Below are 67,673 nucleotides of genomic sequence, written 5' to 3'. Positions count from 1 at the left end.
CCCCACCCAGAATGTAAGTTCAAGGAAGGAGGGTCCCCGCCTCGTTCGCCGCTGTGTGCACAGGTGCCGGCAGGGTGCCTGGCACAGAGAGACTCAGTCAAAACGTGTTGGATGAATGAGTGAAGCTCTCTCCAGCTGGTAAGCAAATGTGTACCTGTGCACAGGTGAGTCGGGAGGGGCAGGGAAAACAAGGCTCAGGCTTTGGTGCCTTTTCCTGGTCTATATTCACCACTTTCCTGGACAAGCAATCAAGAAAGGCAGTGGAAAGAGATATGCAGGGCCTTTGGGCTTTCCGGCTGTTCCATCCTCTCAATATTCCAAGCAGAACAATTTTTTTTTATCCTCACCCGAGGACACTTTTCCATTTTTTGTTCAGATAGAGTGGGAGAGAGAGAGAGGAAGAGAGAAAGAGAGAGAGAGACATCGACGTGAAAGGGACACATCGAGTGGCTGCCACCCACACAACCCAACCAGGGCCGGGGTCAAACTGCAACCGAGGTACGTGCCCTTAGCGGGAACCAAACCCGAGTCTCTGGACCGCAGGCCGACGCTCTAACCGCTGAGCCAAACCGGCCAGGGCGCAGAACAAATTTTTTGTTTTTTTTCTTCCAGAGAAATTTTTTAAAAGCAAAAAATAAGAAAAAAGACCTGGGACATTCTTCGATACATACAAAGATGCTTCACGATGACAAGGGCCTGCAGACCTGTCCTCCTGGGTCCCTAGACTGACCACTAGGGACGAAGGTTACTCGTGTCCAAGCAGTCGTGTGGACACTTGGTTTTCAGATATAGTGTACAGTAGTGGCCACGTTGCCTGCTGCCTCCCCCGGGCACCTGCTGCCCACTGGTCAGGCTGGAGGAGACCCGGTGGGCAAGCAGAGATGGGTGGTTCCCCAGGGGCAGCTGTGTGTGGCAGGGGCGGCAGGGAGCTACTGTCAGCTCGTCCCCCTGCTCTGAGAGGCCTGCTGCTGGGACCTGCAGCCTTCTCTGGAGGGCGGGCGGGCAGGGGAGCCCTCAGGTCTGTCCGCAGGAGGGACTTTGTTCTCTATCGCTCCGCACCCCCCAGGCCCGGGCTCTAAGGCAGGGCTGTAGCCTCATCTGCCCGGGAAGAAGCCAGGGACCCTCAGAGCGCAACCCTTCACACCGGGGCACTCTGGGCTGCAGGCACCTCCAGGCCAGTGTCCAGCTCTTTTCTGGGGCCACAGGGCTCCTGGGTGAGTCCCCAGACTGAAGTCAGGCGCCCGGGGCTGATGGGAATCAGACTCAGGAAGCCCCCCTCTGACTGGCTGGCACTGCTGTGGGTCTAGCAGCCACCAGCTTGAGGAAGTTCTTTCTTCAGGGGTTTCCCATGCTGGCAGCCGCCTTGCCAGTTCAAACTGGATTTTTCCTGCTGCCCTTTCCTCGGCGGCCTAGCTGGGCACAGGGTCTCTCCTAATGAGGGTTTGGTGCCAAGACCTGGGCAGCTCCATCCCGCTGGGTCCCAGCTGGTTCAGGCCTGCCCCAGGCAATGGGCAGCTTCCCAGCTCCACCCAGGGCCAGGGCACCTGGGGCTGCCCTGCGTCCCTGCAGCCCCTGACCCACCTTGGGCTCCCCCACTCAAAACTCAGGTCTCACATACAGGGACTCACTAACCCGCATTTGTTCGCTGTGGGTTTTACTATTAATAAAAAGACCAGCCTGACAGGACCCAGGGTCCCTGGACTTTTGTTTCCAGGCTCAGGACATTGACAGGGGGTTGACAAGGCAGCCTGGGGAGGGCAGGGGGCCCTCCTGCAGGGCTTCCAAGGCTGCCCCCCGCTCAGACCCTCTCTGAGGCTGCTGGGGATGCACCTCACGTTGCCTCCTTCCGGAGGCCTCTCTCTGTCCCATTTCCTGGGGCCTCATTAATTCCTCCCCACCTCACCCCGTGAGAAAGCAGGTCTGTGCTGAATCTGGCCCAAGCCCAGAGCAGGGTCTGAGCACGCCACTGGTTGGTTGGGGAGGCAGGGGGCAGAGTGGGTAGGGGCCATGCCCTGTCCCCACCTTCATCTCGGGGAAAGAGGCAGGGGCCCTCTATCACCATCATGTCCCAGTTCCCTCTCCACCTTCCAGGAACCCAGGGGCCATGGAGATCACAACATAAAACACGGTTGGTCTTATGTAGAATATTTATAAAAGGGGACTGCCAGGCAGCCCCTCCACCCTGCCCCAGGCTGGCCGCTGGGGTCTCCGCTCCAGGGCAGAGACACTCTGGGTCCCAGACTCTCGCTTCTCCCAGCAGTGGGGTGTGAGCTACAGCACAGGCTCAGGGCGGGGGGAGGCCCAGCCTCCCCAGGACTGGTGAAGGTGCATGGCAGGGGTCCCTTGTCCCTCAAAAGAACCTGCGGGCTCCAGGAATAAGGTGGAGGTCTGCTCCTGGTGGAGGGGATTGGAGAAGGGACAAGATTGTCCAAGGACTGGAGCCCAAGAGCCTGGGAGGGGCCTCGGGGACAGAAGGCAGGAAGGCAAGGGGCCGAAGGAGAGGGGCCTCAGGGTGCAGACGGGCTCAGCAGCAAGGTGGGGGGATGGCTGCAAGCCCGGGCTCCAGCTCTGAGTGTCCCCGCGGGCTGCGTGAGCCCTGTGTGTGCCTCTGTGCAAGCAGGAAAAGGGGCTTGGGTGAGACCTGAGGCAATAGGAGGGGAGCAGGGGTGCAGCCCACCCTGCTCCCAGCTCAGGAAGGCCCTGCAGCCAGAGCCCAGCAGCCCAGCCGGGTAGTGGCCCAAGGGCCTTGGTCCTGGCTCCTTAAAAAAAAAAAACAACTTCCACAGAGAGGACGTAGGGCAGGGCCAAACACTATCGTGTTAACCAGGTCTTTCTCCTACCCCTGACTGGCCACTGGGTGTGAGTAGGGGCTGAAGAGTCTGGGCAGGGGCAGTAGGATGAGCAAACAGAACGGAGGGGGTTGTCCTAGTGGTTTCCTCCATGCCGGCTGGTCCCCGAGACCCAGTCAATGATGATGAAGCTCAAGCTCATGGTCATCAGCAAGAAGCCAAGCACAGCGAAACAAAGGGCCTGTGGGGTCAGAAGTCAGGGTCAAGACTGCGGCCAGAGCAGTCCCCTCAGCTTCATACCCATCCACAGACCTCCAGGCCCCTCGCACCAGGACTTTGGGGGTGGACTTCGCAGGCTCCTTCTCCGTGGGCATGATGCGGAAGTAGAAGACGGCAGGGAAGATGAAGATGAGGCACGGGGCGGATGTAGCACCTGTAAAACACAAGCCATACCCACCAAGCGCTCGTGGCCACCTGTTGGCTAAGCTTTGGGGTTGGACACAATGAGATCAAACGTTCTTTGTTGGAGGAGACTTCACTTGAAAGCTCGGTGGGATTCAAGAGAGCACACCAGCCCCTCGCCTGTTGTCCACGCACTGGCGTGAAAGGCTAGTGCTGCTGGTGTCGGAAGAATCTGCCAGGGAAGGAAGCTAGCAAAGAGGAAAGACGAGCGACGCGATAAAGACAGAGACTGGAGGATCTTGGGCTCCTGGATATAGCTATTCCTGAAGGCTTTTCTATTATTTGAGTCAATACATTCCTTTCTGCTCAATTCATTAAAAATTTAAAAATTATATTTTTTCTTTATTTACTTTAGAGAGAGTGGGAAGGAGAGAAAGAGAGAGAGAGAGATAGAAACATCGATGAGAGAACATTGATTGGCCTGCTCCTGCACGCCCCCCAACTGGGGATTGGGCCCACAACCTGGGCATGTGCCTTGACCGGGAATTGAACCAGCGACCTCTTGGTGCACGGGTCGATGCTCAACCAGTGAGCTACACCAACCGGGCTCTTCTCAATCCATTTTGAGTTGGATTTTGGATATATACAAGCAAGAGTCCTGTCTATGACATCTATGATACTCAGCTCAGGCCTGTGTGTCCCTGCAGAGTTGGGGTAGGGAGTCAGTCTCCTGAGCTGGGATACCCAAAAGAGGTCTCAGAATCGCTGATCTTCTAGCTCAGAGCTCCAACTTGTTGGGACAGTAGGCAGAGCGCCTACCCTGTAGTACCATGGTCCTGGGGCTGAATCAAGGCTCCCCACTTACCAGCTGTATGGCTCTGCTCCCCCCTTTATCACTCTGAACTTCAGTTTCCTCGTCTGCGAGAGGAGGAGCCTCCGTGGAGGCCCTGGCTCTGCCACATGCCCCAGTCAGGGGAACTGACTCAATGGTGCTGAGCCCTCAAAAGGAGTGAGAATAGCCCATCCGGTGTGGCTCAACAGTTAAGTGTCAACCCATGCACCCAGAGGTCACTGGTTCGATTCCCGGTCAGGGCACATGCCCAGGTTGTGGGCCTGATCCCCAGTGGGGGGCGTGCAGGAGGCGGCCAGTTGATGTTCTCTCTCATCGATGATTCTATCTCTCTCTCCCTCTCCCTTCCTCTCTCTCTGAAAATCAATAAAAAGCCCTGGCTGGTTTTGCTCAGCGGTTAGAGTGTCGGCCTGCGGTCCAGAGAGACCCGGGTTCGGTTCCTGCTAAGGGCATGTACCTCGGTTGCAGTTTGTCCCTGGCCCTGGTTGGGTCGTGCGGGTGACAGCCACTCGATGTATCCCTTTCATGTCTATGTTTCTCTCTCTCTTCCTCTCTCTCCCTCCCACTCTATGGGAGTCCTCGAAAAAATGTCCTCTGGTGAGGATAAAAAAAGAAAAAAAATCAATAAAGAAAAAAAAGGCGTTTAGTACAAAATCGCAAAATCTCAGGTAGGAGGCCATGCTGTGCACGTGACCAGCAGCCATCACTTAAATGTAGGGTGTGAGCTCTGGAATCTGCCAGGATTTGCAGCAGAGACATTCTCTGGGGCAGTACTCTGCTGGCCAGACCCTCACCGATGATCCCGAAGATGCCCAGGATGTTGGGGGCGAAGATGACCAGCAGGTTGATACAGGTGAGCAGGCCAGTGGCAATGAGCGCGTGCCGCAGCCAGCTGAACTCCTGGTTCTGAAACAGCATCTGCTGGATGGCTCGGCGCACCTAGGGTCGGGGTCATCAACCTGTCAGCCCCATCAGTCCCGTCCCCATTGGTCTAGCCACCCAGTCACCCCGCCCCCCGCGCACGGGCTCACCGGAAACAGAACGATGGGCACCGTGAGGGTGACTGCAGTGAGCACGGCCACGCGCACACACAGGATCAGCACGTCAAAGGTGTCCACCTTGCTGTAGGTGTGCAGCAGCTCCGACTCCACCCCGTCTGTGGCAGGCAGAGAGGGTGGTCAGCAGGCGGCCCAGGCGGGGTTGGGCTCTGGGCCGGGATCCACCCTGGCACTGTGGGGAGTTGTCCAGCGCTTCGCCCCCAGCCTGGCCCCTGCGTCCGCCCGAAGTCCAGCCATACCGTAGAAGGTGAGGTAGCCGAAGAGGGCAGCCAGGAAGTACATGACGTACATGACAGCGATGGACAGGTTGGAGATACGTTGCATCTTCCTCTTGGAGGGACTGCGGGGCAGGGGAGGGACTTGGTGCCAAGCTGGCCACACTGGGAGATCCCTGCGTGCCCTGGGGTCTTTCTGGCATCACACCCTCACCATGTGCAGCAAGTCGTCACCCACAGCAGCCATGAGATCTTTGACGAAATGACTTGGCTCCTGTCACTCCCCCCTTGTAGGACCACATCCATTCTCCCTGTTCCCCAACCAGCTCGGGCAGCCCCGCCCCCTCTCCCAGCTAAGGAACCTACTCCTTGAGCTCTGTATAGATGGGCAGAACCTCGGGGTGGCAGACAAAGGCGAAGGCCATGATGGGGATGGTGTATGCTGTCTGGAGGAACATGGAGACTGTGTCAGGGCAGCCCCCCCTCTCCCCGGGCCCCTGCCCCACCCCTGGGCCTGTTAGAACCTGTATGTTGAGTGTGAAGTAGTTTGGGGTGCAGAAGGCTGGGACGACACTGTCCCCAAGGAGCGTTGTCTCCTCCTTGACAACCTCCACAAGGCTAAAGTTGCTTGTGATGTTGGCGAGGTTGGAGGGCAGTGGGCAGGGCACCTGGAACTTTTTGTAGATGACCTGGCAGGGGTGGGTGTGAGAGTATCAGGCCTGGGGAGTCGCTCTGAAGTGGCATCTAGGTCAGGGCCGGAGGAGCTGCCCTCTGACAGAGAGCCCCTAAGAGACCTGCCTCCTCCCCCTAACGGAGGACCCCCTAGGAGACCGGCCCCCTCCCTTGCCCAGCGGAGGGTAACTCACTGCAACTAGGAAGAACACCATGCAGCTGAGAGAGAAGCCGCTGGAGTAGCCCAGGTAGCCTGCAAAGTTGGGGTGGGGGGCTGTGAGGCTGGGGATCCCCTCGGGTACATCCTTCCAACATCCCCTTTCAAGGCCCTGGCCCTGTCACACTCACCAAGCTGCCGCATCAATGCCAGGGGCAGAATGATGGTGACAGAGACCAGAATCACCAGGTAGTTCCCATTCATGTACCAGTCCCTGCAGGACGGGAGTGGGGAGCCGGGATCAGAGCCTACGCAGCCCCAGTCAGGGTCACCAGTGGTGCCACTGAGTAACCTCCACAGAATACTGGTCCACAGCTCTGAGCCTCCCTGCCCCCATCTGCCAAGTGGGCAGACCCTCAGCACTCCCTGGGTGAGGTGAGGGCTAAGGCACTCGGCTACTTCGGGGTAACCATTCCGATCAGCCTCTGCTGTTAATTTTCTCGGGACACAGAGGTCTGGGTCCAGCCTCCCCAAGGCCCCCAGGGAGGGGGTTTCTGGCGGTTTCCCGCCTCCCAGAGCTGCCCTCACCCTCTGCTTGCCCGGCTGTTGCCAAGGGCAGGGCCTGCTGTCTTCTCTGCCCCACTCACAAACGTGGTTGATGCCATCAGTGCTGGCTAAACTGGTGATGGGCAACTGGGACACCACGGGCTTAATTTCTTGGTGGGGCGGGGCTAGCGCTCAGGCCACAGTCAGGAATAGCAGGCGCTTAGAGCTAAGCCCTCGGCCCTCGGATCCTCCCTGCTCACCAGCTGGGCAGGGCCAGGCGGACTGCTTCCTCCCCGGCCCACATGGCTCTCCTGGGGGTTCTCCTAGGTGCTTCATGAGCCAGGGCGGACTGAGGATTAGCCCTGCTGGCAGCTCTCTGCCCCTCCCACTAGCCCAACCTGGGCTCCCAGGGCTGGGGGTGGACATGGACTGTAGACCAGGGCCTCCCACCCTCACCCAGCCCCGCCCCACCCTGGGGCTCACGAAGTTGGCTCCTCCAGGTTCAGGAAGGTCTGTATGACAAGGGGCAGCTCGGACTTGACGATGTACAGGTAGCTGGACATGGCTGTGGGGAGAGGGGTGGGCGGGCACGGTGGAACCAGCCATCCTTCCGCCCGCCCGCCCCCCGCCGTCTGCCTGTGTCTGCCCACCAGCCGCACCTCCGATGTTCTGCAGCGTGATGGCCAGGGCCGCGGCCAGCTTTCCCGGGGTCCCGAAGGCACGGTAGCCCAGCTGCTCATAGGCACGAATTCCTGTGGGCACAGGCTGTCAGGACCCAGAGTGCTCCCCCAGTCTGCCCCTCCCTTGCTACGGGCTGGTCTGAGGCTCACCCACGACCCCTGAGGACTTGAGTAGCAGGTGGATGGAGTAGCTGGAGAGCAGGGCAACAGCTGTCAACAGGAACCTGCGGGGAGGATGCGCAAGAAAAGGCCCCTGGGCTCCCCTGGCTGGCGGGAGGCGATGCGCTCTGGGCGGCCTGGGTGTGCAGGGTCTGTGACCAGGGGTCTGGACCCCCAACAGGTGCATGCTCAGCAGGCCCCAGAGGTGAACACCAGCCAGTTTGACCCAGAAGGACCATGACCCAGAAGAGAACCTGAAAGCCCACCTCTCCTTGAGTTCTTGGAAGAAACATGTTTTCCGCTTGGCTCTGGGGCACAGGCCTGGCCATGGGGGTTCGTCCACCACGTGTTAATATAGAAGGACAGACAGGCCTGTTAGGCTGGCCCCGTGCCGTCATCTCAGTGGGTTGACTGGGAAGTGAGGTATATTTGGCTGGCTGGGCTGGTTAGCCATGGTTTGGGCTGGGTGTCAGTGCCCACACACTGCCACCCGGGCCTTGGGACAAGAAAGGGATGGGTCCCGGTAGGTCATGGGCGGGGCTTGTCTGGGACGCCTGTCTGTGGAAGAGTTGCAGTCAGCACTCACAGGAAAAGGATGATGCCCGTGTTGGCCATGGCATAGGCCAGCCCCAGGATGCCACTACCCATGATGGCGTTGCTGAGGTTGAACACCGACATCCCGAATGACGTCTTCCCCTCAAACTGCAGGCACAGCACGGACGGGGGGAGGCATCAGGCAAGGAAGGCATTTCCACGTTCCCTCGCTGCCCCTCAGCCTCCCGTCACTGCCCTAGAACACCTCATTACTTCACCCCTGCCCCCACCGGTGCCCGAGCCCCCTCCGCTGCCCGGCTCACGTCAGTGAAGTGTGGCTCCTTGCTGGGCCTTTTCTGTAGGAAGCCCTCGCCCTCAACACAGCTTCGTCGGGGGCCCTCGACCCTGCAGGCACAGGCCAGGGGAGGTAGCTCAGCTGCAGCCCCTGGTGTGCACCCTGCCCTGCCCTGAGCCATGACCGGTTCCCTCCTTCGCTCACCTCTCATTTCCTGCCATGGGGGTGCTGACTGGGCGGAGCCCTTCCGAGTGTTTGCCGTTGGGTACCAGCTCCACCATCTCCATCTGCAGAGGTGCCTCCATGGCTCAAGGACCACCACAGGAACCTGGCTCTCACACCGACACACTCGGGAGTCTGCAGAGTGGATGGACCCTCAGATGATCCCCACTTGTTGGGCCCATGGCCTAGCCTCCCACAGTAAGTCTCAGCCACAGCATGCCTCTCAGGGTCATGCAGGACATACATGCCCAGGTCGTCTGCCTGTGGCCATCCTGGGACCTGCCTGTGGGGTCCTGAGGTCTCCAGGACACCCCGAGGGGCACCTCAGCCAGTACATAGCAGTACACCCCCCCACACACACACCAGCCCAGGCAAGCCCTAAGGCCTCAGTTTCCCCAGCTGTGAAGTGAGGGTCAGTTGGATGACCTAAGTTCAGAGCCCAGAGGCACCAGGACCCTGGGATGCTGTCCCAGGCCTCCAGGTCCCACTCTGGGGGTGGGCCCCGGAATGACCCCTGAGGTTGATACTGGGAGATGGCTCCCTGTGCCGGCTCTGTGTGCCAGGGGCCTCCTCGCCAACCTAGAACGGCTCAGCCCGACGGCTGGAGGCCTCGAGAAAGGGTGAGGGTTGTGGGCTCCGTTCCCAGCCGCCCGGCGGGCACTGCTGGCAGGCAGAACAAAGGACCCTCTGTGGGCTCAGCGCTGGCGCTGGGAACGGCAGGCGCAGAGCTGCCCCCTCGGAGCCAGGAGGCCTGAGCAGCGCTGGGTGGCTGGACACCTGGGCCCTGCCCGCCTGGCTGCAAAGGGCCCTCGGGGGGCCTTCCAGGAAACGGGTGCCCCAGGCCCCGTTCTCTGGGCCACACAGGCCTTACCCTCCACACTGCCCTGGCCTGAGGGCCATGTTTTCCTTCAAGCCTCTCCTCTGCTAGGGAGCCCCTCACCCCGAGGTGCCCATCTCCAGGAGCCTTTGCGCAGACCCCCCTTTGCTCAGAGCCCAGGCCAGGAGCTCAGGGCCTTGGCCAGCTGTAGAGGGGCCTGGAGCACCGGATGAGCCCCTGTCCTGTCCTCGGGGCGTGGCTCTGCTGGTCTCACAGACCAGCCCCCTGTCCTCCATCCCCCAGCCTTTCTCGCTGTCCGGACAACTCGCTGGCCTTCTCGCGTCACTGTGGGTGGGAGCCACCACCCTCTGAGCAGCAGGCACCTGGGCCCAGTGCCCTCAGGATATATAAGGACAGTCTGAAGGCCAGTCAAGCCAGCATGAGAGCTGAGGCCAGAGCAGCGACCAGGGAGTGGGCAGCACTGCTGAGCAGGTCAGCCAGACCCAGTCTTGACACCAGGGCACCTCCGCTACTTGGGGACCCGAATCCTGCACTGCGTCCTCTCCCAACTCCAGGTCCTGATGGTCTCGGGTCTGCTCTTGAACCTGGAGCACCAGGGATCTCAAACTTCGCACTAGTCTATGGGCAGGTAGGGGAGGCTAGGCTCAGGCCTCGGGCCTCGGGCCCAGTGTCCTGGAGGCAGCAGCCACACAGGACTGACCCAAGGACCACCTCCCTTTGCTCCAGACCAGAGTTGAAATCTCAGGTATGTTGGTCCTGGGGACCCCACACCTGGCACCCTTGGACCCCCTCAACCTGCCTCTCCTTCCTCTGAGGCTGGAGTCTGAACCCTTCTCTCCTCCAGCCCTGCCCACTCAGGATCATGACATGTGAATATCTCATGCCCTCTTCCCTGGACCGGAGCCTGTCTTCATGCCTCAAGCCCCACCGTCAGCACCTCTCCAAGGATCCCAGCTGGGTGTGCAGGTGCCAGCACCTGGTCCCCTGAGTCACTCCCGAGTGTCCCTTGGCCCTCAGCTGGGGTTGCCCTTGCCGGGCCGCCCACCCTGGGCGGGCAGGGAAAGGCCCTCGGAGCGTGCTGGGTCGGCAGCCTAGACAAAGCACACTTCTCTGCCTCAATACCCATCCCTAGCAGCCAGGCACTGCCCCCAGGGAGACCACAGCCCCTGGCATGGTCACGGCTCCGGGTTCCACGTCCTCAGCAGGACCTGAGCTTAGACTGTCAGGGCCTATTACTCACAACCAGTCACTGCTGGTTCTGGGGCCGGTGTGGGATCCCAGAGAGGACATGGATACCCTTCCTCAACTGGCTTTCAGTCTGGGAGTGACCAAACCCTCGAACAGCCCCCGCCATAGCTCTCGCAGCAGAGTGTGAGCCACATAGTGCTGGGCTCAAATAGGGGAGAGTGAGGCATCAAGGAAGGCTTCCTGGAGGAAGAGGTGATAGAGTCAGTTCTAATTCCAGTGGGAGTCCCCAAGGTGTAGAAATAGGCCAGAGTGATTCAAGCAGAACACAGCATGGCAAAGGCCCAGGCTGTGGCATGAGGCCGGCTGTGAGGGTGAACTGAAGGTTCCAGGACCAGAGACAAGCCTGACAAAGCCTTGAAGGAAGGTCAAGGAGTCTGCACGTCACTCTAGTGCAGGACCGGCACGTGGCCCCCTAGCCGTTCCCTGAGGCCAGAGCCCATTTTTGACACTGCCATCCTTCACCTGGGGCCTGCCACCTCCCAGGCCTCTTTCTGTCAGGGAGTCAGGGTGGACTCAGGGGATCACCCTTCCCTAAAGACAGCTGCCAGCAGACCTGATCCACTGTGGGGAAAGCCCAGAGTGGACACTAAATCCCAGGCTGACCTGCCCTGCGTCACTGGTGACCACGGGCAGAGTAATCCCCACTCAGGACCTAGTGTCTGCCTGTCTTCCAGGGTCACGTGAGGTGTGTCCAGAGCAGGGGACAGAGTGAGGAGCCTCCCTGAGGCCTCTGCCCTGGAGCAGGCCATGGGCTCTCAGAGTCAAGCCCTGGAGTGGAGAGATCACTGTGACCTTGGGTGGGTCACCAGAATGGCATCTGTCATGGGTGCAGCATGGGCTCGGGGAGTAAATCGATGGCCCAGGCCACTGCCCTGAGGCCTGTTTGTTCTGCCGGGAGATAAGGGCCCGGAGGGAGCAGGGGCCACGGGGACAGAGCAGCAGGTAACACCCGCCCACGCGCATCCCAGGGTGCAAATTCGTCAGGCGCACCTTGGCAGGTGTTGCGTTTGGCTAATTAAAGATTTCAAGGCCAGGAATCCAGGCCACCATGGGGCTACCGCGTGTGTCAGCTGCTTGGGAAGCACACCTCTCTGCTTCCCTCCCCAGTGCTCGGGGGCGGAGGTGGGTCTGTAGTGCTGAGCGGCTGCAGGGAAACATCCGCACTGTCCTTCCCTCCGTCCAGTGGCCACGAGCCTGGGTGGAGGCAGAGACCCCACAGAGCTTGCGGCCATGGCCCTCAGGCTTCTTGTGCCTGGGCTACCCTAACCTCAGCTCAGATCTCAGCGGAGAGGCTGCTGGCCTGGCTTGAGAGTCCACTGTGGTGATCCCTGGGGTCTCGGGGATGAGGGTGGCCCCCAGTTCCAGCTCTCCCATCTTTACCACTCCCCTCCTTGGCTGAGACCCGGTGCCCTTTCCAGCCTGGCACCCCTCTGCCCCCCTGCTTCTCCAGACTCCAGAGGGAATACAACCCTCCTAAGACAAACTACCAGTCAATAGGGAAACTGAATTCAGCAGACATGTCTGAATTGTATGTGTTCAAGGCACAGCCACAAGGATTGGAAACTGATCGCTGAGGTTAGGCGTCCAGTAATAGGGCATATGGGAGGGTGTTCAGAACAGAGGAAGGTCTCAGAACCCACCCCTGCCCCTCCCCCAGAACTACAACAAACTGTGACCTCAGTAAACCTTGTTCTCCATCTACTACTCCCTCATTGCCAGCAACACTGGGTGAGTGGCCGTGTGGCCAACACCTGGCTGGTGGCATGCAGGAGGGGCACATCCAGGGAGAGGCAGATGACCCAGAACATTGCTGTATTGGCCACACCAACCCCTCATCCCCTGGGCTTCTGTGTCTGGGCATCCGGAAGGTGGGGCCGGAAGGTGGACTTTCCTGTGACAGGGTGTGTTTGTTAGACACCCAACAGATGCTTAGAGTTGGACCCAGCCCCAGGCACCTAGGCCTCCTCTCTCACCCAGCCCTGGACCCTCCTTGCTCAGGCTGACCCTAGGAGAGGCTGCAGCTGGAACCTCTTGGCTCAAGATTGGAACAGAGCCAGCAGCAGCCCCCTCCCCCCCACTGCCAGCCTGCTGAGAGGGACGTGCAGCCTGAGGCCCAGCTGAGACAAAGGACAGGACATCACATGCCTGTGGCCCCCCAGGAGCAGGGAAGACCCCGAGCCAGCCAGCCCATCCTCCTCCCTGCTGACCCGGAATCCCCTGGAGGCGGCCAAATATTTGGACAGCCGGACTTCTGGCCCCAGAGAAAGCTGGAGCAGGGGCCTGGGGCAGCTCAGGACTCATTGGAGACCCCAATGGGGGGCTAAAGGCAAGGTCAGCTTGGAGGAGAGGCTCTATCCAACATCAAGAAGAAGCAGAGAGAGACAAGGGAGGGAAGAGAGAGACAGGGAGAGAAAATACACATGACATGTGTCCATCCATACTGACTCAGACAGAGGCACAAGGATCCGAGAAACACGGATGGATTGAGAGGGGCACAGAGAAAAGTACACAGAGACAGGTCGAAAGACACTCAGACAGGGAGAGAGACAAACAACCAGAGTTGGCCACTCACTCAGAGACAGCCAGATGGAGAAAGAGACAGACGAGACAGCAAGAGACAGCAAGACACAACAAGGGTTAGCCAATGAAAGACAGGGAGAGCCCAGAAGGTGCAGGAAGAGGAGAGGAAGCCAGAGGCCCAGGGGAGGGGGCAGCAGACCCAGTGGACACTGCAGAGATGACCAGGCAGAACCCTGGAGGACCCCACGAAAAGGCTGCCACAGCATTTTCATCTTCCCGCAAGGGCAGGTTATGCCCCCATTAGCCAGGTGCAATGACATCCAGATGGTGGGGCTAAGCCTACTAGGGCCACAGGGCCAGGTCCCGCTGGAAAGAACCCCCTAGTCCAGCACCTGTGGCTTGTCTACCCACACAATGGGAAAGATATATGGAGACGACGGGCGGTTGGAGTGACCCCATCCTCAAGGGCCACGCGCGTGTGTTGACGTGCCAGCTGAGAGGCTGTGTACAGGACGTGGCCCGCAGAGCGGAAATTCAAAACCAAGCCACCCCAAGCTGCTGGCCGGAAAGCCCCTCCTGCCCCAGCAGCTGGTCCTTCCCTTTGGCCCCCAGAAGCCCCGCCTGGTCCTTTAGAGGACCCCACCCACCCCACATTTGTCTTCTTATCCAGAGTCAAAGGTCAACCCTCCACCCACCAGACTGATGTGCACAGGGCACATAGTAGGTACTCAGTAAATGTTATTAAATACGTGAAATGGGTTCAAGGTCCTTGGCAAGCCCCCAGCCTACCTCACTGGCTCCAAATGGCACTTGGCAGTAGGACATCCTCCTGCAGGGTCCCTGTCCCACTAGAGCATAGGCTGCACACACACCCCAGCTTTCTGTGCACACAGACGCAAAACTCCTCCAAAACATGTTTTCCTTTCAAACAGTGCCTGTTCCTTCACCGACCAGACTTTCAGGGTACACTCAGTTCAGCTCAATAACCTTCCCAACCCCACCCAGACACCACAAACCACCTAGCCTGTCCTGTTTCGCCTCAGTGTCTTCATTTGCCTGAGACTCCAAGGCTATTTGCTAGGGCAGCAGGCACCAGGACTCTCATTGTCTGGCCACCTGGAGCCCTGGACTAGGGTGGAGGTGGGGGTTGTGATTTGGGCCAAAAGAACAAGTACTGAACAAAGGGGTGGCTTGAGAAGCCAGCGAGGACATGGCTCTATGGGCTCAGGAAGAATAAAGTTCTGAGACAAGTACCCCCACCTCCCCCAGAGACATAGTCCCCTGGCCCCAATGCCAAGGAGTCAGATTCCCATTCCTGTTCCCAGTCATTCCAGTCCTCTTAGAGATGTGTCAGGCTTGGCCTCACCACCCCTGATTCGTTCCACCTTTGGTGCTTCCTACAGGAAGGCTTCCATGGTTGTGCAGAACCTCCCCCTCTTAAAATGGAACTGTCCCTGGATAGCTTTCCATGCTCCAGATTGAGAACCTCTGAGGGATTTGCTTACTTTCCAGAAGGAACTGAGCCCCCATACCAGACTATGTACTGAAGAGGAAAGGGTCCTCTTCCAGGACAGCACCGTGGCCCAAGGCAGTCATGGAAGGAAGGACAGGGCTGGCAGGCTGAAGGAAGGACGAACCTGGCCCAAGGTGTCCCCCACAGTGCAGGCACCTTTGACTTAGCCCACCTCAGACCGGTCCGAGCCTATACCTGGGCTCAGGGCAAGAGGGTCCCTGTGGGGAGAGGGCGGATCCCCTCTAGCCCCGCCCCGGCCTGCCCCTCCCCGGGTGTAAACAAACGCACGCAGTCGCCGGGGCCAGCTCGCCCCGCCGCGGCACCCGGCGGAGAGGAGCGCGCAGCGAGCCCCGCCCTCAGACTTGGGAGCGACACGCCGCCGGTGCCCGCGGTGCGAGCTGGCCTGGCTGCAAACGACACGGGCTCTGGGATCAACATGTGCCCCGCGGCCCCTCGGGCAGCCTGGCCCGATCTGCCCTCAAACCCCTGCCCAACGCAGTCGGGACGAAGGTACCAGGCCGACTTGCCTGCCAGGTGCCCGTCGGGGTGCGCCGCGGGGTCTGCTCCCGGGCCCTCTTAGGCCCCCTTCGGGGCCCTCTCCAGCCCGTCCCCACAGGCCGTGCCCGGGGAGCCCCTCGGGTGTCGCCGACCTCCTGCTGTCCCACCCGGCCCTGCCGCTGCCCCGAGGCTACGAGGTACCTCTCCCGGGACACCTGCTCAAGCTCGGAGCTGAGTCCGAGTGGCGGGTCCCCAGACCTGCGTCCCCAGAGCGCGGGGCTCCTGCGGGAGGCAGGGCGGGCGAGGGGAGCTGCCCAGCGCCTGGCTACGGACAGGAGGGTGGACAGTAGGGCTCGGCCCGCCCGCTGCCCCCTAAGCCGGGGGTTGGTGTCCCAGCGGTACCTGGCGTCACGGTTGGGGTCGCGCGTTGCTCAGTTCTAGCTGCCGCTGTCCTCTGCTCGGGCCGAGCGCAGCGGCGGGGGATGAAGGGAGCCCGGCCCCGCCCCTGGCCCGCCCCCCGCCCGCCAATCCCCGGCGGCCCGCGGGAGGAGGGGCTGGTCCGGGGAGAGAGGAGGGCCTGGCCCTCCCAGCAAAGGGGCAGCCGGGGCGCTAAGGAGCCCCTAGGTAGAAAGCAGCCGCTCCAGGAGGGCTCAACTGAGTCTTGCGGGGAGGGGACGGGGGGGGGGGGATACTTCAGTCCAAAGCAGATTCCCTCTGAGTGCCCCCTTTCACCCCTGAAATGCTCTGCCCTTACCTCCCAGGCAGAAGGGGCTCTTCAGCCAGGCGGAGTGGGAGCAGGGCAGTGCTTATCCTCAGTGAAGGATGGTGAGTGGGAGACTGTCAGACGCCACTCAGGCTACAGATGGCTCTCGCCTGCCTTGCCCTTCCCAAGCAGAGGTGGGACAGGGGTGAGGAGGGGCCCCTGCATCACTTCTGTCTTCACCCCAGATATTCAGAAGCCACTGAGGCTGCAACGGATGCGGTAGGAGCAGTGAGGACAGGAGGGGAGCAGGCTCGGCTTGCACTGAGCCTTGCCTGGGTCTCCCTGGCCATGTCCCCATTTCTTTCTATCTGAGGAGTAGGAGACAGCTGTCAATCTGCCCATGGGAAGAAAGGGCTTGGGACTTGGTGCCCTGGGACAAGGGGTTTGAGGGTGGCTCCCATCCCACACCTACCTGCTTCCCGCCCGAGACTTGCCCAGAGTGGGTGGCGGGTGTTAAGGTCCCCAGGCCCGGCCAGCAGGGAGCTGGGGGAGGCCTTGACCTCTGAGGTAAGTTGTGAGGGGGGGGGGGTTCCCAGAGCAGCTGTGTCCCTTGCTTCTCAGCCACTGGCTCTGATCCGATTACTCCCATGGCCTCTGCTGTTCCTAGCCAAGCTGGATGTCTCTGTGTCATGTCTGCCCCCCGCCCCCCGCCCCAGAGGGAATGCCCCCAGAGGACAGGTGAACCCCTCCACTGACCTATGCTGGGAGTCAGGACTCCTGGATCTCCTCCTACTGACTCACAACATCACCACAGCCAAGCCTCAGTGTACCTCAGTTTCCCTGTGTCACAGGAGGTGGCTCTGTGTACCTCAGTTTCCCTGTGTCACAGGAAGTGGCTCTGTCTCCCATGGCCTGAGATGAGTGGGCGAAGGGAAGCTGTGAGCCAGGGCAGGGGACTCAGCTGTGGCTGGGAGTGCAGAGGCCTGGGAGGACCACGGAAAAAGGCACAATCCCTGAAAACCTCAAACCACCCAATCTCCCACCCTGCTGATGGCTGAAAGAGGGAAGGGGCTGACCTTCCCTCCTGCTCTGGGGCTGCTGTAACCCCCATACCAGAGCTTGCCTTGGTTACAAGGGACCCCAAGACTCTCATTCTCCAAAGGGGCATGAGGTCTGCCCATGGGACAGAGTCGGATAGGAAAGGTGCTGACCAGGGTCCAGGCCAGTCCCCACCTCCCACCTACAGACGTCTAAATGCTCCTAGAAGCCATTTACAAAGGGCTGGGGGCTCCCATGGGCAGTTAATGAGGGGCCAGGCCTGGCTTCAGGGTCACCCAGCATGTGGGTGTTGAGGTCCTCAATCCAGAATGGAGGGAGCAGGGGCTGGCTGGGCTGGGCTGCTGTGGGAGGCCTGGAGGCAGCATGAGGTGGGGTCCCTGGGCCAGGCCAGTTGTGGCCAGGCTGGGGGAGGGGCTGCCTGTTTGTTGATGCTAGGCCTGGGCCCTGGCCAGGGCAAACACAGCTCTGAGGCCTTTCCCGCCACCTGCCGAATCTCCCAGCCCAGCCTGTGGTGGCCGGACAGCTGGCAGCCAGGATGGGGCTCTGAGAACCTCCAGGCGCCTTCTCCCGGAGACCGGAGGGAACGTCCATCCACGCAGCCAGTGTTGAGGGCAGCTGCCTGGAGTGAAGGCCGGGGTGGGGGAAGCTCTGTGGCTTCATCTCAGCCTCAGCCCAGCTCCCACCTTTACTCCCCACCTCTGGAACTGAGGCACAGTCCCAGAGACTGCCGGACACGTGAGGCAGGCAGGGCTTAGGGTCCTAGGATGGCCCAGACTCGCCTTCCAGGGTCCCGGCAGCCCCTACTCTTCTCCTCTCTCTTCAGTCACATCCTCTGGACCCCCAGCGAGATAGCCCTCGCCCACCGTGCCCACTTCCCCTGGCACACCACCCACACAGTGAGCCCAGCCCCTGTTTACCAGTGAGGCCCCATCTTCACCTCCACGCAGTTCTCCCCGGAGCCCAGCATTGTATCCACGACTCCTGGGATACCCTGCAGGCACCTGCCTTACCCCCACCTGCCCTCTGACGTCCTCCCAACCTGCCGCTCCCCCCATTCGGCCTCTCCACCTTCTCCACTGCCCAGCCCAGCAGGCCACTCACGTTTCTGTCTCCACTTCCCCGTGCCTTTGTCTCCTGGGACCACCCTGTCCCACCTCCTGAGCAAACTCCTACTTATCCTTCCACACTCCAGTGGAAAATCTCCTGAGAACCCTGCCCGAGCCACTGGGGAAAGCCAGCTCTTCCTATACTTCCTAAGGCTGTTCTTGCCACCCTGACCCCCAGCAGCCCAGCCTCAGCATCTCTAAGTGCACTCCACCGGCCCTCTAGACAGGGAAGTTCCCACCAGCCTGCAGGCCTGTCCCTGCCAAGGGGAGAGAGGCACGCGCCTGGGTTGGGAGGAGGAAGGGTGCTGTGGATGGAGGGAACAGCTTGGCCACAGGATGTGAGTGTGGGATTCGCACCGGTAGGTGCCGGGCTGCGTGCAGGGGCAGGGCATTGGCCTGGAGTCTCGTCGGGGGTTTTTAGGCATCACGGGAGGGAGCGGCTCTCACCTCCAAGCTCCCAGGGCTGAGGACCATGCCTACAGCTCCCAACCACACTCTTTCCCGTTCGATGTCTGGAACGTTCCTCCTTGAGCATGAGGAGGGGTTTAGTTGGCACAATACAGGGGAGGATAGAGAGGACCCTCCTCTCCAGTGCTTATCCAGCCTGAGTCCCCAGAGCTGATGACCTCTGGGCTGAGGCCTGTCCCCAGAGTCTTGGCGTGCCTTCCCTTTTCACCCTGAGATCGGCCGGCTCCCAGCTAGCCACTGAAGCGGCTTAATGAGCCCAGGTCACATGGGGCGAGCTACTGCCTGTGGGAGGGCCCAAGCCCCCAGTGGCTACTCGGTCAGATCCTGACGTCAGTGACATTAATTGTCTGCCAAGGCTTGTCTAATCTCTGGTCAGTGGCTGGGCCAGGTTAGTCTTGCCAGAGCCAGAGCTGAAGGCCATGAGGGCCCTCAGGGGCACCTTGAGGTTGCAGGTCAAGCAGGATGGTGGTGGCCATAGGTGCCGGCAGTAAATGCCTCCTTCCTACACTAGTAATGTGTGGCCATGCTGCCAACTCTGGGCCAGCTCTCTCTAGCCTCTGCTGTGGACCGTGAATCGGGCATCGGGCAGCCACTGTTCCTGCTCCCTAGGGTGTAATAACACTGGTGTGGTGAGTAGGGCTGAGGAGGCTTCCAGCCACAGACAGGACAGACTGAGACCAGGTATCAACCCTGGCCCGTGGGATCCAGCAGTATGGGTCCTGAATCCCAGGTGCTGAGGTTAGCACCATGCACAGGAGCGGACTCTGTGGAGGATGGGGCTTCTCTCTGCCCCTTGCCCAGGAAGGCTGGGGAGCTCATTACCTGTCTTTCAAGACCAGGTAGCTATGTGGAAGACCTCGTTAGCCCACCTCCCCTGACAGCTTCCTCCCTCTAACCTACCACCTCCAGCTCCTCAAAGCTTTCTGTCTTCCTCCTTGACTCTGTTAAATCCTGCCCTGCCTCTTCCCTGCCTACCTCACTCCAGTAAACTGCTTGAACTGCTGAGGCAGAAGGTCTTTTTATAAAATATTTTTTTCTTTATTGATTTTGAGAGAGAGAGAGAGAGGAGAGGAGAGGAAGAGAGAGATAGAAACATCAATGAGCGAGAACATCCATTGGCGGCCTCCTGCACCCCACCCCCCACTGGGGATCGGACCCACAACCTGGGCTTGTGTCCTGACTGGGAGTCGAACCAGCGACCTCTTGGTGCATGGGTCGACGCTCAACCACTGAGCCACACCGGCCGGGCTGAGGCAGAGGGTCTTTAGCTGAGATGAACAGCCCCTGCTCAGCCGGGCCCAAGATCATCTAGTGGGGGTCCTAAACCACTGGTTCAACCCCCATCCTCCCCTCAGGACTCTGAGCAGCAACAGCGTGCTCCTCCATGTGTCCTAGGCTCCCTAACCCAGCCAATGTCCCCCAGCCCTGTGCTCAGGTCTGGACACCCACATTCTCCTTTCTAGCCAGACCCCCACCGAAGGCTCACAGCTCCACATCCCCACCCCTGGACATCGCCCCCAGGGGCCACAGGTCTGGAAAACTTAGTCCCTTCAATGTTCCTGTGCAGTCCCAGCTTGGTGGGGGCATCGGGCACTCGGTCAACAGACAGATCTGGATCCTGTTGCTGAGCCCCACTCCTTGTGGATCCTGGCCACACATGGTAATGAGGCCATGTCTTCCTCATAGATCCCCCAGCCCACGCCCACTCACACTGGTCCCCAGGAAACACGTGCACCCCTATATACATGCTTGCTTATTTATTCATTTATTTATTTTTGGTACGTGCCCCTAGCAGAAACCGAACCCGGGAATCTGGTCTGCAGGCCAACGCTCCAACCCCTGAGCCAAACCAGCCCGGGCCATACTTATTTATTTATTTATTTTAAAATCCTCGCCTGCAGATATTTTTCCATTGATTTTCAGATAGAGAGGGAGGGAGAGAGAGAGAGAGAAAACATTGATGTGAGAGAGACACATCAACTGGTTGCCTCCCGCACAACCCGACCAGGGCCAGGGATAGAACTGCAACCAAGGTACGTGCCCTTGACTGGGAATCGAACCCACGATTCTTTGGTCCAAGAGCTGACGCTCTAACCTCTGAGCCAAACCGGCCAGGGCCCTATATACATATTGTTATAAAATGTTTAATGATTATTTTTTCCAGATTTGGAAAATATCACAAGATCTTATTTTCATTTAAATCAGAAAAATAAAATTATAAATTGTTTTAGGTACGAGTAAAATATTTTGAGTTTTAATATACTTACTGTAAATTTTTTCAATGTTTTTTCAACTAAAGTTATGTAAAAAAATTAACCATTAAAAATACATAAAACCATATATAGGAATGGACATTTTCCCTTTTGCTTCAGGCTCCAATATGGCACTAATGTCTCCCCAGGACTATCTCAAATTTTGTCTTTATTTAGAATTTTGATATTTTGTGCATCGTGAATTTTTTGCACCCATTTTGATTACTTATTTATTTAATGTTTTTTTTAATTTTAGAGAGAAAGATAGAGATAGAAACATGGATGTGAGAAACATCAATCACTGCCTCCTGCACGCCCCCTACTGGGGATCAAGCCTGAAACCCAGGCATGTGCCCTGACCAGGAATAGAATCTGGACCTCTCGGTTCATGTGACGATGCTCAGTCCACTGAGCCACACCGGCCAGGAGCCATTTTGATTTTCTAAAGTGTTGCATTAATATATTATTTGATTATTGAAAATTCTGGCCCAACCTGAAATTTTGCACAGGTGGTAATGCCTCCTTTGCCTCGCCCTAATCCCAGGAGGCAATTCTGTCCTCACTTCAAGGGCTTCAGAGATCCATCAACTTGGGGAAGACTCCCAGGCCCCCCGGCTGGCATTTGGCACTTTCCCACTGTCTCCCCACCCCACCCTATGTCCCCTTTCCCTGCTCCTGCTCTACTGAACTCCTGTGGCCCCCAAACCCATGTTCCTGGGCCTTACACACCCTACTACGCCAGCCAGAGTGAGCTTCCATCTCCAACTCCCTCTTGACCTAAGACCATCCCTGTGAACATTTCCCATGGCTCCTCCCCCTTAGCCCTCATCAAGAGGCACAAGTTGGTCCCATGTTCTCCAAGAGTGTCCCCTACCATGTCAGGCCAGGTGCTTCAACCTGGAAGGAACCATCTTCCCACTTGTGTCCAGCCCGGCACTGGGCACTTCATAGATACTCATGACTCATTATAATTAACACTCTCCCCCTCCCCCCAAGAAAGGACAGCTGGGGCCTGATGCAAAGGTTTATTGCTGAGTCTGTGCATCTAGCTGAGGGGAGTGCAGAGTGCAAATCGCGCCCTGGCCTGACTAGCTGAAGCCCCTGTCCACACCTGCAGTATAGCCCTGGCCCATGGCATCAGCAAGGACTGGGTGATTGAGAAGTAGGAAATGGCGATGAAGGGACATGGGTCTTTGTCCCTGATGGTTCAGGCATGGCCCTCTGTTATTCCTTCCAGGGAGTGGGCCCTGAATAGAAGCTGCTGGCAGGGACAACGGTCACCTGGGTTCGCTTGTGACCCCACCTGAGGTAGACCCCTTGGGGTATCCATCCAGTTCCAACTTCTATGCCTAGGGCTGATCGATGGGAGCTGGACTCTGCCCTCAGCCACCCCTCAGGACAGTTCGACCATTGGCCACAGCTGGTGTCAACAGTACCCTCCCTCAACAGACCATCCCCATGACTGGCCAGGAGTACTGTGGGTGGGTGGGTGAGGTAGGACATGGATCTGGTGTCCAAGGACAGAGGGGGCAGAGCCTGTGGGGGAAGGGGCTAGGCTAGGGGTTTACTCTGAGACTGGTATGTGGGGAAGGGTCCAGCTTGAGTCTCTCCCTGGCATCCAGGGGCTCCCAGGCTGACCCACTCATGAATTCATCTGTGTGGGAGCTGCAACGGCCAGAGCTGGCTTAGACTTTGGACCGCTGAAGCAGCTGGGAGGGACAGTCCTGGCCACTGGGTAGACAGGTGTCAGACTTGTCACATGGAAGTGGTAAGTCTGGCCGGGCTGATGGTAGGCCGGCCTGCGAGGAGGAGAGAGCCCTGCCTGCCCCCTGCAGTTCCTGAAACTCTTGGAGGGAGGGTGAGTCATGGGCCCCCTGGGGCGGGAGAGCTGCTGGAGACTGGTCAGTCGGGCACTGCTGAGTCACTGTGTGCTCTAGCTGCCCCAAGTCCTGCCGGCTCCTAGCTGGGGCTGGCTGTGGTGGGTCCTGGAGGCCAGTGCCGCCAGGCCGTGAAGGGCAGCGCTGAGGTTGGGAGCACCTGGCTCTGGGAGGCCTGGGAGCCACGCGGGAGGGTCAGGAACTGAAAGCTAGTGGGACTCAGGGATTTGGGGCTGTGGCTGGTGGGGCCACAGGCTGGGGCCCAGGAGTCCTGTTGGATGGGGCATCAAGGTGGCTAGGCTACAGGGTCTCTGGACATGCATGGGTTCAGGAACCTGGGGAGAGAAGGAGGAACCTTGTCAGCATGCCCAGCCCCAAAATAGCTGGGCTTAGGCTGAGAGACATGGTGGAGATGGGTTTAGAAACCGTGACACCTGGGGGATTGGGGCCTCCTCGAAATAGATTAAGTGGGTGGGACTTGTGAGCCAGGGGAGGGGCCTGTGGCAGTGGGGTGGAGCCTGAGGAGCAGGGTGGGCCTGGAAGCAGAGAGGTCTGGGAGTCGGCGGTTAGGCAGTGGAGAGGGTTTGTTGAAATGAGGTGAGGTTGGGAGTGGGGGGGGGCTGGGGCATTGAGATCAAGGGGCAAGACAGGGGAGCATCCCGGCTGGGAGGAGCCCACCTCAAAAGAGGCCGCAGTCTTTGAGGTTCTCCTTGATGATGATGTCGGTGACAGCATCAAAGACAAACTTGACGTTCTGCGTGTCAGTGGCGCACGTCATGTGGGAGTAGATCTCCTTCACGTCGCGTCGCATGTTGAGCTCGAGGAACTGCACCTTGATGTAGTTGCCCGCGTCATCGTAGGTGTTGGGCCCTGGCAGGGAAGGGGGCTCTCACTCCCTGCCCCCGAATCCTCCCCCACGGAGGAGCGCAGCCGAGGTCGCGGGGCTGGGGCGCCGCCTGGCGGCCTGGGCGGGAGTGTCTCACCGTCGTAGTCGGGGAAGCAGATGCTCAGATGCGCCTTTTTTATCTTCTCGGAGAACACGTCCTTCTTGTTGAGGAACAGCACGATGGATGTGGTGGCGAAGTAGCGGTGGTTGCAGATGCTGTTGAACAGGTGCAGGCTCTCGTGCATGCGATTCTGAGGAGGACAGAGGCTGCAGGGCGCCGGAGGACACGTGCAGCGACCCCTCGCCTCTGGGCCCCGCCAGCTTCAGGTCGGCCTCCCTCGCGAACCCCCTAGCGGGGCTGCTGGCTGCCTCCTGTCCTCTTCAGACGGCCCTGGAACGAATGTCGCTCCCCGGACGCTCCCGGCCCCGCAGCACTGTCGACCTCTTTCCGCAGCCTCGCTTGGAACTCACCACCTCGTCGTCCTCCACCAGCACCATGTCGTAGGCGCTCAGCGCCGCGATGAAGATGATGCAGGTCACACCCTCGAAGCAGTGGATCCACTTCTTGCGCTCGGAGCGCTGCCCGCCCACATCGAACATCCTGCGGGCGGGGCGAGGGGCCTGAACCCGCGCCTCGAGCCCCCTGGGCACGCCCACAGGCATCCCCTGGCCCCCCAAAGCTGGCTGGGGCTCCCTCAGACCCAACTGGCCCGCGGAGGGGCTGGGCCTTTCTGCGGGCGGGTATCTGCGAAGGGGCGGGGTCCCTCGTAGGGACCGGCCCCCGGGGGGTGACCTCGCGGGCAGGGGGCCCGGAGCCAGGCCCCGGCCCGGGATCGTACCGGAAGTTGAGGTCCTTGAAGGAGAACTGCGTCTCGATGATGCCGGTGGTCTTGACACGCGAGCGCAGCACGTCCTGCTCAGTGGGCACGTAGCCCGGGGTGACCAGGCGCTCCAGGTCCGAGAGGTAGCTGCGGGAGAGCCCGGTGTGGCTGGGTGGGGTGCGGGAGCACGGCGGGCCCGCCCCGCCCCGCCCCGCCCGCGCGCTCACTAGCCCGCCGAGTCGTTGAGCTGGTACTCCGAGGCGCGCTCGAAGCAGGCCTGGATGCCCGAGTCCTTCCACAGCCGCTGGATGATGTCCGACATCTCTTTGGGCATCGTGCCCTCCTCGATGGTGTCCGCCATGTGCATCAGTTTCCGGGCATCGTCCTGGGGACAGGGAGGGAGCGGTTGGGGGTGACTCGGGACTTGGGCTCAGCCCCGCGCCTCGAGCCCGCAGAGGCCGTCGGCGCACCTGGCGCGCAGAGTCTCCGTACTGGATGTTGAGCGTGGTCATGGCGCGCACGATGGCCAGGATGGACTGCAGCGTGTTGCCGTAGATGATAGCAATGAACTCGAGGCACTCTTCCAGCGAGTACCCATCCTGATGGATAATCCTGCGGGCGAGCCGGGGTCAGCGCTTCGTGGTGGGGTGGGCTAGGACAGGCCCTGTGCGCACACCCACCCCCCGCCACACACCCGGGCGGCCTCGGGCAGGCAGGGGCACTCACTTCATCTGCTTGACAATGGTGCTCTTCCCAGACTCCCCGGCACCTGCAAGGAAAGCCCCGCCTCAGAGCCGGGCTGACCGCACCTCCCCGCACTCTGCCCCCTCCCCACCCTTGCTACGAGGCCGGGAAGATGGCCAGGCCAGCCAATCCAGCCTCAGTCCCACTTGTGTTCCCCTCACCCCCCAAAGTAAGGTTCTGACACCCTGGCAGAAAAACGTTTGTCAATGTCAGGAGTGAACGAAGAAGACTGACGAGGGGGATCAACGACCTCAACTGTGCTGGGGAACCTCCAAGACCCCGGTTGACAGTCTTTATTTGTCTGAGACCCAAATAAAGCGAACCTGGAGCGCCACCTAGTGGACACATATGGCACGGCAGCAGGGATTATTTGAGCCGGTCAACCCGGCTTTTCACCTGGGGGGAGGAGTGTCTCCTGGAGGCTCAGAGAAAATGAGCGCCTTGGCGAGAGGGGGGCGGGGCGGGGGGGGCAGAGCTGACAACCCATCTAAACCTGCTCTTGCAAGGGTGTTGGGCATAGTTAATGAGATTTCTGGCTTAGCCTCTTTGTCTTCCCTGGACACTGACTGGGCCCTGGAGAGCCTGGGGGGAGCCTGCACCTCTCAAGGCATCTCCTTCTTTTCCTGGGAGGTGGCAGCGACCTGGAGGCTCGGGATCTACCCCATGTCTCCTCACTACCCTGGGATCATCGTGGGCATGCTTTATCTATTCCCCTCTGGGCCTAGTCTCACCCCCCCTCCCCCTTTAGCTGCTTTGCAGGTCTGCCAACAACAAAGCTCTGGAAACTGAGGGCCATTGTGTGTAGCTCTGGGTGGCTCCAGAGGCTGCCCACTCTCAGGAGAACTGTGACCTCCTTCCCAAGGGAGCAGCCCTATTGTAGGGCTCCCCAGGAGTCCCCTGGTGTTTGAGCCCTGCCCAGCAGGCCCATCAAGCCCAGCCAGGACAAAGGTGTGCCCCGGACACACCTCTACAAGAATGTCTAGTCCACACTTCTCAGGAGGGAGGCTGCCTGAAGTGGGCCCTCCGGAGAGGGTTCCCTGGCACACCCAGCCTGGAGGAGCCAGGGTATCGCCTGCCAGGCCTGGCCTTGCCTGCCCAGGGCTCCCGCTGCTCCCTGCCCTGCACAGGACCATTCTGCTTCGCAAAGGGGCTGCCTGCCTGCCCCCAGGCCTCTGACCTTGCGGCAGCGGCCCCACCTGGGCCCATACCCCTACCCAGAAGCAGCAGTTTCACGGTTCGGGCATCCTTCTCAGCATCTTCTTTCAGCTTCTTTTCTAGCTCCCTGGAGTGCTTCTCCTCCGCGCTGGCCCCAGCCCCCATGGCCCTGGCAGCAGGTGAAGAAACAGGGTCACTTGGCTCTTCTGGATGGAGGGATCTCCAGAGCCAGGCTCACGCCAGCCTCTGGCCTCCCTGGACACCTCTCTGGACCCAGGACTGGCAACCAACTGGCTCTCCAGACCTGTGCAGGCCCTAGTGGGGATGCTTAGTGGGATTTGGGTGCTGGGGATACCCAAGAGCCAATCAAAGACAAGGACAGGTGGATCTAGCTCAGCCCCCAGCCCTTGTAATCAGGCTGGCATGGCCCCAATCCCTCAAATGCTGACTCTGCTCCCCCACTCTCCTCCCCTAGTCCTCCAAGAGAGACCCTGGAGACATCTGGCCCCTGCCCTGGAGCAGGGAGGCAAGTCTGTAGGGTCCAGGCTCAGAAAAGGGAGGAAAAGGCCTCAGCCAAGGGGTGGGGGCCATGGGGTTGCTGGTAGCAGGGAGTAGAGGGAGAAGCACACAGTGAGCATCTGCCCCGTGCCCAGCACTGGGCTCTGCAATGCTCCTTATTTTGTGAGCTCATGCCAAGTCTGGGATAGGGTGCCCACGTCATCAGCCCCATGATACAGATGAAGAAGCGGAGGCTCAGAGTCACACAGTGGGTGACTGAGAAGGGTAGGGTGACTCTGGAACTAGATTCCATGCTCTTCAGGGAGTCAAGAGGCAAAGGTAGACATTGCATTGTGCATACAGAGGGCTGGATCTGACCTGGACAGGGCCTCTATACGCCACGATGCCAGTGGACTTGGGTGGGCATGCACCTCTGCTATGTGTGCCTGGGGGCACGTATCTATCCTTTACTGGCACCAAGTAAGGAATGACATGACACGTTTGTCTGTCTATACTTGTGTGTGCACATGTGCTTGTGTGAGCCTTTGTGAGTGCATGTGTGCCTATGCACACTGTTGGTGTACAAGTGTGCATGTATGCATGTGCTTGTGTGGATTAACCTGTGTGCATGAATGTATAAATACATGTACATGTGCATACATGTATACATGTTGGCAGGCACTTACCTGTGCACCTGTACACATGAGCACGTGCATACCTATATGCATGCACACTTTCATGTGCCTCTATTTGTACATGTGTACTTGAATGGGACAGTCTCTGACCTGCAGAAGTGGACAGACTCTTACAGAGAATGTTTTGTAGGCCTGTTGTCAGCTGGGGAAACTGAGTCCCAGAGCAGGTTGGCATTCTCAGGGGAATGGTGGGGTGGGGCCCATCTGCTCTGCTCTGCTCCGTACCCTGTGGGTGCTCTGGAACCTGCTTAGGGGTATCTGAGGCATGCTAAGGGGTGTGTGGCAGGCTCAGGTAGGACAAGGTGAGCTGCTGGGATGAAGCAGTTCAGTTGAGCCTGGAGTGTTGAGTTCCCAGGCTCTGGAGATTTCCCACCCATTAAAAGATCCAAACCCTGGCTCCCAAGGCTCCCTCCAGGGACCCTGAGCCTCCTGCCTGGACTCCCTCTGGGAAACCCGGTTGCCTTTTAATACCCGACTCTATTTGCAGCCCAGGAGACCCTGAGGGGGGCCAGGGCCCCAGACGCTGAGCACTGAAGACTGTCCCTAACACATGGGTGTGGAGACTGGCTCCTACCATGGGCTTCAACCTCTACCCTGTGGGGGAAGGGGGTCTGTCCAGGATCAAAAGATCATTTGTGCCATTTTCAGCCTCAGGTTTCATCCATCCTCCACCCCCCACATTGTAAGTGGGACCTGGGGGTCTCTGCAGCTCTGTATACACTGCCCAGGGGTTTGGGGGTGGTGCAGGAGCCCAGGTTTGTTAAATCAACAAAAACCTGGTTTCTGCATATTGAGTTTATTTAAAGTGGGGCCAATCCACTGCCTCCTAGTCCCCACCTGGCTCCCCTGCCACCAGGTATGGCCCTAAGCTCCCCGTTGGCCTAGGGCACCGAGCCCCACTTCCTCCTCTCCAACAGCTCCTCACCTATCCTGGTCTCCCCACCTCTGCTCACTAGCTCATGCTGGGCCCTCTGCGGAGAGCTGCTAGGAGGAAGAATGGGGGTTCAGTTGCTTGGGGCGGGGGGGCAGCTGGGTAGTGAGGGCTGTGGTTTTGTCTTGCCAATTCTGAGTCCTTCGTGCTGGCACAAGGTTGGACACAAAGCCGGGTGAGGAGAGTTGAACAAGTGATCAAACAATTGAATGAGCAAATGGAAGCTGGCCTGCAGGAGACCATGTGGGAACTAGTGGCCAGCCCACAGCGGGTGGGGGTGGGGGACAGAATCTATGCATGTGCTGAACCCCCATCTTTCTTCCCCTGCCAAGAAGAAAAGCCGAAGTCCAGTCCCAGAGCCAGTGTTTATTAACAAGATGGAACCCAAGGGCGGCTGTGACCCGGGCAGCAGAGGGCCTCCAGGAGCCCCCATCCACCTACCCAGGTGCCCCCAGAGCTATTTACACTCATCATCTGAAGTGGTGGGCAGAAGGGAGCCCCAGGGAGCCCCTGCAGTCCCCAGGCCTCCGCACAGCCCCTCTGCCCTCAGCCCTGCTCGCGCCCGGCCCCTCTGCTGTCCTCCCAGCCCCTGAGTCACAGTGGCACAGAAAAGGCAAAGAGGAGGTAGAGCGGCCAGGCAGGGAGGGGAGGAGGGGAGGAGGGGCTGCCCCCAACACGGGGTTCCTTTTCTCTTGTCCCCAATAAATAGAGAATAAATACCCGGGAGGGGGCTGGCCTTAACTGAGTGCCCCCCTCCCAGGCAGGGGCCGGCATCCTGTGACAACCCCCTTCTTCCCTCCCTCTGAGTGCATCTGAGCCCCCCTCCCACCCCCAGTCTCCAAAGCAGTCCTTGAATCCACGTCTACGCCGCCGGCTCAGGCTGACAGAACACACTGGCACAGGCGTCCAGTCCGTGCCTGTCCAGGTGGAGCTTGCTCCCTCCTGTGTGCTGTAGATCCCAGCAGCAGCTGTCGAGCAGGTGGACTCCCAGCTGAGTGGGGACTGTGCAGTCCTGGCCTGGCCCTACCAGCTGGCTGGGCCTGCTTAGGAGGTCTCTGCTTTCTGCCATCTCTGACCAGCATGGGTCTAAGTTCTGAACAATGCTGCCACTGAGGCAGGCTATATACAACCCACCAATAAATACTGTCTTTGCAGGGGCAGGGTGTGTATAGAATATAGATATTTTTATATATATATATATCTATGTATCTTTTATATTAAAAGGGACAAGGGCTAGGGTGGCCCATTGCAGGGCTCAGACAGCTGGCCTCATGTGTCCGGTGGGTGGTGGCGGCGATTCCGGGGCTTTTTCTGGTCCTGGGGTTCAGGAGGCCTGGGTGCCCCCGGGGCCTCCCTGGGGCTGGGGGGCACATGGCGCCAGTAGCCCTGGCAGTACTGGTGAATGAGGCCCACTTCTGGCTGGGCCAGCAGCTGGGCGAGCTCCTGGTATGAAGGTGTGGGGGGGCCAGCACCTGGGGGCGGTGGGGCGCTCACAGCCGGTGGTGGGAAGAGGGCAGCGTGGACAGCATCCCGGCCCAGGACATGCAGCTGCACCCGTGTGACCACATGCTTGAAGTTGTTCTCCGTGGCCGTGCAGGAGTACAGGCCTCGGTCGCTGACCTGCAGGGCGCGAAGCAGCAGGCCCTGCTCGGTGCGCAGGAAGCGGTCCTCCACGCGGATCTGCGGGCAGAGAGGGTTAGGGCTGTGTGGCCACCCTGCTGCCCAGCCAGCTCCCAGGTCAGACCACCTTCGTGGCCGTTCCATGGAGGGGGGCACCCATGGGGGACTTCCATGTACCAAGAAAAACCCACATGAAGGTTTCATACAACATCTGAATGAGGCGGCCATAGAATTTCCATTTCAGGAGAGGTGACCTTAAGGGGATTCTGTGCAACGGGAGAATTGTGGAGCACATACACATAACTTCTATTTAATGGGAATACCCAACTGGGGCTCCCTCATAAGATTTCCATGTAAAATGAGGGCTACCCCGCAGAATTTCTACACACTGGGGCTCACCCACATGCCATTTCCCACAATGAGGTACACCTCCAATGAATGCACGTATGGAGTGTTCATGTAAAGAGACGTGCCTATAAATGGTTTCATATAACATGGATACCAGCCTGGCTGGTGTGGCTCAGTGGTTGAGCCTTGACCCACGCACCAAGAGGTCACAGGTTCGACTCCTGGTCAGGGCACATGCCCAGGTTGTGGGCCAAACCCCCAGTGGGGGGCGTGCAGGAGGCGGCTAGTTGATGTTCTCTCTCATCGATGTTTCTCTTTCTCTCCTTTTCCCTTTCTCTCTCTAAAAACAAATCAATAAATAAAAATAACTAGATTCACCCAAATGATGTTCTTATAGGGAAGGAGCTCGGAAGGGCTTCCGTAGAATGCGAGCTGCCCCGGAATTTCTGCCGCACGAAGGACTCCCGCACCCATGGAGGACTGTGGGGCACAGGAAATCACCTCACGGCGCCGGTCACTGGGATCTCGCTGGAACAGCCACTTAACGGTGGCCTGGGGTGAGCGGGGCTGGCACTCCAGGAAGGCGGCGCTGCCCGCCACGCCGTACTGCACCGACTCCACGGCGTTCTTGTTGGCTGTGGGTGGAGAGGGCGCTGCGGTGAAGCAGCACTGCCTCCAGGCAGCCTAGCGAGGGGCTGGCCGCGGAGCACATACAGGGACACCCCCATAAAAGGCAGGGATGCGCCACTGGGCATCTACTCCTTGAGGGGGTGGCCAGGGACATCACGTGTCCGAAAGCCCGAGCCCTCTCCTCCCCATGGGCCACGTGAGAATCCTCCCCCTGCGCCCTGTGAGCGCCCGGTGAGCTGCACGGGGCTCCGACGACAGGGAGGCCGGCACACTCACCGTTGGAGTTGAAGCCGCGGCACTGCCTGATGGGGTTCCCGTGCCGGATGTCCTGCCGGCGGCTCCTCCTGGATGAGGATAGCTCCTGACGAGTATGCCCCAGGAAGCTTGCCCCTCCCAGGCCCAGGCACCCTGAAGGCCAGGGCTCAGACTCCCCCTGGGCGATAGCACGTCCACCTCCAAACCCCCAGGACAGGGCCCTGGGTCTGGCAGCTACAATTCCAAGGGTCCGGGGGTCCACACCTCTTGGAGGACGCCGTGTAGCGGGAGCAGGCCTGGCCATCCCAGGCGCAGTAGGGGTCCCGGGCGAGGCAGCAGTCAGCACAGGCAGCCCCATACGCCTGGCAGCGGTGCAGGCTCAGATGTGTGACACCCACAGCTGAGGCCACGTACAGTTGTTGCTGAGGGAGGGGATGGCATGTCAGTGTCCTCCCCCAGCCAGCCCCCATCAGGATCAGGACTCCTTCCCTTCCTGTTCTGTGCCTCGGTCTCCCCATCCCTGTGCCAAGGCCATGACCCCGAGGGGGAGCAGGCTCCATCCCTACCCCCAGTCCATCTTGCCAAAACTCACCCTCTTGGAAGAGATGGTCATGGTCTTGACGGGTGCTGGGTCCTGGAAGGAGATAAAGATCAGCTGTGAACTCTAGGGACAACCACACCCCCACCAGCCCTGCCCTGGAGGTGTGAAGTCAGGAGGTGGTTCTGAGAAGCCTGGGTGAGGACAGGACTGGGGTGTCACACCCACCTTGAAGACCTCCACCTCCTCCAGCATGAGCTCCTCCATTTCCTGATCATCCTTGGGCAGCACAATGACCTTCTGCACTGTCCCGCGGTCTGGAACGGGCCGGGCAGGGCCTCAGTGGGGCTGAGGACACTGGGGAAGGGGCACCAGCCTCAGCCCCTTCCCCCACCAGGGCCCAAACCCCAGAGGGCAGTGGAGCAGCAGCTCTGTGCCGAGGCTGAAGTTTCCCCAATGACAGGAAAGGTCTGCCCGGGATCAGGGACGTCAGGGCCATGGCCACCCCTCCCACCCCAGACCCTCGTTTGGACTCAGAACAGGACGCTGGAGGCGGTCCCGTGTGAAGGCTACAGAAACTGTGCTGGGTGCACTTGCACGTGTGCACACAAGACCACGTGTCATATTTGGAGGGGTCTGCCATCTGTCCCGTTTCCTGCTCATACTTGGGTCCTCAGGCACCTAGTGTCCCTGCTCTCTTGGCCCCTAGGGATGAGAATGGGGTCTGCCCACCCCTAATCTCAGTTATCCTAGCAACAGGGAGAAGGCCCCAAAGGATAAAGGTGGCAGAGTTGACTTTGACCAGCCTGGAGCAACCCCTAGAGCATAGGTCCCAGACCCATGGAAAGCACCCTCCACCCAGCGGGCCCAGCGCAGTAGGGGCCGGGAGCAGCAGTGGGTACCTGTGCCCAGGAAAAGCACCTCATAGCGCCCATCGGCTGCATCCACCTGGTCCACAGCGACAGTGGTGAGCCGGTAGGGAGTGCCTGTGCGGACCACCAGGGGCCGCCGCTGCAGTGGGTACACGGCCTGGTACATGAGTGGGTGGCTGCGCATGAAGTTGATCACTTCGTCGGGATAGTCTTTGGTAGACTTCATGGATGGTGTGAAGGTCCCGCCAGGACACTGCAGGCAGGTGAGAGCATCAGGCCCAGGCTGCCCAGGCAGGGCTCCCTGGACCCACGAACTGCAGGAGAGGCCTCTGTTGTCCGTTCCCACCACCATGCCTGCTCCCTCTTCAGTGCAGCCAGGCTCTTGCCCTACACCCAGTCCCTCTGCAGGTCCTGCTCCAGTGGAGGTCCCAAGGTCCCACACTGTCAGATCCCATAGCCATCACCCTGGCCTCAAGTGCCATGACCTCGTGGCAGCATTCAGCAGAGGTGACACTTCCTTTCCACGTCTTCACACTCTGATGTCTCTTTCCCCTCTGGATGTTCCTCACCCCACCCCACCCCCACCCTGCTCATCAAGGCTGTAGGACCTGAACTACTCTAACACCTGGCTATGCCCTCCCCACCCAGCCTCTGAGTTCATCTCTTGGGGGAAGTCTTCCCTGACCTCTGCTGAGACCAGCTTCTCCATCCCAGTCTGACCACAAAGGGTAAGTGCCTCGTGCATTTAATCAGATCACTTTGCCCTCCTGCTTAAACGCCTGCTGCGGCCCAGGACACATCAAGATCAAGTGAATCACCTCCCACCACTCCTCCCCCTGCCTGCTGTTAGCCAGCCAGCTGAGCTCCAGCCTGCCTCCCTGTCTGCCCTGAAGACTCTTCCCTCCAGCTCTCAGCTCCCAGGCGGAGCAGCGGCAGCACCCAGCCCACCATCTCCGTTTAGGAGTCTGGCTGGGTTGCTCCACAGCTTGATGCAGCCAGACAGTGTGTAATTGGTTGTTTTTTTGTTTTTGTTTTTTTATCCTCACCCGAGGACATTTTTTTTGCATTTATCTTCAGATAGAGCAGGAAGGAGAGAGGGAGGAAGAGAGAGAGAGAAACATCGATGTGAGAGAGACACATCAGGTGGTTTCCACCCACACAACCCCAACCGGGGGCTGGGACAAATTGCAACCGAGGTACGTGCCCTTAGTGGGAACCGAACCCAGGACTCTCTGATCCGCAGGCCGACGCTCTAACCACTGAGCCAAACTGGCCAGGGCAAAATGGTGGTTATTTTAATGTTTTTTAAATTGCAGCTTTATTTGTGGGTGAATGGGGGCTTTGTACATGTGCATGGTCCAGCTCTCCCACCTGCCTGTGAGCTCCCTGATGGTGGGCTCCATATCTGCAAAGGGTTGGACCAAGCAGGCGGCACGGGAGAGGGAAGGGAGAGGCAGTGGGACCCTCACCGTGCCAGGCCGTGGGTAGGGCATCTTCCCTGAGAAGGGCATCCACTGGTAGTTGGGGCCTTCCTTGTGCGCAAAAGGCCCATTGAAGACCATGCGAATGTCAGCCATGGAGTAGACACACACAGCAGAGCCTCGGAACACGGAGCTGCGGGCAGGGCAGGTTGCTGCTTGATGTGCAGAGCCTTGGCCCGGAGCCCTCCCCATCTGCCCCTACTCCACAGGCTGGGGTCCTCCACAACTCATAGCCCCCCAATCCAGCCACAACCTGCCACTGAGGGCGCTCCCGCCAGCCTCACCCAGAAGAGGTAAAGACAGCGTAAATGACCGGGTTCCTCACATCCTGGGTCTGCTGGACAAACACATCCTCTGAGGACAGAGGGAGAAGGCGCTGGGAGGGTGCCAGGCCCGGAGCCCCAGGGCCCTGCCCACACCTGCCCAGGGGGACCCACCAAAGGTGCCCTGACCAGCCTCCACTCCTCCGTAGCAGCCACCGGCCCCCTCGCCTGCGGGGTACTCACGGAGCTCGTCGAAGTGTGTCTCGATGCCGTCCTCGCCAGGCACTGAGCAGACCAGCCGGGCCTTCAGGAACGTGCTCCACTTGTTGACCAGGCAGCAGTGGCCGCCGTCATCATTCTGGGAGGCAGGGGGCAGAGGGCTGGGCTGGATCAGCTCGCTCGTCCCCGAGCCCCTGCCCGAGGAGGGCTGACAGAACCAGGCCTGGGTACGGAGAGGGGCAGGTGGGGCCCTGCAGTGCCTACCAGGCAGATGCGCCCGATGCGGGCGTACACCGCGGGGCTCTGCGGGGCCTCCGCCGACCGCTCGCGGAAGAAGAAGTACAGCTTGTCGTCGTTGCGCTCCGCGCTGTCAGGGATGAGCTCCGCGTGGATGAAGGAAGGGTCTGCAGATGGGCGCGGGTAGCTGGGACAGCCCTCCCCGCACCCCTCTCCCCAACAGTCCCGCCAGGATGAGGACCGCCCCCAGCTGTTCGCCAGCGACCCCCGCCTCCCCGGCCGGCCCGGCCCAGGGCTGGACACTCCCCCTGCCCCGCTCCCTTGCGGGCAACATTCCCGGCCGGCCCGCCCCCAGGAGCGCGGGGCGCTCACCGTTGAGCCACCGCGAGTTGTACTGGTCCGTGCGCATGGCCGTCTGCTTTCCGAGCGTGCGGAAGATGGCCGCGTCCGTGCCCATGAAGTCAATGTACACGCCGGCGTAGAGCTCCTCGTCTGCGGGTGGGCCGGGCGGTCAGGGGCGCCCTCGGCCAGGGCCAGGGCGCAGCCCGTGACCGCCAGGGCGGCCTCTGCGTCCCCCTTGGCTCCCCAGGGCACCATATACCACCAGTGGGGCGCTGGTCAAGGTTTGACTGGCGCTGGGAGGACTGGGGTTAAGTAGCAAGGAACTCTGATTAGTAGCAGGAGCCGATTTCTGTGGGTGGACACTCCCATCACGGCTGAGTCGAGCTCCTAACCTGAAGTCCCTGAAGCGAGTTGGGAAGAGCTACCAGCACCATTACATGGTATTTCCACTCAGGGATACCACAGATGTAACCTCAGGCGCATAGATAATAGTACAATGTAGTGAAATAATTAGGAAGTAATTAGTTTTGAGTGTATTTACCTTTTTAAAAGGAATTGATTTAATTGTAACTTTATATAATTTAATTTTTAATAATAGCTGTGTTTAACATCTGGCTCACAAAACACGTGAAAATGTCACCGTGCTGCTCCCGGCCTGCCTTCTGGGCTCCCCGAGGGCAGGCCTGACTTCCGCATCAGACTCCTGGGTCTGGGCTCTACCAGCAGGCTGGGACCTGCTCACTGGCCAAGAGGTGGAGGACCATGCCCACCCCCGCCCTAAGGGCCTTTCCTAGGCCTGGAGGTGGCATGGTGCCCGGCAGCTGATCTGAGAGGCAGATGGGGCTGGGCAGCCACAAGACAGGCACAGTGCAGGGACGGGTCAGTGAGCTCACCCCACCTGTGGGTAGAGGACCCAGACAGGACCCCTCCTCAGAGGATGTGCCTCTAACCCTCCCAGACACCTGGCCAGACCGGAAACGAACCCCCCCCAGCTGGTCACAGGGCCAGGACCCCCACTGGTGCTTCCTATGGGCCTCTCCCAGCCTCCCAAGCAAACTGAGAACATGCCATGGGATTATGCGACCACCCCTTACCCCCCCCCCCATGCAGACTCAGCCGTTCTCCTCCAGGCAGCCTGTGGCAGAGGGTTCTGGCCTTTGCATGGACCACACTGGATCTCAGGAGGATCTGCACCTGCACCTGAGGGGCTGGACGGAGGCTCACACTGCCTGGCCTCTGCCCGTCACACTGGGGTCTGTCTGTACCCCTCTCCCTGCCAAGTGGGGCCCCACTGGGGTGTGTTCAGGGCCAGCATGTTCATCCTGGGGTAACTGTTGGGGCCACCCCCCCACACTCCAGAGTCAGAGGCCACATTTTCAGCTGTAGAACCAGGGTGGGGTAGGGGCACTCACTGATGAGGGCTGAGGCCGTGTCCAGCTTGGGGTCGTATGGACACTTGCCCTTCCCTGACTCGAGTCTCTCGGGCTCCAGGTAGAAGATGTAATCCTGCAGGGCAGAGGGGGCTCAGCATCGTCCAGGCTGCACAGCCAAGAAGGGCAAGGTCAACAGGCCCCCAGGTGCCCTGAAGCCACCTCCCTTCACTGCCCAGATGATCTCTTTGGGCTTTAACTCTGCATCCCGGTGTCCCAGGCAGGGCCACACTACAGGTTCCAAGGGAGGCACTGCCTGGCCCCAGGTCCCAGAGCTCTGCTTTGAGAGCCGTGAGGGGCATAGGGCAGGTCTGTAGGGCTGATGCCCTCATGCCAGCTGGTCCAGGAAAACTGGCAAGGGCCTTCTTGGGCCATGGAGGCAGAGCTCTGTGAGCTGTGGCTGCCTGCCCTCGGTCAGGAAGGGGCTGCCAACCTGATCAGGGCCTGGGTCCTGTCCTTTGCCACCAGGTCCCACCAGGGCATAGGGCTCTGAGGTCACCGTGTCCCCAGGCTTTGTGCCCTACCTGTGGTTGTCAGGACAGACTAACAGGCCATGGCCTTTTTCCTGCCTCTTGGCAGGGCTCCCGTTCCACGTCTCCCCAGGGAGCCAGGGTTTGAAGGGTCCAGCCCAGACCACATGGAATTCACAAAGCTCCCCGTGCCTCCCAGCCCAGCCCTAAAGACGCCAGGAGGAAGGTTGTGAAGGCACTGGGACCAGGATGAGCTCACGGGGAGAAGGGAGGAAAGGAGAGAGGCGCAGAGGCAGAAGGTGGCAGCGGGTGTCGGGGATGGTGATGGGAAGGTGTACACAGGCCCGTTTCCAGTTACACTCTGCACACGTGACTTCCTGCACACATGGGGCTGCACACACAGCTTGGCACACATCACTGCCAGCACACAGAACCCACTGTTCACACCCTGGGCACACACCCACAGTCTGAGCGGTCCCAATTTTCAGCACCACCTGCCACAGACACACATGCTCAAGTGACCATTTGCTCTCATACACCGGCAGCCCCTGTCCCCGGCCCGCCCCTGCCCAGCCCCAGCCCCCCAGCCCAGTCCCGGGTCTTGACCAGTGGACAGACAGCTCTGCTCCTCCCACCCTAGGGGAAGAAAGCCCCAAGTATGGGAGGGTGCAGGGCACCCGTGCTAACCGGCGACTCACAGGAGGCATGGGGCATGGACCCCACAGTCATGTCGGACTGCAGGTGCTAGGCTGTGGGCTTGAGAGCAAACAACATGTGCCCAAGTGTATGCTGGAGTGTGCTCATGCATGTCTACACACATGGTTCTGTGGGCCGAGGCATGGCTGTCCCCAGGGCTCCTGTCTTCCCCACCTGGTGGCTTCATGATTTCTTGCCTGCAGGGCACACTGGGGCTGACATGAATCCAGCTGGGACTGCCTTCAGAGTCACTGCAGGGGAAGGGCTGGGAGGGGCACAGAGAGAGAGGGGAACCCTGGGGCGGCTGGCCTGGGATACAGGGTGCTGGCTGGAGGGCCAGGCCCAGGGGGAGTTCAGTTCAGAGGCTGCCTGGCGAGGGCCTGGAGGGATGAGGCCCACCTGGCGTGGGGCTGTGGGCGTCGGGCGGAGGGCACCATCCGTGGCTCTGCTGCCTCGGCCTCTGACCACCTGCATCTGGGTCCAGGGCGTGGCCTGAGAAGATGAGGAACAGGGGTTAGAGCCAGGGGTGGCAGGGGCTGGGGGAGCGGGCTTGGGCTGCCAGCCTTTCACACCACACATGCCAGGAACACACGTGAGCACCTGGGCCCCCAGAGTACATATATGCGCCTGTGTGTGCACACGTACACACAGCTTGGCGCACACCTGTTCACACATGTGCCCCCTAGGTCCAATCGCTCTTACATACACGCTACAAGGTCACACCAGCTACACACATGCCCACATGGAAATGGAAAAGGGCAGAAGCGGGTGGGGGGCAGAGCTGGGGAAGGGGCAGCTCTCCCCCAGGCTTTGTGGCAGAAGCTGACCCGGGCGACAGCCTGCTGATGCTGAGCCCCGCCAGGCCCTGGCTTGGCTGCAGGGCACGGTCCACAGGCACAGCCAAGAGAACTGTTGCCACGCGTGGCGTGAGCGCTTACTACGTGCCAGGCACAGTGCTAAGAGCTCTGGAGTGTTAGCTCACTGCCTCTTCCTCACACGACCTGTGAGGAAGGCAACCATTAGCCCATTTTCAGGTGAGGACACAGGCTCTGGGAGGTGAGAGAAGTCACTCACCCAACGTCACGGGCCTGAGGTTCAAGCCCATCCTGCCATCAGAACCCTGGAGTGTAGCCTCCACGGGGCAGCACAGGGTGGGGTGGGCAGGGCTTACCTGGGCCCTGCGGCCACGGTTTACATAGGTGCACATGGGGTTGTAGGCGCCAGTCCCACACACGTACAGGTGTGTTCGGTTCCAGGGCTGGATGAGCCTGACGAAGTTCCCGCACTCGCCCTGGGGCCAGAGGGAAAGCCAGGGAGGTACCCAGATGCCTCCCTGGAGTCGCCTGCCCCACCCCAGGCCCGGGGGGGTGGGGGGGGGGCGCTCCTGCACTCACGTTGCCATCCTTGCCTGAGAGCACACACTCCTCAATGCGCTGCGGGGAGGCCGCCCAGTGGATCTGCCAGAGATGGGGGTCAGGGTGCAACCTGCCGGGCAGGCCCCAGCCCCGCAGCCCCACATCCCTCATCCCCCCAGCCCGCAGCTGGGCTGGCCCTTACAATGAGGGGCTCACGGTTGATGTCATGCAGGTCCAGGGACAGCACGTAGTCCTTGCTGCCCACGTACATGCGATCGTGGTCCTCGTCCTTGAGCAGGATTCGGTAGTCGGTAGTGTTGAGCAGGAAGTTGAAGAAGTGGGCAGTGCCTGTGGCCTTCAGCTCTGAGTGGAGGGCAAGGCAGTGGTTATGACCCTTGGAGACCATCCAGTCACACCCCCTTTGGCAGAGGGGTCCCCCACCACTCGGTCATTTTAACCCCCAGCTTCTCCTCCAGGGACTGCTTAGCTCCCTCGCTAGTCCCTGACTTGGTGGGATGAGAAAGTGGGACAGGAGGGTGGGTCAGAAAGGGGCCACACCCAAAGCTAAAGCCCTGATTCATGGGCAATCCCAGCCAGGCTCTGGGTCCCAATGAAAGGATAGTGGGCAGAAGCCAGGGAATGTGATGGCATCAAAGAGTCTTTGCTCTGGTGGGGGTTGATGCTCAGGGCGGGGTCAGCGTCCCACAGGAGCCTAAAAAGGTTAATGAGTAGGAGGTGGGTGGCAGGTGCATCCAGGACAGCCCGCAGACACTGGCACAGAGCCAGGGCGCCCTGACCTCACCACCAGAGCGCGGGCAAAGCTAGCACCCAGCAAGGTGCCCACCTTGTCTGAGCAGGCTGGCCAGGACACAGGCGAGCCCTACTGCCCAGCAGATGGGGCTGCCCTCAGGCCCCACTGTGCTGCTAACGGTGAGCTCTCAGGCCACTGCGAAGCAGCCAGGAACAGCCTTTCTTGGGAAAGAGGCCTCCTGGACTGCGGCAGTGCCCCCAGCCTGGGCAGGGTCTGGTTGAGCCCCCATTTTCCTTTCTGCATGAGTCCGGCAGCTTGGCCCTTCCAACCCCAGGCTGCTGGGGGAAAGTCCTCCTCCCTGGGGATGAAGGGCAGGAGGGAGCTTGGCCAGTGACAAGCCAATGACAGACACAGGACTCCAGGAAACTTGGGAACCCTCCTCTGGGAGGGAGAGAGCCAAGGGGTCCCCCTGGCAAGCCCCTCCTCCACCCATCCCTAGCTATTTTTAGCACAGCAGGAGAGGGAAAATTGTAATGAGGGTGATGAATATTCACCAGCACAGGAGGCTTAAGATGGCAGCACACAGAAGAGCACATGCATGTCTGCACGGAGCCCAGGTATGCACACGTGCACACACATGTCCTGAATCAGTGAAGCATTCCTCCAGGAGATCATGCCCAAACCATCTCTACAACCCACAGCTGGTTACCCACCCCACAGCTGGTTACCCATCCCACAGCTGGTTACCCAACTCACAGCTGGTTACCCACCCCACAGCTGGTTACCCAACTCACAGCTGGTTACCCACCCCACAGCTGGTTACCCACCCCACAGCTGGTTACCCATCCCACAGCTGGTTACCCACCCCACAGCTGGTTACCCACCCCACAGCTGGTTACCCATCCCACAGCTGGTTGCCCATCTCACAGGTGGGCAATCAAGAGGAGAGGGAAAACAGCTGGGATCCAAGGCCTAGAGGGCTGCCTGAGGTGGGACCAGCAGGTGGCCCCATCCTCAGTCAAGGTCACCCTCCACTTAGGCGGCTGTCCTGGAATGGCCTGGCTACCTGACCCCGGCTGAGGACTGGGGAGCCTGGAGGAGAGCTGGAGGGGCCTGGTCTGAGTGCAGCTTTGGACAGAGCTCCTGGATGTGCTGGGATGGGCATGGGAGGGGGGATGGCAGCCAGGGGACTCCCACAGCAGACCCAGAGCCCATGTGTAAGGGGCTGGGGGCAAGCAAAGGCCCTGCTCTGTCCAGCCCTGACTATGTGGCGACAAGAGAATACAGGTGATGACCTTGGCCAACCTCTGGGACGCAGGGACGCCGAGGGATCAAAGGGCCGATCCCTGCCTGGCTGCAGCCTGGCCTGCCTGTCCAGCGGCGCCTCTGAAGTCCTGGGCAGGGCAGCCTGGGCACCTGTCCTGCACCTGTTGTCGGGCCACTCGGAGTCCCCTGCCTGGCCACCCAGCCATAGTGACAACAGGAAAGTAAACACTCCCCCACCCCCAGGGTCAGGAAGTAGCCAGAGAGGAAGTGGGGCTGCCAGCAGAGCCCCCCCAGGCTGGGACAGCCCGCCAGGGGTTATTTATACCCTGGCTGGGGGCATGGCTTGGTTTTACCGGTTCTGCCGGGACAGGGGGCGTTTGGGGGACAATGGAGGGGAGAGAGGCAGAGGCTCAAGTGGGCACCTTCGGACAGCACTGAGTGGGGGAAGCTCTGAATATTTAGCCCCAGGCATGCAACCAGCCACAATCCTCACCCTCCCTCCACCCCTGCCCCGCCTTGGGCCTCTAGAATCCAGGTCCTCCCCCTGCCCCTGCGCCATGCTTTGACTCCCCAAGCCCTAGCCCTAAGTCTAAGTCCCCCTCCTGAGCTCAAAGCCCCAGCGCTCAGGGCTCAATCCCTGTCTGTAAGAGGCAGGGGACAGACTGACCACTCATTCAGCAGATGAGGAAACAGCCATACATGGGGAGCAGGAGCCTCGCCTTGGTCTGAAATCCTGCCTCTACCACTCTGTGCCCCTCCCCTTGGGTAGAGGTGGGGATGAGGGAGCCTCTCACTTACTCATCTAGCACCTATCATGTACAAAGCCCCGTGCTCACAACACCCAGTCTATAGACAAGGACAGCAAGGCACAGAGAAGGAAGGTGACATGCCAGAGTGCATGGAAGGTGGGATTCCCGCCTAGATCCTTGGCCTTTTGGACTGAAGGAGGGGTGGCCCAGGCAAAGCCAGTCCTGGCGGGGGGACTGCCCACGAGGACGGCCAGGGCCGGAAGGTGACTTGCCCTCTATCAATAGGGCACATGACTCAGGACCCTTGGGATCCCTCCCAGTGGCCACGGGATATGGCGTCAATGGCTCTGATGTCACAGGACATGATGTTTTATTGACTGTGGAAACTGGTGGGGGCAGGGCACCCCATGAGGCCCGGTGGGGTGGGGAAGGGGTGGAACAAAGGGTCAGGAATCTAGGTCTGATGTGGGGCCTCTGGAGTGGACTCCATGACCCCGGCCAGGGCACTCTGGCTCTCTGAGCCTCACGTTCCTGTCTAGACATCTCTTGGGCCCTCCTAGTACTGACAGTCAAGGTGGTCCTGGGGTAAGGGAATTGCTGACAGCTAAGCATCTTTGGGCCCTCCCCCCGCCCGTCCTTTATGGGCCATCTCTGCCTTGGAGGGGAGAGGAGATGCTCTCCCCAAGGAAGCAGGCCTCCCAGATGTCACCATCTCTTGGAGGACATCTACCCTCAGTCCCATCCCTGCCTCCCCACTTCCTAGTGCTGAGATGAGGAGTGGAGAGGGCAAAGGACAGGAAGGGGATTCCTGCTGACTCAGCCCCGACTCTCCCCTGGCTCCATCCCTCATCCACAGGAGCAGAGCAAGACCCCAGATCACCCATCTGAAGCCCGCTGACCTGAGGGGAGCCTGAGGGGAGAGGGTGGGAGTTACAGGGTCCCAAGTAAAGTGGTGTTATCAACAGCCGCTGGAGTGTTCATCACACTCACGCCAGATCGTAGGGAAGAATTCAAACAAGGGGCCCGTGACAGCCCTACAGCCAGTGTCGGGGAGAGTGGTGCTCGCCTCGAGTCACAGGGTGAGGAGTAAAGCTGGTGTCCTGGCCCCCTGCCCACCTACCACAGGGCACAGGAACTGGGGGCCTTCGCTCCCTCAGAAGCCCAGGGCAGGGCAGGAGGCAGTGAGGCCTCGGAGTCCTGATACTTGCAGCACCAGCAGGACTAGAGCTCCTACAGGTCCCCAGGCCTCTAAGGAGCAGGGACTGGGGTCAAGGATCTGGGAGCCCAGGGGGTGTCGGTGTGTGTATGGCTGACCAGACCCAGCCTGGCTACGTCCTCAGGCCAGTCTCTACCTCTGCTCCACTTGTCCCAGGCCCCGTTCTGATAGCACAAGTGTCGCCTCCCCCACCCCCACGGCAATACTGAGGGAGCAGGGGCACAGTCAAGGGTTCTGTGGGTTTGGAACTCAAGTCTGGATAAGCTTTGACCTTGGGAGGGAGGGTGATGTGCCTGGGTAATGCCTCTTGGGAAGGGCACCCCACCCCCATACCCTCATTCAGCTGGGCACAGGTTGGGCGGGGCAGCGTCCATTCGGGAAGGCTTCCCCGTCATCAAGGAAGGAAGAGCCTTTTCTGGCATAAGACACCTCATTTCCGCAGCCGGTCCCGGCCTCCAGCCCTCCCCCATGGCCATTAGACGCTCAAGGTCCCAAGGTCCCAGCCCAGAATGGCCTGGTGAAGGGCCGGGCGCAGGGACAGTCTCAGTGTGTAGGGTTAGGCTGGGGTCCCGTCTCCTCCTCTCTGGTGCCTGACTTTAAGGGAGGTGGTGGGCGAGGGCAGCACTGAGGAGGCGTGTCCACAGCCCTCAACCGCAGACCCCAAGTGTGGGGAGGCCCGACCCCTGCTGCCTGTCTCCAGGACACCGGGTCTGCTGCAAAAAGGGGGCTCTTGGAGCAGAGGTGGGCGTCCGCCCCCTTGGTTACAGCTCCACAAAGCAGCAGGCCCTGATTGACAGTGTCACCTCCCCTGGCTGTGCTTGGGTACTGGGGGGTGATAGACAGGTCCCTGCAGCCCAGCCCTGACCTCTGACCTCATGTGGGCTGGTGCAGCCCTAATCCTGAGCTGAAGGGAAATGAGGGTGGGGGCCGGGGGCAGGGGCAGGGGCGCTGGCCAGGGTCTCTGTCAGTGCTTCCTCCTGCCCTTCGGAGGAGGGACACTGAGGCGGACACGGAGACAGACACCCCCAGGGGCTCCAGATGGACACGAAGACCGGCACCCCATGAGCTCGAGGGAAGGGTGGCTCCCAGCCCCTCTCACTCCCTCAGAGCTGCAAGGGGCCCCAGAGGAAGGCCCGGGGTCTGGGCGGGCCCCCTGGCTCCCAGCCTAATCCTCTTTTAATGAGCGGCCAGCCGGAAGTCCTCAGCCCCTGGCCATAGCCCTGCAACCCTGGAGGACCAGCCGGGCTGGGGGCAGGGCAGCCGCAAGCACTTGCACGTACCTTTCTCCCTGCTCAGCAAACCCACCTCACCCACACTCCAGTGCCAAGACCCCAGCGCTGGCCGGGCCGGCCCAGCACCAGCAGGGGTATACCAGCACGACACCTGCCTTGTGTCTCCACGGACCCGCTGGGGCACTTCCCATTTGCCCAGGTCCAGGTCCCACATGGGGCTGGGCGGGGGAGGCTGTCACTGATGATCTAGGGGCTGGCTCTCTCAGTCCCTTTTCCTGCCCAGGATGTTCTGGATGGAAACCCCTAGAAGCCAGGTCCAGGCTTTTCTGCCTTGGGTTCAAGCTGCCTCTTCCTTAAGGGGGTAGACTCCAGGTTCCTCTGACCCCAAGCCCCTCAATATCTGTCCCCTTCAGTCCCATCCCTGAGCCAGGCTCTCCAGATTGGAGACCCAGAGGTCTCCCCAGGAGCCACCCACACTCGTCCCCTCTTCCTGCCAGGCAGGTGAGCCAGGTCGTGCCAACAAAACCAATTACAGCTGCTCTCACCCAATTAGCAACTAATTATGGCCTCTAGTCCATTCAATGTAATTAACATGTAAATGACTCGCGTGTTTATATTCAATAACTACTCTGATTGAATTTAATTTAAATGTCTGAATTGGGGACACCGTAGTCGTGTTTCACCACCTAGAGCTGCTACTTCCTGGGACTGTCTGCTCCTCCCGGGGAGAGGGACCCAAGCCCAGCGTGGAGGATGGAGGGGCAGGCGTCTCAACACCGGCCCAGCGGGTGAGAGTGGGGATGGGTGCAGCCCCTGCATCCCTGACATGTCTGTCCCCCGTGGAATCCTCAAGATGGGAAACCCTCTGGAATGAGGGGCCCCTTCTTAAGGGCTACTGTAAACATCCCAGCTGTTCAGTAAACACCAAGCTGGACAGGAGCCTGAGTGGAGGAGCCACCCAGCTGGGCTAAAGCTCCACGGCGGGCTCCCTCCCATTGGGAGGGTGGGGGCTGGGGCTGGGGCTGGGGCTGGGGCTGGGGCTGGGGCTGGGGCTGGGGCTGGGGCTGGGGCTGGGGGCTGGGGGCTGGGGCTGGGGCTGGGGCTGGGGGCTGGGGCTGGGCTGGGGCTGGGGCTGGGGCTGGGGGCTGGGGCTGGGGCTGGGGCTGGGGCTGGGGCTGGGGCTAGGGATGGGGCTGGGGCTGGGGGCTGGGGCTGGGGCTGGGGCTGGGGCTGGGGGCTGGGGCTGGGGCTGGGGCTGGGGCTGGGGCTGGGGGCTGGGGCTGGGGCTGGGGCTGGGGCTGGGGGCTGGGGCTGGGGCTGGGGCTGGGGCTGGGGCTAGGGATGGGGCTGGGGCTGGGGCTGGGGCTGGGGCTGGGGCTAGGGATGGGGCTGGGGCTAGGGGCTGGGGCTGGGGCTGGGGCTAGGGACTGGGGCTGGGGCCTAAGGCTGGGGGCTGGGGCTAGGGGCTGGGGCTGGGGCTAGGACTGGGGCTGGGGCCTAAGGCTGGGGGCTGGGGCTAGGGGCTGGGGCTGGGGCTAGGACTGGGGCTGGGGCCTAAGGCTGGGGGCTGGGGCTAGGGGCTGGGGCTGGGGCTAGGGACTGGGGCTGGGGCCTAAGGCTGGGGGCTGGGGCTAGGGGCTGGGACTGGGCTGGGGCTAGGGACTGGGGCTGGGGCCTAAGGCTGGGGGCTGGGGCTAGAGACTGGGGCTGGGGCTAGGGGCTGGGGCTGGGGCTGGGGCTAGGGACTGGGGCTGGGGCCTAAGGCTGGGGGCTGGGGCTAGGGACTAGGGCTGGTGGCTGGGGGGCTGAGACTGGAGGGTGGGGCTGGGGCCAGGGTCTGGAGGTTGGGGCACGCTGTTCCCACGCCCGCTGTTCCCACGCCCGTTCCGCCCCAGCGCCCACCTGCTCCGCCCAGGAGAGGACAGGCTGGGGGCACAGGAAAAGCCAGGAGGCAAGGGGCAGCAAGGTCACTCCCTGGCACATAGGCAGCCAAAACCAGAGGCTCCACACCTCTTCCGGCAGAGTGTTAGTGACTTTCACCCACTTTGTCCCAGCAGGTAGGGGCTCTCCAGCCCAGGTGTCCACTGACCCCTGCCCATTCACCAGGCACCACGGCGCCTGACTGTCCTAGGTCTGGGCTGGTGGCTCAGGGGCCCATGAAGTCCTCCATGGACCCCGACAGTGCGCACGGCTGATTACGAGAAGACCTCTGGGCCGAGTTCCGAGCTCTCGCCCAGCGTAGGAAGGACACGGTGCGGTCAGGGAGCTGGCCTGGACAGGCAGGGCGGCCGGGCAAGGAGTGGGAGGACGCAGGCTGGGTCAGGCGAGCGGCTCACAGGAATGTGCCCCCAGAAGTGTGACGGGGGTGGGAAGAGGGGTTGGTCATGAAGGGGAGGGCTGCACTGACCCACTTTTCAGGTGGGGACAGAGCCTCCAGTTCCACAGGCCAGGACCTACCCCTCCTCCCACATTCCAGACGTGGCCCGGAAACCCCACACTCCTTCCTCACCACCTCCTCCTCCCTGTGACTGCAAAAGACAACAAACTCTCCATGGCTCATTTACTCCAATAAATCAACCAGACGGACAGGCCAGGATGGGACGACAGGCTCGGCCCCCATCTCTGCTGCCCTTCTCAGACTCCTGGGGTGCCTGCAGCCCCTGCACATCACCCACCTAGAGATTCCCAGGATGTCCAGACATTCTAAGCCCCCTGCCCGACATGTGGATGGGGAAACTGAGGCACTGCAGACAGATGTGTGCTCAGGGTCAGCCTTGGAGGATGCAGTAAGGCTGAGTTAGGAGCCCACGCAGGAAGGCGTGTACCGGGACAGGAAGGTGTTAAAGTGGCAGTGCGGGCAGCCCTGGGCACAGGCCTCCTGGAGTGCCACCCACTGGGCCTTGGTGATGCAGGAGCCCGAGAGGCCCTCACAGCTGCTGTTCTGCCAATGACAGTGTATGACCGACCCGCAGGAGCCAGCCACACTGGCAGACCAGCAGGGACACAGACTGTGCCCTGGGAGGGTGACGGGGGCATCAGCACAGAGCCCTAAGCGGGAAGAACTCAAGCTCTTGGCTGAGGGCAGAGACCTCAGAGGAAAGAGCATGTCCGGGTAGGAAGCCAAGGACGGGTCAGTGTGACGATGCGAGGGGGTGGAGGCAAGGCGGAGATGGGGAGGAAGGAAGGAAGAAGAGTGGGGGAAGGGGGTCTGGAGCTGAGGCTCCAAAGGCTTCCTGGTCCCCAGAGGGGCCTGCTGCTTTGGGGCTGTCCCTGTCTGCGGATTGGCAGATAGCCAGGACTTGCAAGGTGGCCCCAGTGGGAATCCACAAGTCAGCCTCGCTGAGGCCTCCTGTCCCCCACAGGCTGGCCTCCTGGGTCCTCCACAACCATCACCCGTCCTCTGCTGGGTCAGGACCAGTGGTCCGGGTCTGGACCCAGAGGCCTCTGCCCTCTCCCAGGGGCTGCTCAGCTGCCTTGGGGTGGGGGGTTGCAGCGCCCACGTGAATTGGTCTCGGGATTCAGACCAAAGCCTTCTGGCATCCAAGCCTCTGGCAAAGGCTCTCTTGCTATTTCTAAGAAAAATGCAGCAGGAATCTTCTCTGCTTCTCCAAAGCGCCAAGGGCCCCCTTGAGGTGGGGCTCAGATTCCCAGGCCAGCGCCAGGCCAGGCCAGATCAGGCCAACGCGCTGTCAGCCCCGCTGTGTAGATGCCCAAGTGAGCAGCCCAGGTCTGGTCACCCCAGCACAAGCTGCAGGAGCCAGGACAGTGCTCGAGGAGGGGTCACTGCTGCTGATCGTGGGCCCCGGCTAGACTGGGGAGCACATCTTGGGGGAGCCCCCTCCACGGCATCCCCTTCCCGAATGCATCTCCATCACTAGGTTTTCTCCACAATACAAATGTGTCACCTCTGCCGGGATTAAAAAGAGCTTAAATCACAAGGAGAAGGTGCAAACTACATCCTGGCACCAAGTGCCAGGCTCCATCCAGCACTTTGCGCTGTCCCTAGGGGCCACAGCACACCTGCTCCCTGCTCCCGCCCCTCCCTCTTCCCCACTCTCCCTTCCCCTATTTGAAATGCAGCTTCCTCCATGAAGCCTGCCGGGATACCCATGGTAGCCATTCTCCTCCTGACCCCACTCCACCCACAGGGTTCAGGGTCCCTCCTGCAGTCCTTTCCAAACATCGTCTCCTCAGAAAAGGTCAGAAATCAGAGGGAGGGGTGAGGCAGTGAAGGACTCTTGGGGTGCTCTCTGGGATCAGCCCTCACCTGTCTGCCTCCCTCAGGGGAGCTCCTAGCCACTGAGACTTCCTTCACTGGGGCCACAACTGTAACTACAAAGGTAATCCTCCCAACTACACAGGAGGTCGGTACACTGGTACCTCCATTTCACTAACAAGGAAGCGGGGACACAGAGGGACTCTGCTGCTCAAGGTCCACCCACGGCCAGGATGCAAGCAGGACAGCCTGAGCCATCAGGATGCGCCTCCACAGAGACCAGGGTTTGGAGGGGCTAAGCCACGTGTCTGATGTCACATGGTTGACGAGGCTGTAGTGGGTCCATGCACCTCAGGGCCAGTCCCCTCGGCCACCACAGCCTGCACCTCTGCATTCTACCACATCTCAGTGCTGCACGCCCAGCCCTGCAGGGAAGAAGGGAACTGGAGGTCTCCCAAGAGTCAGGGGCCAGGTGCCAAAGGCTCTGAAGACACCCGCTAGGCCCACACCGCCTCCGCAGGGGTCACAGGGTTGGGGTGCACGTACACAGGTGCAGACAGCCAGGAGCCCACTCTGAGGCGGCCGCCTCCCAAGCCACAGGGTGAAAGATTCTTTTATGGGCCAGGATGAGATTTTTATCTTGGCGGTTTCTCTTTAAATTCTTTACGATTACGAAGCAGCGGGGGCTGCCAAGGAACATGATTTACTTCTTGAGCATGCACCAGCTCCTCACTCGGTGCCAAGGGGAACTAGAGCCAAGGAGGGAGGGGCGGGGTTGTACCAGGGAACCAGAGACAAGGCCTGTGCTGCCGAGTCCCAGCCGGCGGCCGGCCCATCCGCAGCTCCGTGGACCTGGCAGGGCTACAGCCCAAAGCCCCGGCCCTGGGCCTGGCTGGGTCAGGCGCAGCCTCAGGCAGGGTCCCTGCAAGCGCAAGGACCTGTCCCTACTCTCTCTGTGGGCAGATTCTGGCCAGCTGAGGGGCAGGGAGCCAGCCCCCAGGACCTCCCAACTCCCGAAGTGGCCATTTCCAAGTTCCCTCTCAGGAGGGAGGCAGCTCCCATTTCCAGGAAAGCTGATCCCAAATGCAGGGATCTGGGCTCAAGTTCATGAGTTGGGTCTTCCTTCCTCCCTCTTTCTGGCTCATCCTGGAACACACACCCATCCTGGTTTGCTGGCTCCGAATCTCCCTGTAGCTGCCCAAGGCACCTGAACCCTGCCCAGCTCCCTGGTGCCACTCCTGGCCGAGCGGTTCCTCACCCCCTCCCCTACAAGCTGAAGCTCCATGCCTGTTTGGTTGGCCAGGGAGCCCCTAGGGGTAAGGGTGGATCCTCTACCTCCCCAACCCCATCTCCACCCTGTGCATCAGGCCTGGAGGTAGGGCAATACGCCTTCAAGGTCTGCACAACCCCACCCACTCCGACCCCTCCTAACCTCCAGTCCCATCGTTTCCCAACAAGGGAAGTGGAGACGGCTCTCTGGTGCAAATGATGTCAGTGGTGGCACCGCTCTGGGCCACCTGGGCCATTAGTCCCCAGGCTCAGAGGCAGGGCTGACCAGCACCCACCCATTCCTCCTCCAGAACCCCAGGGATACTCCGGACATAGGAGCCGCTGCCTCTCCCCGGGACCTGGTTTTCCTTCTCTGAAGGGAGAGACTTCCTAGGGGCGAGGCTGCCCAGTGTGACCCAGCCCTCTCCTCGGGAAGTGAGGTTGGGGAGACCAAAGCTGGCCCTGTAGGACCCTGGAGCCCAGTCCTCGCTCACTCTCCACCTGCCTTCCACTCAGTCCCGGGACAGGCTCAGACATCAGACAGCCAGGCTCCATTTTGGTCCTGCTCCTGAGTGGTTAGGAACCTCCGAATCTCATGCCTCCCAGGGGATCCAGGGAGACGCCTCGGGCCTTGGCGGGACCACCACTTGGCGATCATCATGGGCACCTACAGCTATTTCTATTATTGGCATCTTTCCTGACCTGCTTTGGCAACATGATCTTCTGCTCCAACTCTCTACCCCTGCCTCAGTTTCCCCAGTAGCCCAGCCACCTCATGTCATCACAAGGCCTCTTTTCCCCACCAAACACCTCTTGACCCCAAGTCCCGGCCAAAGCCAGCGCAGGCAGCAGCAGTGTATTGTGGGTGGCTTCCTGGCAAACAGTAAACATTCCCCAAGCTGAACAAAAGAACTGGCAGGGCCTTGGCACCTCCCTGCTGCAGCCAAGGTGGTGTCCTCTCAGGGTGGGGGAAGGGGAGGTCAGTAACTGGGGTTGCGGGGGTCCAGGCCCAGGCCAGGAGGAGGGGAGGAAAGGGGGCCCGCTGTCCAGGCTCCCCAGTCCCTCGCACCACGAGCTCCCAAAGCACAGCTCGCCCGCGCCTGGCAGCCCCCCCACCTGACCCCACCGCCGCCTGACCTTGGCTGTGCCCTGAAGGAAGCTCGGGGGGTGGGCCACAGGAGCCCCTGACTGACTGAACCCGGGGTCCCTCTCCCTTACCCCCTCTTAGCTTTAGGTTTGTCTGGGGTGCTCCGGAGGACAGGCAGGCAGCAAGCCCAAGTCTGGCCCAGTTCCTGCCTTTGTTCCTTTATCTGCCCTGGGCAGGAATGCCCCTTATGCCAGTACCTCCCAACTGCAGCAGGGCCCGGGCAGGGGAGGGGAGGAGCCTAAGCTGATCCCCGAGGCCTGGTATGCCAGCAGCTATATCCACTCAAGGCACAGATGGAGAAACTGAGGCATGGAGCCAGAGTGAGCAACCTTCTCTGTGCCCAGGAGGAGACGTACCCCGCTTTCCCAGTCCCTGGCCTGGCTGTGGGATCCCAGTTTCTGTAAGTGCTGGTCTCATTCTCGCGCCCCAAACACTTGGTGAGGACTCGGTCTCCGCTGAGGGCCTCTTCGTGTACATGGCCTGGCCGAGGCCCTCCAGCACGGGCCTGGTGCAGTCAGTGCTGGCCCCAGGTGGCACAGACAAACGGTGCCCGTTGTCTTTCAGCCAGTTTGACTGTAAGTACCCCATCTTGTTCACTGCAGAGTCCCCAGTACTCAGCACAGGGCCTGGTGCATAGTAGGTGCTCAAGTATCTGCTACACTACGTGACATTAACCATGAAACTAGGACACAAGATCAAGTGGGGACCAGGAAAGGCCATTCAGGGCAGGGAAATCTGTGTGCGCAAAGGCACCAAGGCCCAGGGGTGGGGTGGCCCCAGACACCCCGCCGCCCCACCCCAGGCTGCCAGGGAGTCGGCACCGCCACAGGCTGGCTGCCAGGAGTTGGGCTTTTAGTCACCGCAAGTGTTGGCTTCAGAGCTAATTGACAGGGAATCGACCTGACTGATGTGGGCGTCAGGCGTCGGCAGGGCCAGGACACCGGGGTTCTATTTCTGGCCCCACTTCTGCCTCCTGCCTGACCTTGGCCTTGCCCTTGCCTGAGCCTCGGTTTCTCTCTCTGGAAAACAGGAACAAAAGCCTCTGGAGGTCCAAGAAGGTTTAAAAGGAGCACACAGCTGCTGGTGTGGCTCAGTTGGTTGGGCATCATCCACACACCAAGAGGTCGCCAGTTCGATCCCCAGTGGAGGGCGTGCAGGAGGCAGCCGATCAGTTCGATCCCCAGTGGAGGGCATGCAGGAGGCAGCCGATCGATGTTTCTCTCTCATCTGTTTCTGTCTCTCTCTCCCTCTCCCTTCCTCTCTCTCTCAAATCAATAACTTTTTTTTTTTAAAGAAAAGGAGCATACAGAGGACCTCCCTGTGTGTCAGCCCTCCTGTTACCTCTCATGGGTCTCCAGGGTGATGATACAAATAACACCCAGAGTGGATATCTGGGCTCCAGGGTCCCTGGGGTGTGAAGACCAACTCACCCCTCCTGCCCTCTGTGGGGGAGGGGATGCTCTAATTCCCCTGCCTGCACCCTGGGCTGGGAAGGTAAAAGGGGGGAATCAGGCCCCTTCAAGATTTTTTTTTTTTATATTTTATTGATTTTTCAGGGAGAGAGAAAAAGAAACATCGATGTAAGAGAGATACATCGATCAGCTGCCTCCTGCACGCCACCCACCTGGAATTGAGCCTGCAACCCAGGCGTGTGCCCTGACCGGGAATCAAACCAGGACCTCTCAGTCCCTGGGATGACGCTCAATCCACTGAGCCACACCGGCCAGGGCTTCAAGATTTCTTAATCTGCTCTGAGGAATTCCACCAGGAAGGGTGGGGGTGTCAGCAGAATAAATATCTCATCTTCCAGGCCTAAGAGAGGGGGACTGCTTCTACAGACCAAACCGATCCTCTCTTCTGCCCATTTCTCAGGCCCTGCACAGGACTCCCTCCAGGCACACGCTCAGAAATTCATTCCCCACTGCCCCATCAAGTTGCAGGGGCAGGATGAGGCCAGGGGAGGGGCTCTGCTGGGGAACATGGGACCATGGAGAGGTGAACGCTGGGCTTCAGCCAAGCCCAAGGAAGGAAAGAGGTTGGCCCAGCCTTTCACCCCAATATATGTGCCCGGAAATCTGGCCAGCCAGGGTTGAGTCGGCCCCACCCAGGGCAGGCAGCTGGACAGAATGACCTCCGGTCAGAGCAGGGCCAAGGCTGAGAACTCAGGAGTGACCTCAGGTCCCCCAAGCTCCAGTATGGCCACTGTTCCTTACCTCAGGCCAAAAGTAGACTCTTCTGATCCCACACACCTTCAAGGAAGTGGCTAGTGAGTGAGCCATCTGTACTGCTGGGCATGTGTGCCATACGTGTGCCCCTGCCTGGGGGGTTAGGCGATGGAGCCGTGGGACCAGCCTCTCACTCTGCAGACCCCAACCCATCATTAAAACCTTCCAAGGACTTCCAAAGCAAAGTGCTCATTGGGGCTCTCAGGACCTCGGGCTTGTCCCCATAGCACATGCTCTCTCAGAACTCAGCAGTAGCCTACCCTCCAGTCATAGCCAACAGCACCCTCCGCAGTTCCTGGGGACCCCTCCCACCCAGAGACCCACAGGAAGGTTCCTCAAGCACCCACATCCCTGTAGGGTCGGTCCTGTTTCTCCGGCTTCCTGGAGTCTCAGTGTCTGCTCCACTGTCTGACCCTCCACCCCAGGGACTGCCCAGGGCAAGAGCAGGCACGCAAGGTGGACACAGAGACATGCAGCGCTCGGAGGAGCTTCTGCAAACAGGTTCGAAAGGAGTGGCGGCTCCAACCTCGCAGTGCTCACAGGAGACCCTCTGTGGACCTGAGCCCAGCCAGCCGGAGACCTCACCTTCTGACTCCAGAAGGAACCCAGACTCAGGACCCTTCTCCAGAATGTCTAAGTGGCCCAGTCTCCAGCCTTCCCCGCAGGTCACCGCCTCCCTGTCCCCACCGCATACACCCAGGGCACCTCATACGGCTGCACAGGGGTCCTTGTTTGTCCTAACCTCTCCTTTCTCCAGTGCAACGGGCCAAGTGCTGTGCAGAGGAAGATGCTGGGGAACAGCAAGGTGGCCTCTTACCTTTGAATGAGAGCCGGACCCTGGGAGTGGCCGGGAGGTGGTCCTGGATGGGGGTGGCTGGCCATGCCCCAGTCACTAGGGAAGCCCAGAGGAGGAGACCAGCAACAGGCATTGTGGGAGGGGCCTAGGGCCCAGGAAGCAGGCTCAGCCTTCTGGACACCTGGGAGGGGAGAACCAAGATTGGAATGTGTTAGGCAGATAAGGGAGTCCAGCCCTACCCACATTTCCCTCATGTAATTCTGCCCGAGGTACCTCGATTTCCCTATCTGAATAAATAGGGCGATGTGTGTCTCCTTGCTCACACCCTCAGCCTGGGGCCATGAATGCCCCAATATGCAAACCTCAAGTACTTTCTTGTCCCTGCTTTGGTCTGGGGAGGTGTACCCAACAGACCTGAAGACCAAGCAACCAGGTGCAGCTCCAATCACTAGGGGTCAGCAGAGCTAACAGGGCTCACAAGAGACCCAACCCCCACCCCCAGCACCCTAAATTCCATTCCCAGGGCCCAGCTCACGCAGGTGATCTGGCAGCCTTCTGCATTCCCAGTAGGCTCTCTCCCTTGTACCCATCCCTAACCAAATGGGCAGCCCATCCCTCTCCCACCTCAAGAACTGGGGGAAAGGTAGCCCAATGCTGCCTGCTCCAGCAAAACCTCTCCTCCAGTACAGGGGAATCTGGATCTAATTATTGGTGTGGGGGACATGGAAGAGAGTGGAGAATGAGGGAGACACACGTAGGCAGCCTATGGTGGAAGAGACCCAGCAGCCAGAAAAGGAGAGGCAAAGAATAGCAGAATCTACTTTTACTGAAATCACAGCAGGAGGAATCCAAGTCAGACATACGGAGGGACTTCCTGCTAGGACAAGTTCTAGCTCTGCCTAGAGGGTGAAGAAGGGGAGCTAGGATGACCGCGTAGCCTGGGTGGGCCTGCAGTCTCCCCTGCAGAACTCCCACACCCCCAGCAGGTCCAAGTTTCAATGGTGTGTTTTTCAAATATTGTCTCCCCAGGCAGGCTGGCTGTTGGGTAAACGCAGCCCAGCACCAGTTGTCAGAACATATTGCTCCCTCCCGGCAAAAACCAGCGCCAACTCCCAACCTCCCCCCCAGATGCATTGGAGGTGAGGGCATCAAAAATGACAATGTAAGCCCCATCCTCCAGATCTGCTCTGTCTATTCCCTTTCCCATGGGAGGCAGGACCCCAGGTCGATTTTAGGACCCTGGGGTAGGGTAAGGGGTACTGTGGCCTGTTAGTCCCCTGCACTGGCTGACATATGCTGAGACAAGGCCCAGGTGCCACATCTGACTGTCAGGCCCCACTAGACAGATCCTGGTGCCCTCCCTTGACCTACTTCCCCCAAGCCCTTGCCTCTCCTGCCAGGGCAAATCACTCGTGGTTCCTCAGACAGGAAGTACAGCTTCAGGCCTCCTGGCCCATTCCCCAGGTGGTGCTCTCTGTGGGAATACCCTCGCCTGAGTGCCTGACACACCTCTCATGTTCTTCAAAGTCACAGATGCTCCCTCCTGGGGAGGCTGGCTGGGGGAGGGAAGAAGCAGCAGCAGCCCCTCCCCCATCTGCTGGGGCACCAAGCTGATACTGACTGAATGGCAGGCTCCGATGAGGGGGCGAGGGGGCGGGTGGGAAAGGGCTGTGCCACCACATCACCCTGGGGTACACCCGGGAGGCCCCCACTAACAGTTGTGGATAAACATATAAATAAACACACACACCCTCACCTGCATGCTCACACATGTCCTTACAGGCGTGTGTTTGCTCAAGAACTTGACCTGCTAGTGGGGTGGGGCTCAAAGAAGCTGGGAGACACTGTCCTGGCTTGGAGAGGGCAAGATGTAGTCTGAGTCCCTCGGAGAGCTTTGATCCTACGTACCAGGGGGCTCAGCTTGACTCACCTCTCTCCTCCCCCTGACCTCATTTCTCCTGCATGCATTTTCATGGTGACAAGGTCAGGGTCACCAAGGACAGTGTTGGAGTCCGGGAAGTGGAAGGCTTTGCCCTACTGGGCCCCTACAGGGACCTCCCACAATGTTCTGGCCTTTAAAGGGGTGCATGTGGGATGTTCAAGTCTGTTGGGGCCTTAGACCCAAGTCCAAGCCCCCTCTTTGGCAGCCTGGGGGTTGGAGGAGGAGAGAGAAGGAGAGGAGAGGGAAGGAAGGAGAGGAGGACGGAGGGAAGGATGGGGAGGGTATTTCTGCAGTCGTTCCTCTCTGCCAGCCCCTGGACACACTCCCCTCATCCCCAGGCCCAGAGAAGTCCCCATTCAGCTAGCCCAGGTGGGTGGACGGAGGAGGAACAGGCACCGCCACCTGGGAGCCCACCAGGAGGAGAGCAGAGAAGGAAGGAAGGAAAGAAGGCTGGTGGGAGGGAGCAAGGGAGGAAGGCAGGCGGGAGGGAGGAGGAGAGAGGGAGGAGAGAGGGAGGGACAGAGGAGAGACGCTCAAACAAAGAACCGAGGAGCTGGGGCTGGCAAGGGGTGCAGGGAAGGGGCGGTAGACCCAGTGGGTCTGGAGGTACCTGGGGCTGGGGCAGGGGGCTAGGTGGTAGAATTGTCTAGCCTGCTCCAGACCTCCCAGGCTGAGAATGGGGGTGGGGGTGGGCAGCCTGCCTCAGGGAAGGGAGGTTGGCTCCTCCTTGGAGCTGAGAACTGCCTGGCTGGAAGGGAGGCAGGAGCAGGGGTTGTGGGGGAACATGGGGAAGAAATTATTAACAGCACCCCACCCCCTACCCAGCCCCTGGATACTCCCCCTGTGCAGGCCTGAGCTCCCTCCCGGCTCCTTGGCTTTCCCCCTCCCCCAACACCCCATGGACCAGGAAGCAGGGCCACCCCAGCATAGCTAGGATTGACCCCCTTTTTTGTGGTGGGGGGTTTCCCAGTCAAGATCACCTGGGTTTGGCTCCATCTTCCCCCTCCAGGTATGCCTAGCAGAGCAGGGGGAGGGGAGCTGAGGCTGGCCTGCTGGCCTTCTCTCCCCCCTGCCACACTGGCTCCTTCAGAACTGAGGGGCAGCAGTAAGGGTAGAGGTGCCCAGTGTCCATGCCTTCCAGGACACCAACCCCAAGGGTCCAGGCACACTCCTGTTGCAGCCTGGGAAAAGGCTGCAGCTCCATCTAACCCCCTGGGCTGGGATTAGCCTCCCAACCCCAGGGTGCAGTTTCCCTATTCTGTAACTACACAGGGGCTTCTGGGAGACAATCTGGGTAAATTCAGGACAGGAACCTTCAACCCCACCGAGCTCCAGGGCCGACACACCAATGCCCTAAGTTTGCCCCCTCCCCCAGGTGTTCGTGGGCTGGTGTTCACAGGACAGTTATCTCAAGAATGAGAAGTTATTTATCCAGCCAGGCCCCCAGTCCCAGTTCCAGGTGACCTTTCCTGCCATCCCTGCCTCACAGGCCACCTGACACTTTCTGGTCTCACCTGCTCTAGGACAGCCCTTTAAGTTGCTGGTGTCTCCTGCCCACTTCACCACTGGGGCCCAACCTGTCCAAATGGGGGTTGCTGCAGGCTCTTCCAGCTCACCTACACCTCGCAAACAGCTGGGTCCCTAATGGAGCAAGACTCCCGCTGGAAAAGCAAACCCAAGCTGGCAGCTGGGGGTCAGGGGGTTGGCACAGTGCTCGGAGAAAAGCCTCGGGGCTAGTGATCCTCCTGTGCCGAGGATCTGGGAGATCCTCCACGTGGGGGCAGCCAGGATAGTGCTTCCTTTGAGATCATCAGACTGGGCCACTGAGGCAGGGCGGGCGCACCCACGGGGAACAGCACTGCCTGAGGCGTTAGTGGGAAGCAGAGCTGAGCCAGAAGGGACATCCGGATTCCCGCTCCAGGAACGTGGGAGTGGGGGGGGGGGGTAAGGGAGCACCCACCCACCCAGAACCTTAAAGGAAAAAGTTGCTCTGCACACTGGTGACTCCGCAGGCCACATCATCCACACATGTCCATGTCGCCCCGATGCAAAGCGTCCGGCCAGACCAAACAGGTAGAGCGCCCACTCTAGTCCTGTCGCCGTGTCCGCGGTGAGCCCCTAATCGCCGATGCCCGCACCTCGGACACTTCCGCAGAGTTGCAGTGCCGCGGTTCCCAGAAGGATCGCGGGGTGGCCCGGCCGCCGGCCCGCTCCCTCCCGGTTCCCGCCGCACTCACCTCTTCCGCGGCGGCGGGGCCTGGGCTCCCGGGCGGCGGCGGCTGAGCCGCTCCCGGTTGGGCCGGCCCGCGCTAGCGGCTCCCCGGGTCCATGGCCCTGCCTGCACCCTCTCGCCGCTGTGCCTGAACCGGTGTCTGCGCCGCGGCCCTGGCTTAACGGGTTCCAAGGGCTTCGAGCGCGTCAGCAGCCGAGGCCCCGGGCCCCGGCCCGGGCCATGGGAAGGCTCAGGGGCGCTCGGGGCCGCCTCCCCACGGGTGGGCTGCGGGCGCCCCCTGGCCGGTGCGCCGAGGGCGCATTCCCCGGCGCGGGGCGCGGGCGACGGCGCGCTGAGCTTCGGGGCGCTGCGCTCAGCTCGGCCCGATGGCGCTGTGCCCGCCTGGTTGCTGGGCTGGGGCTCGGCGGCCGCGCGGGGCTGCGCCGCTCCTCGCCGCACGCCCTGGCCCTTCGCGGCGCTCGGGGCTCGCGGGACCACCGCCGTTCGCTGGCTCGCTCGCTCTGGTCTCGCGGCCGCCGGCGGGACAGGGTGCTCCGAGCCGCGCGGGGAGCGCCGGCAATTGGCCGCCCGTGGGCGACATTTGCATAGCACGGCCCCGCCCCGCCCGGCCCCACCCCCGGGGCGGGACCCGCCCGGCCGCCACCCCGCCCCCGCTCCACCTGTCCGCTAGCTAGAGTGGGTTCTCCCAGGCTGTGGGGCAACCTGCGCCAGGGGAGGCTCATCTGCACCCCGCGCCCCCGCCCGGCTTCGCAGGCGGCGCCCCCGCCCCGCCCTGGCTTTGTCTCTCCGTGGATACACCGCGCACACCGCGCCTGGTGTTTACCCGGGCACTCAACTCCCAGGCGGGAAGGGCGGGCGCGCCGGGAAGCAGCGAGCCTGCGCTCACCTGCGCACCCCTTGTCGTGTCGCTCCTTCTCACTCCCTGCCGGCCGCCGCGCGCGTGAGCCCCGCAGTGAAGGACCCAGGACTGCCCCGGACACTCAGCAGGTGGCGGTGCAGCCCCTGGGACGGCTGGCACCGCTGGATGCTGCCCATACCCTCCAGCCCAGACCAGGTCGTGGTTGTCCAGCCTCACAGCTTTGTCCAGCCGCTCGAGGGCTGCCTGTGATCCCCACAGCCGCCAGCCTTATTTCAAGCCAGCAGCCTCAGGGACCCACCCTTTCTCGGTCCATACCCCAAAGAAGCAGAGACTGGGCCTCCTCTCCTAAAAGGGACATTTGCTTTCAAATGGCCTCATGATGACCACAAGGTCCTGCAACTGAGAGGAAGGGACCCTCCACCCAACACAATGCCCAAGCTTCACCAGCCTGGACCACAGTCTCAGCCCTGCCCCATGCACTTTACTAAGGTCCCAAGGGGCATGGGCCCTCTCCCTCCTTTTCCCTCCCTTCTTCTCTGCCCTTCCCTCTTCTTCCCCACCCCTGGTTTTTCTTCCTCCTCCTCTCCCTCCACTTTCTCCCAATTTCTTCTCCTCCTTTCTCTATTCCTCTTCTCACAGCTCCTCCCTCTTTCACCCCCTTCTCCTCCTGGCTAACCAGACCCTCTAGAGAAGGCCTGGTTGACTGCAAAGGCAGGGTGGGGTGGGATGTTAGGGATCCTGCTGACCAGCCTTGGAGTGTGGGCCCACATGCTCCAGGCAGAGGCTGGCCATTCGAGGTAGGAAACCTCAGCCTGGAGTCATGTGGCTGCAGTGACCATGACGGTGCCTGGGCCTCTCCTCTCTGTCATGTCTCATTTAAAACACCGTGACAGTTGTCTGTCCTCATCCCCACTCCTCTGCACCAGGGTCACCCCTAAGTTTCCCACCACTAAGCCACCATCACCAATACAGCTTATGCCACCATCGCCATGGTTTCCAACGCCATCCCTTCCACACCCTGCCACCCCCAGCCTCCCTCAGAGCCCAGCCACCTGTCACCACCCCAGCATGATCATCATCATGGTCACTAAAGCAGAACTGTCAGGACTTGGGAAGGACTCCAGGGTGCAGGGATGGAAAGGAGAGCCACTCAGTTGATTTGTCCATGGAGCTTCACTCAGACACAGAGTAGGCCCAGGACACAGAGGCCGTGGGTGAGGGAAGTGACAGGGAGGGGGAAGAGAGCCGGAGCTGAGCCTGGCTGCACACAGTGGAATGCCAAGTCTCCTGAACAGTTTGAGAAGGCGGACTAATCAATATGGATAAGAACAGCGGTGACTGCAGCAGTGGGTCCGCACTGCACCCCTGCCCTGTGTCCACGCTGGGCTAAGCCTTTCGTGTCACTATATGTGTTTGTTTGTTTTTATCCTCACCCGAGGACATTTTTCCATTTTCTTTTGTTCAGATAGAGTGGGAGGGGGAGAGAGAAACATCGAAGTGAAAGGGACACATCGAGTGGTTGCCTCCCGCACAATCCAACCAGGGCCGGGGACAAACTGCAAGCGAGGTACGTGCCCTTGGCGGGAACCGAACCCGGGTCTCTCCGGACCGCAGGCCAACGCTCTAACCGCTGAGCAAAACCGGCCAGGGCTATATGTGTTTTTTATATATATATATGTATTATTTGGGGGGAATTGTGGAGCCTCCCATGATTTTGCCTTCCATTTCAAAGACCCCTCGAACCAGCCCCGATACCAGGTTGGGAGGCCCTGCGTGCCAGGTTTCTGAGTATTCAGCATGAGGCACTTCGCAGTCCTGTGAAGCAGGTCCTGCCATCCCCATTGTACAGAGGAAGAGGAGACGGAGAAGGCCAGGCCGTGGTGTCTGAAGAAGGCTGCGTTTTCAGGCGCTCTGGGAAGGCTCCAGGAGGGATGGCCAGGTCATGGGACCCAACTGAGCCAAGACCCTGCAACCCAGACAGGGGCTCTGGACTGGCACTGAGTGATGTGGCTCCGCGTGGCGCTCATGGAGGTCAACAAGTCTTTATTGAATGAATGAGAGAGCAAATATCTGCAGCACCTGATCTGAAAGGGAACCAGGGAACCGGAGCCAAGAGTCAGATGGCGAGGAGCCAACTCCTGGCCCCAAGACCCAGCCCCGCTGGACTGGCTGCCCCACCCAATGCTCTCACTGCCACCCACAGTCTTTCTGTCTTCCCCCCCAAAGCCACTCAGCTGTGCTAGCTCCAACTGAGAGCACCCAGGATGCCCTACAGTCACCCACTGCCAGGCTTCCTACTTTCTCTGCTGGACACTCAGATCCCAGGCATGCTCCTCCAGCTCCCCCACAGCCCACCTGGTACCAGTCTGACATACAGGGGGGGGGGTGCAGAGATGGTCAGGCCAGGTCTGGTTTCCCCACTGACCCAACCTCTGGGGTCCCCTTCCTGGAGCTGCCCCCTCTCCCTTCCCAGATGGGCTCTGAGTACCTATGAGGTAGGCCCTTGGGGTGACATCCTGACTGCAGAGCCCTGGGCTCATGGCTCAGCACCTGTGGGAGCTTCTGAGGTGCCACACAGCACAACAGTGGGTGTTGCAATTGGGAAGGAATTGCCCCCCTTTGTCTCAGCTCTCACCCTGGGTGATGGTGCTGACAGCAGGCAGGAGAGCTTTGAAGGTTTCCCCCCACCTCCCAGCCCTTCAGCCTGGTCCACTCTTTGTTTCCGGCAGTGCTCACGTCTGTTTCTTTTCCTTCTGGCTCTTTCAGGCTGTGCTGTGGGGACTGAAGTGAAGCCCTGGGCCTCCTGCAGCCTGACCATCCTCTGTCTACTCGAAGCGCTCCATCCTCAGGTGGGGGGAGAAGCACGCTGTACTGGGTAACCTTGAGAGACTGCCCTTCCAGGCCTCGGCATCTGGAAAGCTGGACTTGGAAGGCCTGGGCCTCATAGGCCCTCTGTGCCCCCTGGATGAAGGTGGGGGCTAAACCAGCACTCCCTCCTCTGGCCCAGTCTCTGGGGAACCTGTTTCCCGGGCCTAGCAGGCTGAGCAAGCCCTGGCCCGCCCAGCCCCAGCGTTGCTGGCTCAGGTTTCCCCCCTTTCTGGTTTTCTCATCTCCCCTGCCCCAGGCGCTGCCTGCTCTCTGGCCCAGCCCCCACCAGCCCGGAACTGGATCCCAGAGAGGGGGAGTGTTGGAAAGGGGGCCTGGGAGGGGGTGCAGGGAGGCTGCTCAGACAGCACCAGGAGGGGGCGGGCATTGAGGAATCACCAGAAGCCCCGAGCTAGGATGGGGTTAGGCTCCCTCAGCCTGTTCCTGCCCAGCCTGCCCCAGGGGCTGGCTCTGGGCCGATCTAAAGCTGGAACGACCCACCCCCCTGGCTGCTCCCCAAAGCTGCCTCTAGGCCTTTTCTACTGTTGTCCCCTCTACCAGGAATGATTTTTTCAGACTTCAGTGCCAGGGTAAACCCTGTGTTTCCTCGAGACCAGAGCCCTTGGCCACCTCCTGCACCCACAAACACTGTCCCGTTCTGCACGAAGGCCTGGCTGTGCTTCTTAAGTCTGCCTCATCCTCCCTTCCACATGCTAGCCTGCGGGCACCCCAGCCTCTTCAAGGAGCTCCACACTCACTCTGGTCTCTGGGTCTTTGCACGTGCTGTTCCCCTGTGCCTGGAAGGCTTTTCCTATTTCCTTCTAGACCCTTCAGGCCTCTGGGAAGACAGTACCTCCCAGAAAACCAATCCTGTTGGCTGAGTCAGGAGTTTCCCTGGGCCCCTGCAGGTCCTGCACCCCCATCCAGACACTACGCGGTCCTGTCCAGGCCCCAGGCCCCTCTGCATTCCCCCTGCTATGGACCTGTCCCGTAGCGACTGTTTCTCACATGAGTTCAGAGTAAACAAGAGAGGGGGACACAGGGCTGTGATCCTCACGTGTTACCGCACACCCCATCATCACGTGTGTGTATTCGTGCTTGGGACGGCGGGTGTCGGGTGGGCCCAAGGTTGGCTGGCTGCCAAGTGACCCCTGACTGCGGGCCAGCCTAAGCATATCCTGTTTAGACAGAGGCCAGACAGCCATCCTTCACCCACGAGGGCCTGCCCAGCCCCTGCTGGGAGCCCAGTTCTTGGGCCTGGAGACCAGTCCTTATCTGGCTCCAGAGAGGCCTCCTCACCGAGCTGGGACGGGGACTCTGGGTTTCCTCTGCCTCCGTGGCAGAGGCCTTCTCTCCGGGAGCCTGGGCCCTGGGTGGACAGTGGTTGGGCAGCTCCAGCCAGTGGAGCTCGGCTGAGGTGCAGAGTCTGTGTGGGAAAGACCTTGGTCCGGAGCCCAGCCTGGGAACCCCGACCAACAACACGGTCGCCTCTCCCAGCTGAGTTGGGGCAGCTCCATCTCCCAGCTTCTCAGGCCAAAAGGCCTTGGAGTCAGCCTGGACTGGCTTCCACTCACAGTTACGTCCAAACCATTAGCAAATACTTGCAACTTTACCTTTAAAACATGTGAAATATCAGGTGACACGTCTAGCCAGCACCTCCACAGCCGTGGCCTATGCAGCCACCCCTGCACGGCAGCCTCGCCTCTCGCCTCTCGCCCGCTAAGTACAGCAGCGTCCTCGCTGGACTTCCGCTTCTACTCTTGCAGAATCTACAGTCTAGTTGACCAGGATCAGACGGACCCTACTAAAATGAAGGCCAGGTCATGTTGCCCAGAGCTCTTATTGGCTCCTACTTCATTCAGAATCAAAGTCAAGTCCTTTCAGTGGCCGTCCCCCAGCTCCCTGCCCACCTCTCTGACCCTGCTCTTGGCTACATCCTCCTCTCTCTTCCTCCCACTCGGGGTCCACTCCAGCCTCAGGGCTCCAGCTGACTGCATGGGAGGGGGCTCGGCCCAGGGCCCCTCTGTCCTCTGATCAGGACCTGGGAGCTGCTTTCCACCCTCATCTTGGGGCTCTGCTCCTATCACCTGGAGCTGAGGATGGAGCAGGATTGGGTGCCCATTTGCTGTTACTTCCTCTTACCTAAGAGCTGGGCTGATCAGAGAGTGTCCCAAACTGCAGCAGCAGGAACTCAAGGTAGACTTGGCCTTGAGTTAAAAGGCAGTGAAGCTCCAGATGAGCCCCCCGCCTAAGGCAAAGTCCTTAGGCAGCGCGGTACCTCAGAGCTAGGGAAGCCTGCACAGCCCCTGACCAAGCTGACGGAGACGGGCTTTTACCCTGTGGGGTTTCTGGCTGCCTCCCAGGCCCACATCTGCTGCACACCCCCTCCATGTATCTGTGTGGCCACAGTCCTGGGGAGGGGGGCCCAAGCAAGGTCCTGCAGCCAGGCCTGCAAGCTGGGATCTGGACTTACTTAGTTCCAAATGACTGGGGAATGTCCTTTCGTGACAGCCACAGAGTGGCCTCCCCTGGTCCCTCACTCTGGGCAGGGAAGTGGACCCTGCTGAAGGCAGCCCCCCGGAAGTGGGAGGGGCTTGTGGGCAGACCCTGGGCACCCTGCCATCCTGGTCCTCTTCCCTGGCTCCAGGTCCTTCCTAAGGAAGGACCATAATAGGAGGTCACTGTCGGTACCCTCAGGCCAGAGACCTGAGGCCAGAGCATCGCGTCTCGGTCTCCATCCCCCTGGAGCCAGGAAACAGAGGACTTACCAGCACCGCAGCCGCAGCCCACTCCAGGCTGTGAGGCTTCTGCCCCGGAGCAGCACTGGGACCGCCAAGGAGAAGTGCTCCTTGCAGAGCACCTTCCCGGGTTCATGGTCTCAGTGCCTTGGAGGAGGGTCAGGTAGCAGGGGGCAGAGGGCAGGGGGCGTGGGGCGTGGGGCGTGGGGCGTGGGGCGTGGGGCGTGGGGCTGGGCCTGCCCTGGCAGACCTGGGCCAGCTAAGCACTTCATCTGAGATTCTCTCTGCTCCCTGTGCTATGGTCCCGTGGTCGGCAGGGCAGAAGCCAAGCCCGTGCTCCCTACCCCGGGATAGGGTGCCTTCCTGTCCTATCAGGGTTTGATTTCCAAACTTAACAGGACAGAGCGGATCCCTTGTCCACCCCTGGCTTCTGGCCCTGCCCCCGGGGTTTGGGGCCTCCACCTGTGCTATCTGTGGAGTCCGAGGAAGGTTCAGGCCTCTGGCTCGCCTGGGCTAGATCATCATTAAATGGCCATTTAACAAAGGGGGATACCAAGACCTCGACGAGTAGGGGCCTGGGCAACCTCGTCTGGGGATTCCAACTAGGGCCCCCTTGGGTGTTGGGGTGCAGCTGATTGAGAAAAGACTAGGCCGGGCCTGAGGGTAATGAGGCATAGTCTGAGGGGCCACAAAGGAAGCCATGGGCATTCAAGAAAGACAGATTTGGCTGGATCACTGGGGGTGTCGCTGAGCATCCTCAGACTCAGCCAAGGCCCCTCACCTTTCCTTCGGAGCCCATTCATCAGGTCTGACCTAGATTTGGGGTGGGGAGAGAGGCCTCGTCCCTGGCCCCCGTACACCCTCCACATGTAGCCTGGCTGGCTGGCCTCCCTGCCCCCTCTCTTGAGACAGTGGTTTAAGCTCTAATCCGAGGACAAGTTTCTGCAAAGCTCCTATTTGCTACAGGAAGGAACAGGGACCAGCCTAGATGGAGGGATAAGGAAGAGGCAAAGCTTGCAAAGGAGAGATCAGAAGTCTACACTCCACCCTCTAGTGTCTGTGTCCAGCACCCTCAGACTCACTTAGGGGACCTTGCTCTTGCCACCCAGAAGGGTGCACTCGTGTGTGCACAGCCCGCCTGAGCACCTACCTGTGCCACCTCCACCACAGTTATGGTCACACAAGTTGCCCAATTGCTTCCCATCCCAGCCTACTTCTGGGTCCCCTGAGGGGTGTGTCCCACAGACAGCTGAGCTCCCTCCCTGACGTCAGGCTGTCTCCCTGCCGTCTCCGCGCTGCCCATCGACAGTCATCCTCCCAGCCAAGGACATCTGTACCCCAGCCTGACAGGGGTCAGAATCCCTTGGGGGCCCTGGGACAACACGGGGCCTCAGGAAGCCTAGGTTTCCCAGCCAAGGGTCTGATTGGGCCCCGTTCCCCAGGAGGGCCCAGGCAGGACTGGCTGCGGCCTGTTCTCTGAATAACACTGCTGTTTCTTCCTGGAGTTAGTCACCTATAGAGGGGGCCAGTCCTGGATTGCTCAGGTCTCAGGCTCTGCGGCCTTGGGTTACACAGGCTGGTCCAGGCTGAGTCTCCATCGTCCTGAGGCCCTCAGCTGGGGGCGGGGCCCTGGAGAAGGAGAAGGAGGTAAGAGTTGAGCTGGGGAGGGCCCCATGCATGTGTCTCCACTAGCCAGAGTGTGGAAGGAATCCTGACTGTGTTCCACCTCAGCACCACCCCTTCCCCTGCTTCCCTGGACCTCGTGTTTTCTCATGGTGGGCTTGCTGGGGTCGGGGGGGGGGGGCAGTTCCTGCTCCCTCTGTCACTTGTTGATCAAGGGCACTACCAGCCTCCAGATGGGACTGCATGCCCTGCGGGTCCTGGGCTCTAGAGAATTCACCCTACCCCTCTGCTCTCCCCATGGGGACCTAAGATGGGGTTGCCACACCTTCCCAGGCCAGGGACCCCCACCCTCTGCCAAACCAGACCAACTGGCAAATGGGAAGACAAAAGGACGGTCCTAAGAGTCTGAGGCAGAACCAGCAAAACCCAGTTTGCCTGCTAAGGGACAGAAGGTCGGGCAGAGGGTCCGGCAGGGGCTCCCAGACAAACCTCAGTGATGGGGAGTCGCATCCCCAGGGCCTGGCTGCATGGTTCCTACCCCCGTGCTGCTCAGGCCCCTGCCCAGGCCTGTCACCCACAGGGTGTCTTCCCTAATATCCCCAGGGAGCTTCTCCTGGTCTTTCTGGCCTGGCTGGAATGCTGTCTCCCCAAGAGCCTCCCTGATTACCCAGCTAGTCTCTGTCCTCTGATCTTCTGGGGGAAACTCTTCACTCTGCCTTGTGCCTCAGTCAAATGTCATCCATGCATCCGTTTTGCAGACATCATGTGCTCAACCCTGTGCCAAGCACTGGGCCAGAGGCTGGCGTCTCCACACTTCTCACCCTCGTTCTGCACCAGAAGCTCCGGAGGGTCTGGTGGCGTCTCCCTGGGCTAAGGGTGCACAGCTGGTTCTGGGAGGACGGTTCTCTGGCCCTGCACACTGGGTGAGGAAGCCACCAAGTCCCCACTGCTGACTTTCCACCCCCGCTTGGCCTGACGTTTCAACAACATGGTCTCTAAGAAGTGGTAGGACAGGCCCCGGCCAGCTTGGCCTGCGGACCAGAGGAGCAGGAGGACAGGTTATAGCCCTCAAGCTGGGGGTTGGGGCCACCTTAGGAGACCTTGACGGTTCAGGGCTGGGAGTTCAAGTCTTTGCAGGGCTCAGGCCTTTGCTGACACCTTGGAGAGGTCCCGTGAGGCCGCGACATGGACCCCAAGCAGAAAAGGGCCTGGCATCTAGAGAAGTCTGTGTGGAGACGGGCGTGACCTGGGCAGGGGCCCTGCGGCTCCAGCCTTGCTGTCCAAGCAGCCTGGAGCTTCCGTGGGAGTGGAGCGTAGCAGGCACAGGCAGGCCACCGAGCAGCTTGACCTCACGGTGCCTCACTCTGTCTGCCCACACATCAGGGCCAGAGCCAGGTGC

At 60.4% G+C, this 67,673-nt stretch overlaps 3 protein-coding genes across 4 annotated transcripts; all 3 read right to left on the bottom strand.

The window, feature by feature from the left end:
* Positions 1–2,925: 2,925 nt before the first annotated feature.
* On the bottom strand, positions 2,926–8,711 carry SLC38A3 (solute carrier family 38 member 3). The gene is made up of 15 exons (XM_036267302.1): positions 8,562–8,711; positions 8,386–8,467; positions 8,115–8,230; positions 7,520–7,593; positions 7,349–7,441; positions 7,173–7,254; positions 6,335–6,417; positions 6,181–6,239; positions 5,839–6,003; positions 5,681–5,760; positions 5,339–5,439; positions 5,073–5,197; positions 4,836–4,980; positions 3,119–3,222; positions 2,926–3,030 (listed from the first exon to the last, which is right to left on the bottom strand). The coding sequence occupies exons 1-15, from the start codon at positions 8,660–8,662 to the stop codon at positions 2,926–2,928; spliced, it is 1,515 nt and encodes a 504-aa protein (XP_036123195.1). The 5' UTR covers positions 8,663–8,711.
* A 13,084-nt stretch (positions 8,712–21,795) lies between these two features.
* GNAT1 (G protein subunit alpha transducin 1) lies at positions 21,796–26,586 on the bottom strand. The gene is made up of 9 exons (XM_036267109.1): positions 26,327–26,586; positions 25,095–25,137; positions 24,839–24,980; positions 24,596–24,753; positions 24,387–24,515; positions 24,019–24,148; positions 23,645–23,798; positions 23,340–23,531; positions 21,796–22,996 (listed from the first exon to the last, which is right to left on the bottom strand). The coding sequence occupies exons 1-8, from the start codon at positions 26,430–26,432 to the stop codon at positions 23,341–23,343; spliced, it is 1,053 nt and encodes a 350-aa protein (XP_036123002.1). The 5' UTR covers positions 26,433–26,586; the 3' UTR covers positions 21,796–22,996; position 23,340.
* A 2,154-nt stretch (positions 26,587–28,740) lies between these two features.
* Positions 28,741–58,433, bottom strand: SEMA3F (semaphorin 3F). Of its 2 annotated transcripts, XM_036267143.1 has the most exons (19): positions 58,194–58,433; positions 54,036–54,195; positions 39,350–39,510; positions 39,187–39,249; positions 38,964–39,083; positions 38,192–38,284; positions 36,609–36,702; positions 35,227–35,346; positions 34,882–35,021; positions 34,642–34,756; positions 34,420–34,489; positions 34,124–34,268; positions 32,685–32,907; positions 32,011–32,099; positions 31,837–31,878; positions 31,509–31,666; positions 31,266–31,333; positions 30,861–30,994; positions 28,741–30,071 (listed from the first exon to the last, which is right to left on the bottom strand). In XM_036267143.1, exons 2-19 carry the CDS (start codon positions 54,145–54,147, stop codon positions 29,661–29,663), a joined length of 2,358 nt encoding a protein of 785 aa, XP_036123036.1. In that variant the 5' UTR covers positions 54,148–54,195; positions 58,194–58,433; the 3' UTR covers positions 28,741–29,660. The 2 variants fall into 2 exon arrangements, with proteins under 2 accessions (XP_036123036.1, XP_036123037.1); XM_036267144.1 differs by lacking the exon at positions 38,192–38,284.
* Positions 58,434–67,673: the final 9,240 nt, after the last annotated feature.

This window comes from Molossus molossus, unplaced genomic scaffold (assembly GCF_014108415.1).
Source record: "Molossus molossus isolate mMolMol1 unplaced genomic scaffold, mMolMol1.p scaffold_m16_p_18, whole genome shotgun sequence".
Classification (NCBI taxonomy): domain Eukaryota; kingdom Metazoa; phylum Chordata; class Mammalia; order Chiroptera; family Molossidae; genus Molossus; species Molossus molossus.
Note: the sequence above shows the minus strand (reverse complement) of the source record. Positions and strands in the feature narration are given on the sequence as shown.

Coding starts and splice junctions, on each gene's coding strand:
- SEMA3F (XM_036267143.1), bottom strand. CDS start 54,147: ATGCCTGTTGCTGGTCTCCTCCTCTGGGCTTCCCTAGTGACTGGGGCA. Junction 39,511..54,035: donor GGTCCGGCTCTCATTCAAAG/GTAAGAGGCCAC, acceptor CCCTCCACTCAG/AGCTGAAGGCCACAGGCACT. Junction 32,908..34,123: donor CCTACCCACGGCCTGGCACG/GTGAGGGTCCCA, acceptor ACCTGCCTGCAG/TGTCCTGGCGGGACCTTCAC.
- GNAT1 (XM_036267109.1), bottom strand. CDS start 26,432: ATGGGGGCTGGGGCCAGCGCGGAGGAGAAGCACTCCAGGGAGCTAGAA. Junction 24,754..24,838: donor ACGGAGACTCTGCGCGCCAG/GTGCGCCGACGG, acceptor CCCTGTCCCCAG/GACGATGCCCGGAAACTGAT. Junction 24,516..24,595: donor CTCAACGACTCGGCGGGCTA/GTGAGCGCGCGG, acceptor GCTCTCCCGCAG/CTACCTCTCGGACCTGGAGC.
- SLC38A3 (XM_036267302.1), bottom strand. CDS start 8,662: ATGGAGGCACCTCTGCAGATGGAGATGGTGGAGCTGGTACCCAACGGC. Junction 6,418..7,172: donor AACCTGGAGGAGCCAACTTC/GTGAGCCCCAGG, acceptor CCCGTCCTGCAG/GGACTGGTACATGAATGGGA. Junction 6,004..6,180: donor TGGTGTTCTTCCTAGTTGCA/GTGAGTTACCCT, acceptor CACCCCTGCCAG/GTCATCTACAAAAAGTTCCA.